Source organism: Rissa tridactyla, chromosome 2 (assembly GCF_028500815.1).
Source record: "Rissa tridactyla isolate bRisTri1 chromosome 2, bRisTri1.patW.cur.20221130, whole genome shotgun sequence".
In the NCBI taxonomy this organism is placed as follows: domain Eukaryota; kingdom Metazoa; phylum Chordata; class Aves; order Charadriiformes; family Laridae; genus Rissa; species Rissa tridactyla.
Genome location: NC_071467.1, coordinates 158,343,254 through 158,415,342, shown reverse-complemented (window position 1 = coordinate 158,415,342; position 72,089 = coordinate 158,343,254).

Below are 72,089 nucleotides of genomic sequence, written 5' to 3'. Positions count from 1 at the left end.
GTGCCATAACACCCATGGTGAGGAGATCCCAAGTTCACTACTTGCTGCATAGAGAACCCCTTTTGTTTACTTCTTTTGAACACAGGACCCACTAGCCTTCAGGAGAGACGTCATACTTGGTCGCTGATGCGTTTTCCTGCCTGAAATCCTAAACAATTCTTTTGATGAAGGCTGATCAACAGGTGACTAAACGGGAAGTTAGTCTTTGGGTTCACAATTAATCATCTAAAAGTTTTCACAGTCTAAACAAAAAAAAACCCGCTCTCACTTTGGTCAGCTGCAAGTCAGAGACAGAGCAGAAGCAAAACGGAATATTTACTCTGGAGTGGCACTTGGCTTTTTAGATTAAAAACACCGAAAATTTTAATAGTGCCTGTGAATAATGCCTACTGAGTCAGGAAGAATGGCAAAAACTCTTGGATATTTACATGAATAGAAAACCTATAAAAGATTAAATTTCAATAAATAAAATAATTTTCTTTTGAAAATTTCAAAGTTCTTTGTTATGGCTCTAATCGCTTCTCTTTTTTCCTACTGTAATTAGCTGATCTTAAGGACTTGCAAACAAGTTGCCACAAGTGTTAGGCTACTTAGTAATAACTGTGCACCTTCTTACCCATCAGTAAATGTAAGATCATTTACTTCCAAGAGGGGGAATTCAGAAGAGGGATAGGCAACCTCAAATTACCACACATTTATAACCATGTAAAAGCCTCCCCACAGGCAGTTACCACAGATGAGCTAAATTACTGCAAATTCAGACTCTATCTTACATCATATTAACCGCATTAAATGCCTATCTTTACATTTTAAAACAAAACATAATTTCTACCCAGAAGACATCCAGTACTCATATAGTTATGTTAAACTGAATTGTTTAGACAGCTGGAAACAAATAAACCACCAATTTTTGTGAACTTAAGAAATTTGTTGATTCCACTCCTTTTCTGAAGAAAGTTTCAGCTTCAATCACTCTTCAAATTCCTACTGCCAGATTTATTTATTTTTTCCCCAAGTGATTCTTTACCATCTCAAGGTGAAATCTTTTTTTCCTCTTCAAGTCAAGAAGAATATCCCTTGATTTCCGTCAGGAATTCCTGCCTGCTCCTGAATATGTAGAAGCCTTCAATATTTTCTCATTCTTCCTAGAAAAACTCATGCTGCAGATTTTTAAGTGGTTTTTTTTTTTTTTCTGTGGTTCTAAGGTGTGCAAAACTTAGAAACCTTCACTGAAAAGTCTGCAAGGAATCACCTTACTAAAAAATCAGCATAAACTCAGGAATCTGAAGAAAGAGCAGAATTCCGATTATATATGAAAAAGGACTGGCAAGACTTGGACCCCATAAGGCATCTAAGAAGGTTCAGCACTCTTTATACCAAAGAAATCTAAAACTGGACAAAACTCAAGAGTTTCCTGTATCGTTACTGAACCAGATGCTGTTAGAAGATCAGCCACATTCATTTTCTGGTGCTCACCCCTCCAGGATGGGCAAATGAGAAGGTAAAGTGAAGACCAAACCCCACTGCTCAGGAATGTGAGTTCAATTAGGGCTGCACGCTATGCCATTTTTGTTCTGTAAGCCATGTTATCTGCATCTGAATCTTTTAATGTCTTCCTAGCCATGACCATAGCTTCTGACTGTAAATCCATCCCTTGCCTGGGGAGTTCCTGCGGGACACTCTCTGCTGGGAGTCGCAGCTGCTCCACCAGCACAACTAAGGCAGTTCACATCTTAAACTGTTGAGTTTGTGTGTTTCACAGTCCACCTCTAAACTGGGGTTTGCATTGCTCACCTGGAACATGTTAGTCTTTACCAGCAGGTAACCTGTCATCCTTATTCAAAATACTGGAGAGCAGACTGGTCAGGTACTGCTTGGTTGTTTTTGTTGACTTGATGGAAAGTAGGTCTGCACTTCATTCTTCACTGAATGACTCCCCCGTACACCTAGACGACTGTGAGTTGATTACTTTTATCCCCTCAGTTAAATGCATTTTTGGTCAGTATGTTCCAGACTGTTGTATTTGGGAAGTCTTCAATTCTAGTGTCCACATCCATTGTTTATTGTGTGAGCCATCTCCAAAGTTTTTTTTCTACTATGTATTTTTCCACTCCCAGGAGAGACAATGTGTTGAGTTTTTTCAAACAGGAGTCACTAACGGTAGAGTCATTCAGGCTGGGCAGGACCAGGGGAGTTCTCTGCTCCAACGTCCCGCTCCGAGCCGAGTGAGCACAGCCTTCAGACCTCCACAAAGCTGTATGAAATCAGAGGCTTATAGTGAAAGTTATAAAATTCAGGAAACTTTGGGGATTTACTAGCATCTCCGTATAGTTATTTCCTGGCTAATGGCATTTTAAAAATAATACAGGCTCATGAATCACAGATAATCTACCTGTGTACTTGCCAATCCATTTGTTACTTTGATTCACTTTAATAACACCCATTTTTGCTCCAGTTTTTGTATTTTACTATTCACCTGCTGTCTCCCTCACATACAGGGAAAGAAAGAAATGAATTAAGTAGAATCAGTCTGTGCAATCAGAGCCGAAGCCTCCCGAGCTGAAAAATGACTCACATTTATCTGCTGGCATCTCTCCTCACAAATCTCCTGCAGCAACATCTCTCAAAGTCTCTACTAATTGAGCCATTTTCTGAATGCTAGAGCGAATGGGAGTTAGCGAGGTAGAGACCAACCAGCATATGAAATCTGTCATTAGTGGGAATGGCAGTTTTCCTAAAAGATTTTTGACGAAGGTGTATTGAAAGTGCAGTTGAAGAAGTGTAATTTACTGCAAGCCTGCGTTAAGCACTGACCTTCATGCTACTCAGTTGTAAGCCGAGAAGCAAAGATGTTAAAATACAATGGAGGGCTTAAATAGAAGTGACTGTAATTAAAAATATATACTGGATTTGGGAAACGCCTGGGTACGATTTTAATAAAAACATTACTGTGCTGCTGACATTAAGATTTAAATCCCTCAGACAGAAATCACAGACATACGCACGTATGGTCTAGTTCTCTAGACAGCTAAAATGACATGCTCCTGCTCTTCTTCTCCTGCATTATGTATCCAGCTGTGTTGTCTTTGGTATTTCATTTTTGTAAATACCTGAATTCCATAGCCCCATTTTTTTACACTATATTAGTACGGAGCAGCGGGTGCTCATCAAAAAGTCTTTGTGTCACTCAGAGCATCCATGGCACTAAAAACTCATGAAGGATCAATGCATGTATTGTGGCTTGTGGGCAGAGCATCCCTCCCTGCCCCAATAACACCAAACGGCAGTCGGTATCACTTCTGCTAGCAGAAAAGTCGCAGTACTGTAAGGAGTGCGAAAATCAAATAGTACTGAAGAAGAATATAAAAATCATTCTGCTGGGCTAAAGAAAATGTCTGTGTTTTGCCCAGAGCTGTGCTTGGTATCAGTAGCTGGTTGTAGGTGCCTGCAGAAAGCGAGCAAGAAGAGCAGTGCCCTTTCCTGAGCCATACCTTCCTAGCTCTGCTAATCCGCAGTTTAGAGACTTCTTGAGCCAGAGCTTTTATCTGTTTCTTGGTTAATTGCCTTTTTTCTCAGCTGCTTTGTGCATTTTGCATCCAGAAAATCCTGCAGCCGCGTGTTCCACAGTGCAACAATTCACTGAGTGAAAAAATCCTTCATTTTGCTTGTTTTGAATCTTCTGATTACTGACTGCTGCATGTCTCCATTAATTCCTGTTTTACCAGTAAAGAGGAAAAATCATTCTGATTTATGTTTCCCATGCAAGATTTAGAAAGCTGTGTAAACCTTTATTTTGTTTTTCTTCTTAGTGTTGGCAGAAAAGCTCTTAGTCAAGCTTACTGGCATGAGTTTTCTGGACAAATATTTTTATACATATTCTGACAAGAATAATTTTTTTCTTCAGTTATGCCATTATAACTTAGAGGAAGGTAACAAACTTATGGAGGTAAAGTCAGAGGAGAAAGCAGCCAGAGTTTACCTATGCTCTCAGCAGCTTTCCGTGCTTCTCTGATCCATGTCTCCGATCATGCTGCAATTTACCCCACAGAAGCTGCAGGGGATATTTTCCACATCACCTGTAATACTGAAGGAAAAAGTCCTGACTTGGTTTCAGACATACTCCACCTTTCTTTTTATGACTATATGGATATATTCACACAGCTACACCCCCTCTAAACTGAAAAACGGTAGAATTTTTTCCTCTTTCACCCCAGCTTTGACTGTGATGCGTTCATTTCGTGTCCTTGGGTTTCAGTTTTGCAACTGAATCTTGTAGTGGAGGTGATCTTGGATTCTGCAAGTGGGTGGATTTTGGATCAATGTGAATAGGACTGGATCCATGTGTTTGTGCTGGCAGGGTCGGGATCATCTATCTGATACACAGCAGAAACTCTGCCCGGTCTGTGAAAGCCTCCCCAGATGTTGCTCGCTGCAGTTTCCTCATGACTGGAGCCATCCCTTTCCCCATGCAACCTCCTGTGCAGGTGGAGGCTCACCACGCGGCGACGCTGTGTCATGGTACCATGGGGGACAAGAGGAACTCAGCTGCAAGAAGGATGAAGTTAAAGCTCTGAAAAAACTATGGCATTTTTCCAGATAGGTAGCAGTGAGTTTTGCGAGTTCAATGTTTCTTTCTTTCAAATCTGGTGGAAATGATGGGGTTTCTTTCATACGATTGCATTCCTTCATTATGTCTTCCTGTCCCAAGAGATTTAATATTTTATTTAGAGGTAAAGGAAAGAAAATTGTGATGACCTGAGTCCTCAGTTTCATTTGTAGTTTTGGTTTGATCATTTGCATCTCTCACTGATATGTATAGATAACTAACAGTAGGGCTAGAAACCCATTTCTGCATTGGTTCTCCAAACCCGCAGCCCTCAGAGGAGTGTTCAAGCTGTCACCTGTTAGCTACGTACAGAATATTTAGGTTGAATAGAGGTGTGGATCTCAGTTGCTCATCGTTGTCCACACATCTTCCCACCAGCCAGGCACTTTGGGCTTTTTCCCCAGGTGGTTCTTCTCTTGAGGACTGCAAAAATGGACCCCTGTGAATTCCCAATCTCCCACAAGCACTACAGGTGGCCCAGGCTGTGCTGGTGCCTCCAGAACTTTGGACTTGGTAGGGTCCAGGCTGCAGTTGAGTGATAGGTCTGTCTTGGCATGGCGACGGCAACTATCTAGCTCTCTGGGCTTTTTTGAGGAACAGCTTTTCCAACTCATTAAATGTATGCACGGCATGAATACGGATTTGCTGCTTGGCAATTGATTTTACCACAGAAGATATTTACTGTTGGGGCACAGCAGAGAAGCAGGACTTTCTGCTTTCCCATGCGCTGTGCAGAAAGCTTGGTGTTGTAGATTGAATTTTCTCTGACGTTCTGTGTCATACATTACGGAATGGTCCATGCTCTACCCTCATTCTTATTTCACTTAGGCAAAGACGTTATCAGCTGCACTGATGGCTGGATGCTTTCTCTAGAGATCAAAACCAAGACCAACATGGGTTTTGTTATCCAGACTACATCTATAACATGATTTTAAAGGGCTTGGAACATTTAAAAGAGGATAAATGAATTAAGGACTGTATTATTAGCCCACATTCAGTGGACTATACTTGTCAAAATCGGTTGAATATCCAAATTAAGTTGAAGCTAATCCCTGCACGAGCCTATAAAAACCTGTTCCCAACAAGCCTTCATAATAAATTCTTTGTGCCAGGAAATATGAATTAAATTGTTTTAAAGCAATAATGTTTAGGTAAGTAAAAAAAAGTTTCCTACTGAGAGATATTTTATGAACAAAATTAAATATTATAAAACCATATTATTAAATTCTGTCAAAAAGGTATTAATCTTGTTACTCTGGCATTGGTACCTTAGTTCTCCATAATTATGGATTAAGACTTAAAACAAAAATATAGTGTGGAAGGTGTTTTTCAAAGTTCTTGAAAAAGAAAATAAAACTTGAAAGTATAAACCTTTAGGCTCGCAATATGTCATTCTATTATTATTATTAACGTATTACGTGCTGACTTTATGATCAGCATTGTATAAAGCTCAGTATGAATACAGTCCCTGCACAAATGAGTTTTCAAACTGTGGAATCAGCCCCAAAGAAGACACATTTGGTAATTTAAGGGACAGGGATATCTGTATCTGCTAAGGTTAAAGAAAAGTCCTCCATTAATTTCTGTAACCTGTATGTTGCTGCTCTATTGCTCTTGATCCCATTGTGGGGAAAAAAAAATCACTCTTTTTAAGTAGCGAGGGTGTGGGGAAGGAAAGTTCATTTATCCCAGAAAAAGGTGCAAGGAAGAGACACAGTTTTTGACAATCACAACATGGGTCTCAGAATATGCCAAGGACACATACAAAAACTGTGAGTAGTCTCGTGTTTATCTGCCCACGAGTTAGGTAGGCAGGTCTAAGATAGACACGTCCTCTAGTCAACAAAGATAGACAGCTTGTTCCACCCTTGAAAATGTTTCCAGGGTAGGTGAATTGCCCTTTCATTGACTGTGTAATGAGCTTAGAGTTGCCCTTGGGAGGCTTTCCTCCCTTAAGGAACTAAAAGTATATTACACATAAGCAAAGGAGTGAGAGAATGGATGGGGCCACAGAAGATGAAGGTCCCAGTCTTCCAGGTTCCCCCTGGCAGTGGGTCACTCAGAGACCCAAAGTGGTGGTACCAATTTAAGCTGTTCCAGTTCCTTACGTCAACACACGGCTGGGCATCTAAGAACCACAGGGTTACAGCCACGTCTTTGACAGTCCGCAGTCTCCAATGCACACAAGAACTGCTGTAGCGTGATGGAGAAAAAATTCCATGATTTCCATTAACTCGGATTTTATGAGAGGGAAGGAGAGTTAAATTACACCAAGAGACGCTCTAGATAGAACCTAAGGTTTTAAGATATCTGCAGAGGATCTTTTTGCCAAGGTGAATTGTCCCTTGTGATCGTTCTTAATCCCTCCACTACAACTAGTAAAAGCATTCTGTAGATTCACTACTTTCCCTAATTGGATTATCTCTGAATGAGTGCAATAGGTAGATGTTCCTGTACTAGTACATGTACATCATAACTCTTTCACTTTTCCCTGTAAGTCATTGTTATTGGATCATAACCCTGGTATTCAGTCAGCAATTTTTGCTATAATCCAGGTCATTTATTCATATTATTTGTTAGTAATATGGCAAGCTTGGGGTTTTATTACACTTTCTTTATACTCTGAAGCATTTGCAGGCAACTGTTAAGCATGGGGCAATGCTCAGACACATTTTATTATGTCAGATATTTACTTTATGCTGGTAATCCACTAAAACATAAGCAAAATAAACTTAGCAAATGTGTAATGAACCGTATTTTTCAGGTTTTTTCCCTCCAGCTTTATAGAAGACTAACTTGGTTATAGAAACTGTCACCTCCAACTAATAGCTCTGTAATCAATTCAAAATGGCAGCTCTCTAGCCGTAGCTGATTAGTCCAGGTAGAATGAGTTGGTTTTAGTCTATTTCAGAGTATATCATAGAATTGTAGAACAGTTTGGGTTGGCAGGGACCTTTAACGGTCATCTTGTCCACCCCCTTTCCCATGAGCAGGGACATCTCCCACTAGATGAGGTTGCTCAGAGTCCCATCCAACCTGACCTTGAATGTTTCCAGGGATGGGGCATCTACCACCTCTCTGGGCAACCTGGGCCAGTGTTTCACCCACCCTCAGTGTAAAAACTTTCTTCCTTATATCTAATCTAAATCTACCCTCTTTTATTTTAAAACCATTACCCCTTCTCCTATCACAACAGACCCTGTGAAAAAAATTTGTCCCCATCTTTTTACAAGCCCCCTTTTTAAAAATGGGAGCAACGTCTCCCTTTTTCCAGTCACTGGGGACTTCACCTGACTGCCATGACTTTTCAAATATCATGGAGAGTGGCTTGGCAACTACATCAGCCAGTTCCCTCAGGGCTCTGGGGTGCATCTTGTCAGGTCCCATAGAATTCTGTATGTTCAGGTTTCTCAGGCGGTCACGAACCCAATCTTCTCTTACAGTGGGAGGGAATTTTCTCCCCCAGTCCCTGCCTTGCAGTCCATCCACTTGAGAGGTGTGGGGAGAGATGTTGCAAGTGAAGACTGAGGCAAAAAATCATTACGTACCTCAGCTTTCTCCTCGTCCATTTGCCAGTTTTGCTCATCAGGGGGGTACGCTTTCTTTGACCTTCCTTTTCTGGATGGCATACTTGTAGAAGCCCTTCCTATTATTCTTGGCATCCCTTGCCAAGTTCAGGTCCAGCTGCACCTTGGCCTTCCTGACCCCATCCCTCCACAACCGGGCAGTGTCCCTGTACTCTTCCCAGGATACCTGTCCTTGCTTCTACTGCCTGTGCTTCTCTTTCTTGCCCCTTAGTTTGACCAGGAGGTCTTGACTCAGCCATGCCGGTCTCTTGCCTTCCTTTCCTGGTTTCTTACAGCTGAGGATCGAGAGCTCTTGCACTCTGCGGAAAACATCCTTAAATATCTGCCAGCTCTGTTCTGCCTCCGTGTCCCTGAGGGCAGTTTCCCAGGGGAATATATGTCCACAGTACACTTTTTACAGATAGGATTGACTGGAGCACATGCTTTTAACCTCAGTAAATGTGGCAAGAATTACCTTTTCACCCCACCTGATCCCTCTTGAACTCTCCTGATCCTATGTTAGAGGACATCTTACACTGCAGCTAATATTGCATTTATTGTTTGTACAGCTAGAGAAATATGGACGATTGTGTTCACTGAGATGGGAACACCAGCAATTATATAAATTCTGCAGTGATTCACAAAGCTTTAAAATGCACTTTGAGATTACATTAATACCTGACAGTTCTGAAGCCTTTGGAAACTTCTGCTTGATAACACACAGCTGGAGAAATCTGCATAGATATGTGTATGTACGATTTTATTTTTTTTTTTTTTCCCAAAACCAAGTTCCAGTTACCATTCCCTTCCAAAATTGTTCTGCATAAGCACATAAATGTTGGATGAATCTATATTGTAATTTGAGTAAAAGAAATTATTTTCTTTAACATCCTTTTTGTATCTGAGAATATTCTAGAGCAGTGAAGATTCTCCAGAGAACATAAAATCTGGGGATGTAAATGCTCAACACAAAAATTTAAGAACCTGTTCTATTTTCACAGTGATCTTGGACAAGTTTAGTGTAGGGTCTTTGCTCTAATATAAAGATCTGCCAGCCTAAGGCTTGGGGTCAACTGTAGCCTTTCCATTCAAGGGTGACCAGTTTTAATGTACTATTTATTATTTCTTCCTTTTTCTTTACATCAAATGCCACGCACCTCTCTACCCAACCTCATCATTTAGATTACAGGATAATAAACCATTTGTACTTGTAATTAATGGGGTGAGTTTCAGAGAGGACAAGTGGAAACGAATGATTCAAGTGTCAGTGAATCAGTGAAGTTCTTTGACCCTTGATGTAGCTACCAAAATCTTTGACACCATCTAGAACAATTTTTGATTTTTATTATTGGTAGAAGCGCAGAAAAAAAAATAGACCTGTGTCTAAAGCAGAAGCATTGGCTCTTTCATAAAAAATGTGTCTCTGGATGTTGTATACAGAGAGAGGACTGGGTGGGTAACCGTTTAAAATTTATCTACATTGCCCCAGCTTGAGTACACAGCTTGATATTATTCAGATCAAGCCACAGTTTAGCTTTTCTTTTTATTTCTTGTAAATGCAGCTAAAGGGTGTTTGGCTTTATTCACATTTGTTTAATTTTTCTTCCTTGGGAAAAAATTGGTATTGAAACAATTAAAAGAAATGGTCTTTTCTGAAAATCTTTACATCACCTTGTATTTTAGCAGTTGTTCATAGCTGTTAGAGATCTGTCAGTGACTCAAGGGAAAAAAGGGAGTTGACTCCGTCCAGTTTTTTTCACTCATATCTTTTGGCAAAATTAGTTCAGTGGGAATGGCTGAATGTGACAGCATCTTAAAAAAAACCTTTAAAATAGATCCAAAAGTCAGCAAGTGATGAAAGCCAAGGAGATTCCAGAAGAAAGGGACACTCTATAAAACGGCATGTACAATTCTCTCATGTCTAGAATACCAAAGGGAGTAATGTAGCTGGGATATGGTCAAAATAGTCACCAGGCTAAGGCTTTGCCAGCTTTGTGCCTTCTTCTAAAGTGCCAAATACCTGACAGTGGGATCTGGGTGGGGAAGACAGAAGAGGAAAATATCCCTTCGAATATTAAAATCTTACTGTTAGGACATTTTGTTGAAATCTTACTCTTGAGCCACTGGGCACCAATTCAGTATAAAGTATGTTTCTTCACTACGACCTTCTTTAAAAATGCTCCAGTATTTAGCGATGGAAACCGAGTGTCTGGCGCCTTGCAGTTACCTCCCTGCCCCATTAAGGCATTCACTTACACTGACGAGAAACAGAGATAAGGGAGCTGGGGTGGGGGGACTATGGACATGCATGTTTTTAAAAGACCTAACATTTGAAAACAGCTGATTAAAAAGTTTTGTCAGACAGAATATATATATATATATAGCTATGGCTAGAATTTAGGAAAAGATGTATTGTTTAAATGCTTGGAAACAAATTTAGTGTGTGTTATTTTTGCATGACTCCTTTTTAATTTTGCATTGAAAATTTGAGAAAAGAGAATCTTCTGCACTAGAAAACAACTCAAAAATTGTTCAGGGCAAAGCTATTTTCTGAATTCCCGAGAAGCACAAGAAGTGTTTGTATTTTTATTTACAACCAGTGCTCACCAGCTTACATTCAAGTATCAAAAGACCTTATTTGAGTTTTCCTTCTCCACACGTCATCCTTGACTTCCTTTCCATAACTTCATCTCCCAATCTCTGTCTCTCAAGTTGCAATTACATCTGTCTGGCCTCGCTCTTTAGTGACTCCAATTCATTTAGTGTTTTCTTGTTCTTGGATTTTGCGTTGTCAGGAATTGTCCCTCTTTACCGGCCTTTCATTTTTCCAGACCACTGAAACAGAAAATGAACAAAAGTTGATTGCCGTGCTCATCCACATGGTGCTGTGGCTCCAGGCTGGGGTGGGCCCAGTGTTCTCCAATGCAGAAGAGCTTGGAGAGCCACCAGCCTCTGACTTTCCCTAGGAGGGACTCTATGGACACATCTACACTACTGGACCAAGTAGTGCCAAGGAACAGCTCAAGGACGAACAAATCACAAAAAAATTAAGGTTGTGAGGGACCCCTGTGGTCACCTTACCCAACCTCCGGGTGGTATTTTATCCTGAGCTAATGAACATTTTCCAAACAGTTCCCAGGTATGACTTGTGGACCAGAAGCTGCTTCCAATAAGGGGTTTGCACATAATGACCCCGCTCTGGCAGCTAAGGGAAGTTAACAGTGTGAATATGGGCTCTTCCACGGCAGCTGAGCTCCGTGTTGGGGGTTTGTGTCAGGCGCACTTAATTCATTAGTATGGAAGTAATCTCTGTTAACTCTCTTGACACTGAGCATTTGCTATCTACAAAAATATATTGCTTAATGTCTGCGCTGGCTTTGCATTACACCACCACCAGTCATCTCCTTCCATCTTCTACATTGTTTGAAGGAGGAATTTGCTCATGGTCATGGAGGAACTTCTATGAGTCATGGTCATCCCTGAGTTAAAAATAAAAACTTCTGATACACATTGGTTCAAGCTATCCAACACATTGTCCTCCTCACAGGAGAAAAGAAAGCAGACCGAATCACATTTCAGGACCACATGAGCGCCTCTTGCTCCTGTGCTTGTGTTAAACCGATTGCCAGATTTGAGATGGGGAGAGAATTTTTCTGTTTGCCAGGTAGAGCTGGCAAGGACTGTCAGGGGTTTTCATGGTGACCTCTCCAGTCACCCAGATCACCAGGCTGATTTATACCCTGAGCTAGTTTTTTTTCTGATCCATCTTAACAGCATCAATCTTTGTGGCATGGATTATCTTTAAACTAGCTTTAGGTGGTTAAGAAGTGATTGTATCTAGGCATGCAAAGCCGACAGACAAACCACATCGTGGCCTGGATTTGGCATGCGGGTTGCTTGACTGTGCAATTCCTGGTCTTTATATTCCTCTTTTTCTGTTCCCCAGGCACCCTAACTCTCTGTCAGTACCAGCAGAAACTAAAGTATAAACTCTTAAGGGCAGCTGCTACATCTTTCCTTACTCTGAGAAGTTCTGTATTTATATATAACCCTCTGTATGATTTTTTAATAGCAAAGAGCCTAACTCTGACTCATTGCAAAGACACACAATTTCTTGTGGTAATTTTTTGAATATGTTTTTCCTTTATTTTTTTCCAGGGAAAATCTTTCCTTTTCAGCAGTGGTAGGGTTTCTGTTAATGCATTTTTCCTTGAGAATGTTTTTAGGGACAAAATGGTGTTATACATGACAAATATCTTCAACTACAAAAAGTCTGAATAGCTGTAATTGATAAAAAAAATTAGACACAATTGAGAACAGCAACGAAGAGTGACATTTCAGTAGAAACCTGCAACTCCTCAGTCTGCTGTGCCAAAATTCAAGACCTGAACAAGTTCAAACTTTGGGAAAAGAAATTCAGCAATTCATTTCATGCAGCAAACTTATACACTTCTCCCAGGAGCAATGCTTTTTTGATATTGCTGGCACTGAAAATTGCCACTATGAAAAGCAAGAGTATCAGCATTTTTCTGTATTTTTTATCATGATAATTTCTAGAAACAGTTCTAGGTAGCAAAATATACCAGGATAATGCCAGGTTAATTACAGTATTGCTCAGTGTAGTGCCATGTAGAAATGCCCAGCTGGCTTTCAATAAGCCCGTAAAAGAGTAAAACAGCTAAGGCAGAACGATGTGCTAGCACGGCCTGACTGCCTTCAGTAGAGAGAATCATTTAGTCTGAATTTGGGTATCCCTGCGTGAAATTGCATAATACGGTGTGCAGACATACCCTAGGAGTTTTGGTGGCCTAGTTAGGGTGGTACCAGCAGAGTTATGCAACCAAACCGGCAACGCAGGCAGCTCCCGTGGCACCACTTCTCCCGAAACACGGAGATGCTCCTTCTTATGCATAACCTGCCCCCTTGGAAGCATGTTAAGCAAAACACGTTGTCCGTGCAGGATGGCAGTTGAAGCGATGATGCGTTTATCTCGGAGGGAAGCCTGTTTTTTGAGCTTTCCATCTTGAGATGGTGAGGCAGATCTGAAATGCCTGGTGGCTCACGTCCTTTTCATCAGCACAAGCACCTGCATTCCCCTGCCAGGCAATGTCCTTTTCTGAAAATATATACATTTTTGGTAAAATGGCAGCTTTTTTGTACCTGCAACCTTTACCCTCACGATGTTCACAGTATTCCCTTCAACAAAGCATTTAACATACCAGCCATAATGAATTTATCCCATCTACTCTGATGAAAGTAATGGATGGCTGAATATGTCAATGTATTTTTTCCTGGAGTCAAGCCATTATTATGAGATTGACAATGGTTACCGATTTCTAAAAATCTTGTCCTGGAAATTACTTCAAGAATCCATTTCTCTGATATGAATTTTTCCTAAGTAACCTGGAAACTGTCAACAAAAGTGATCAAATCTTTTACTTACAGTGTTTTTTTCCTTCTGTTAAAAGTTAATTAATGAATGTTTGTCCTTTGTAATGCTGAGTATTTTCAGGTTGCCATTTGCTAATGACTGTTCAAATTTATTTAAAATCTTTACATTATTTCTCCTGTCTGCATTGCTACCCTTATTTTTGGCATTTTAAGCTTCTGATTACATGTGTGGTAGAAACTTCTGTAGTTATGATTTTATAAAATAATTTTGTTCCACAGGTGTTACCGAGCTCTGAATTCAAGTGCAGGGAAGCAGGAATCTCGTGGGTACTGAGAGGTGTTTTCCACAATGGGTGACTCAAGGTCCAATGTGTTCAGAGTTCTTTGGGTCATAAACGTGGCTCAATGCTACACATGTTCATATTTGTTCATAAGTACTACTGGGAGAAATCCTTATCCCACTAAAATGAATGGGAATTCTGAGAGAAATGTTCATTAATCCTTTTCAGGGCTTTTGAAAAATCAAGGCTAACCTGCAAAAGAGAGAGTGACGTAGACTCATGCTGATCTGTTTTATACAATATATAGTGTTATTGTACTAAGTCACAGCATAGAATTTATAGAATATATAGAGCACATAAAGCGTTTATACAGCAAACGTACAGCTGTGGAGAATGCCTCAACTTTTAGAAACTTATCTTCTTGTATACAAACTACACTCTACACTAGGAGAGGCTGTTCTTGGAGCTGGGCCACCCTGCGGTGAACAATGAAAGACATTATTGAATGGTCAGTTTATATTAAAAATACCTACAAACAAACAAACAAACAAAACCAAAAAAAAAAAGAAAAACCACAAATCTCCTCCTCCAGACACACAGTATCATACCAGGTTGGCTATAAAATGTCCTGGGCTTTACTGCACGTGCTGGTACACTTTTGCTTGGACTTTCCCTCATGATAACTAATATCCTGGACTCCTGTCAGTCATCTGGAGAGACGCGTCTATCCAGACATGCCTAGGATGATAAGGGCATGAAAAAGCTTTGGGATCTGATCCAAATCTCATATATGTCTCCAATGTAGTCCAATAGAGAGGTAATTCAAGGCTGACTTGAACATCCTTTTCTTGATCTAAGAGCATCATAGGCATCTTACTCTAATTAGAAGGCATTAATTACTTCATTGGGTTCTGCCTCAACTGTTTAACACATTACACGTCTTACAAGGGGCCACATCATAAGGTGTCATTCAATGAGAGGGTTTCGGTTATTTCTTTTGTCCTTTTTCTGCTGAGCATTTTCATCTATCAAATCAAAGTCTTTTGTTTACTTTGAGTTGCCCCTGAGTCCAGCTGATTCCAATATGTGAGTAGAGAAAAAAGATAGATTTATTGCCCAATGCAGGTCTCTTATTCCTAAAACTGATGTAGGAAAAATTAAACTGTTCTGTTGGGTGGTTGAAGACAGATACAAGTTACTATGCCTACAGCGTGTGCTTGCCCAGCTGGGCTCAGGCAGCCTGGGGCACACCTAAGCACTTTATCTCCCAAACAAAAGCCTGGCCAAGCCTGATCCTTTTAGTCCATGCACTGGCTTTCTTTCCATGGAAAACACGTCAGAGAGGATGCAGTGGGGTGTGCCGTGGTATTAGTCCAACAGGCAGTCCAGAGGCAACCAGAGCGCACATCCATGATAAAAGCCAGTTGGGACAGCTCTAGAAAGTCAGAACTAGTGCTTATCCTCTTATCCTTCCTACCAGGACCCTTGCATCCCTCTTGGCACAATTACTTGATAAGACACCACGTTCTGTAATCACATCTTTATCTTTTATGTAGGTTATATGATTCGAATACTAGATCTTTAGGACAAAGGATTAACGGTTTGCAAACCGTTGTAGCAGTAGTTCTGCCCTTCTGAGGGATGTATGTAAATTCCTCCAATTCTGCTATGAGAAGATCAAGAATAAGCCTTCTGCCTATGTGGTATGAAACAGCAGAAGTTGTAATGTTAAACGTTCAAGGCACCCAAGTGACTGGGTTTAGAAAGACTTGCTGAGAAAATGTATATACATACTATGAATTTTTACCCATGTGTACGGATTAATAGGTACACTCCGTTCCACAGCTCTATTCTTCATAGAGTTCACCTGAGATATGTTGCTAGCTGCAATTATTTTGTAAGTTATACTTAAAATTAAGCATAAGAGAGAAACCGTGAGAGATGGGGAAAAAATGAGGGTGGATTTCTATGTTCATTCAGCCAACCAGCTTTTTAAGAAAATATCTTTAATACGTGAGAAACATACAGTTTGTTAGTTTTCCCCACAGATTACTCAGAGCACATGGGCTTTAATCTGATTTGACAGCCTTGTGATATTTTCTGCCATTCTTGTTCTTAGCAAAGTGCTCTAAAAATGCATCCATAATTTATTTATGGGACCTTCTTTAACCCTTCAGTAACTAGAATATACCCCATACCTTTCATCCTTGAACTGTCAGTGCCGATTGTGGAAAGTGCCATCAGACACCTCTGAGGTTAAATGGCTGAGCATTACTCTTTCTTTCTAAAATGATAAATAGTGAAGAAGACATTGTTTTCTTGTCAGAATGCTGAAGAAGAAATATCAGAACCCTCTACCACATTACATCTCCATAGAAAAATTCACTAGCACGATGAAGACACACAGCTATTAATAATTTTGTGAGATACTTTAATTTCTAACAAAGGAAAATCCCAGGCCAATTTATTTTTATCTGTACCAAGAGCTATTTTTTCCACTAAAAACATACTGAACTCCTTTTAACATGAATACACCATTACAAATTCTATACAAAATGCTCTTAAAAATGGGCACGCTTCATATCTCTTGTAAAGTTCCCTTGTACTATATGCCTCTCACTATATTTGGATTTGTTGCAATTATTTAATATCACATAAATCTTCCGTTTCTGTGATGCCAGAAGTAACGAATTGGTGGAAGCAGTTTAATTACTAAACCAGCTGAACCATTGTTACGGGAGTATAAGGAATAGCCGTAACTTCTATGCATTTATTCGGGATTTGGCCTGACCATCTTTTGTGAAATGATAGGGTATAATTTCCCTTCCCTTCAGGCTGGGAAATATTAGCAGATTAGCACCGTGTCCTACATTCCTGGTTGAACTGCATTCCTACCCCAAGGCTGGGTGGAGTCCTAATGCAAACTTGGATTTCATAGACTCACAGAACAGTTGAGGTTTGAAGGGATCTTTGTAAGTTATCTATTCCAGTCTCCGCCTTAGGTTGCTCAGGACCTTGTCCAGTCGAGCTGTGAATGTCTCCAAAGCTGGAGATCCCACAACTTCCCTGGACCCTCTTCTAGTATTTGACTGACCTCACTATGAGTATTTTTTTCCTGCTATCTAGTCAGAATTTCCCTTGTTGCAACATGTGTTCATTGCCTTCCGTCCCCTTGCTGTTCACCCCCAAGAGGAATCTCCCTCTCTCCTTTTTTTGAATTCTTGGAAATGTGTACTTATAGCCATACAGAAATGTCTGGGGTTATTCACAGCTCTGGACAGTCTCATGCATGGTTGATAATCACTGACCAACCCTGCATGTGAGGAGATGGTTGTGTCACCTTGGCTATACGGTCTGGTTTTGCAGTATCTTTCACATTAAGTGAGCATTTCCATCCTGTGCCAAATGATGATGGTTCCCATCAGAAGGCAAAGAGCCCAGTTAAGATCCAGCCTGCTCAAAACATCTCATTTGCTCTGCGAGTGTAGGTGCTGGGATACTGACTCTGCGTGATTTGGTAAATCTCCCTCCTCTCCACAGGAGAGACGTTCCCAGCAGACATTCTCAGCAGTAGGGTCAAGTAAGGACTGTGCAGACTATGAAGTTTTAAATTTATATATGGCAGCAAAGAGCGTGAACCCAAGAGATTTATCTACTTACTTTCATTCAAGCAAAACATTTGTCTTCTTTTTTTGCCATCGTTGGTACGTTTTGAACTCATGGCTCTTGGGCAATAAGAATATCCAACTCATTAAAATAAGTGCCCCTGGTAACCATAATTCTGGAAACCATAATGTGGGGAGTGGTCAGCATGGATTTGTGAGGGGGAAATCACACCTGACCAACCTGACGGCCCTTTATGCTGAAAAGAAAAGTGCAGTGGATTGAAAACTGACTGTCTGACTTGCTGGGTTCAAAGGGATATGATCAGTGGCACAAAGTTCATCTGGAAGCCAGCTGCTGGTTGTGTGCCCCAGGAGTTGCTTCTGGGGACAATATGGTTTCACATCTCCATTAATGACCTGGACCATGGGCCGGAGTACAGACTCAGCAAGTTTGCAGAGGAATGGCTGATGCACCAGACAGTTGTGCTGCCATTCAGAGAGACCTGGGTGGGCTGGAGAAATGGGCTGACAGGAACCCCTGGGGAGGAAAAACCCCATGCACCAGCACAGGCTGGGGGCCAATCAGCTGGAAAGCAGCTTTGCAGAAAAGGACCTGAGGGTCCTGTTGGACAAATTGGCCAGCAACGTGCCCTTGCCTCAAAGAAGGACAACACCACCCTGGGCTGCACTAGGAAAAGCATTGCCAGCCAGTCAAGGGAGGTGATCCTTTCCTTCTGCATAACAGTGCTGGGTCCGGTGGTGGGCTCCCAAGCGCAACAGAGACACAGACACATTGGAGTGTTTCCAGTGTAGGACCACAAAGACGAAGTTTTTGGAGTATCTGTCATACAATGAGAGGCTGCTAGAACTGGGGTTGTTTAGCCTGTGGAGGAGAAGGCTCAGGGGGATCTTATCAGTGTGTATAAACAGTTAACAGGGGGAGTAAAGAAGGTGGAGCCAGGCTTTTCTTAGTGCTGCTTGGGAACAGGAGAAGAGGCAGTGGGCACAAACTGAACTACTGGAAATTTAATTTGAACATAAGGTGTTTTTTTTTTTACTGTGAGGGTGGTCAAACATTGGAATGGGCTGCCCAGAGAGGTTGTGGAGTCTCCATCCTCAGAGATACTCAAAACCTGACTGGACATGACTCTGAGCAACCTGCACTAGATGACCCTGCTCTGAGCAGGGGAGTTGAACTAGATGAGCTCCAGGAATGCCTTCCAGCCTCACCCATTCTGTCATTCTCTGCTAATTTCCCTCAGTTTTGGGAGAATACTTTGGGTTTACTGCCTTCTTTAATTTAGATATTCTTTCCATGTTTTGGAGAGTTAGAATCTCTCTAACACAGTATCTTAGCATACCTCTGTTCAAAAATACTTCTCACAATCTTGCAGAAGTGAAAGATTCTCCTTATTCACTTTTTCACTTTATTTTATTCTACAGCATATTTTTGTGCAGCTGTGGTGATGATAACCAGCACTGTAATCCATTGCAGACAAGAATATACTTTTAAAACTACAATTACTTTCAATAAGCTTAATTTGACTAATTCATACTTGCTATCTAGTAGTATTGCCTGGTTTGCTAGATTACCTGGAGCCAAAATAGGAAGATGGTTCCTTTGATATTAAGTTGTTGTTATCCTGATTTTATAATAGATCTTGAGCAACCCTGTCCCTAAGCAGTAGAGGAAATTACCATCTCGGTCCTTTATCAGATACAGAACCACCTGGGCAAGAAAAAATTAAGAGCTTTGGTTATTTCCTCAGCATGTTATCTGTACCCGTAACGATTTGTTTGTCACCTCTCAGTTCACTCCTCATATGGGGCTTTGTCAATCAAAGATTTAAAGGGCTATATTCAGCTCTCCCCACCTCTGTCTTTGTCTCTCTACCTTCTGACTATGAAGCAGGATCAGGGTTTCGTTATCTACTGTAAAGGCAGCATCTTTGGGAGAATCCCATGTGAGGGATGGGTACAGGGATTTGCACCAGGCAGATGCAAGCTCAGGGCCAGGCTGGCCAGACATGAGTCAGCTCCTTCCCAGAAGCTCTGTTAGAGAGGGGAGGACAAGAGAGTGTTCAAGTTCACAAAGCCTAACAATCTCTGAAGCTGACACGACAAGGCAAGTCTATAGGTGGCACTTCAACCTGCCCACATCTGATGGGCTAGGTGCACCCCGGAGTCAGTGCTCCTGCCCAGCTGATCAGTCCAATGTCTATAGTTGAGGCAGTCTCAAGTCTGCAGCAGCAGCCACAGATGTTTTGGAGATTTGAAAGGAGAAGCCAGGAATTCCCCATCACAGCCCTGATGCCAACTCCTGCATAGCCCTGGGCAAGTCATTTAACTTCTCTGACTCAATTTCCCCATCTGCTAAACAGGGATAATAGCAGAGGAGTATTGTAAGGATTAATTAATTAGCTAATGTTTGTAAAGTGCTTTGAAGATCAAAAGCACAAAGTACTATTGTTGTTATCAAGGGTGTTGAATTAACTTTCCTCATTTTGGCGCATAAAACTCCAGCACTTGGACCATTGCCCCAGGGCATGTGCTGGCATTAAGAAAATTATGATGATCATCTATTCATAAGCAGAGTTACCAAAGCACTCCTGAAGGAGCTGGTAGTCACTAAAGCCCAAGCTCCCCAGGCAGGTATGCCATTTTCTCCCCATGGGGAGGCAGTGCAGCAGTTGGAGACTCACCTCTCCAGGTCTTCAGTGGGTCAGGGTAAGCATCAGCGAGTGCTTCTCCCTGCTCCTTCTGCTTGTGCAAACGTGTCCATGATGAGTTAGGACTTATCCCATGGCCCATCAGGTTTTCTGGGGTCTCCGGTCCTTCCACACCTCTCTGACCCTGCTTTAAGTCTATACCGAAGTATCCGGTTTGTGGGTCCGATTCTCTCTTTCAGCTCTAGTTCCTTTGAGATGGTTGGCATCAGTAGAAGTGGGAACACATCCTACTTTCCTGGCATTAGTGCGAGAGATCTGTAGTTACTGTAATATAGGTTGTGTCACACACACACATACTCTCCAACTGCCAAAATAGCAGGTGTGTCACCAGGTTTATTGACCGTGGTGGCTCACAAGCTGCCCTGTACGAGGCTCAGGCTGAGGACGATATGTAGCCTCTTCCATTGCTGGACTCAGGCACCCGATTGCACAGGATCTGGCCCCTGGTGCTTGGGATCAGGCACCCGAGGTGCGGGTGTTAAAACACTCCCAAGGAAAGCATACTGCCAGAACTAGCTGAACTGCCAGCGCTGCTGCTCCTGAAGAGGAAAACAAATACTATTTCTTAGTCCTTGAGAAGCTTGGCCTTCTGCTATCGTCTTTGCAGAGCCCCCAGAATAGATTAAGAAAATATAAAGATTGTGATAATTACACAAAATGAACAGAAGGCAAATGTTGGTTGATAATGGAGAGTTATTGTCAAAATGCCATTTTAACTTGTTCTTGAACAGAACAAGCTCAGTTATTATTAACAGCTAGGGACTGTGAACTGCAAAAATCATTCATTTCCTAGAAAACAGTCATTTAAATGACTGCAGTGACATTTTAATACCACCTTTTATTACTGCTGAAGAAATCATTCACACCAAAACACAACGCTTGCCCTCCCCCAGCCACTATAAAGACAGCAATTATTAAGTGCAACACGTAAGATTTCTCTTAGGTGCTGCTAGGGAAAAAATTCACTATTACTGATAATGCAATGGTGTGAAAAACACCTACATACGGCCTTGCCTGCATTTGCTTTTTAATGGACTGTGTTTTGGTCCTTTTCCATAAACTTTATTGAGGGGCTATTTTTAAAAGCGAGGTCTTTGAAACAAAATGCTGTGCTGGTTCTCAGTACAGATGAAGAATAAGGGAGTTCGGGAAGAGATAAAGGCGCTGAGTTCATCAAAGCATTAATTCAGTTCGTAATGTTCTTTATACTAACTATGCCCACTCAGTCTGGCATGAAATATATGGTTTTGAAGTTTCCTGAACACACTTGAAGTACTGGAATCAGTCCTATAAAATTGTGATACTAAAACAAACACCTGCATTGATAGTTTTGCATCCTTTAACGTTTGTAAAGAGGTATATAAAAATAAGAAGTTGGAAGACTACAATTAGATTGAATTGCAACCGGGTTATATGTTGCTAGAGGTACTGTAAAAAATGTTCTACCTTTAATTTTTGTTTCTACTAACTAATGACAAGGGATAAAATTTTGCTCAATCTACCTACTAAACACATGCTGAAATAGCTTCAAAAAAGTAATTTCTCCATTTCACAAATGCTGTGAAATGTCTCTGTTTAGAGATGGAGTAATTTTTGAGCACAGCTTTGGTGCTTACCTTCGGGAGACTCTTACGTACAAGTGCAGAGCACTTGAGACGAAACTTACCTTAACTCGGGAACCTGCTAGGTTTTTTCTCCAGGCTCATAAGGGTGGTTGTGTACTTTGTCCTCTATGTTCTCTAAATAAGTGGTCCTGAAACAAAATACCTGGCTCCTAGGAATGTCCATATGCATTTCTTACAGGAACAGTGAGATACGGGGCTGGAAATTGTAGTAGGAAATACTACTCTACAGGGTCTGTCGCAAAAGAGTGGGCGGCACCACAGCAGTTCCATCAAACTCTGGACCTGTATCTTCTGGTGTAATTGTGGAGTCCTGGGCAAAAGGACCCAGCTCCTTACATTTAAGCAATTTAATAATTCATTACTACAGAAACATGGGACATCGACTGGAACATACACAGCTCTACAGCCACATGTTAATTGATTACCTATGATTTCAGTGATGTGCAGGGTTTTATGGGAACCATCTGCACAGGGGCAATATTCATCCTATAGGAAATAACAAAAGCTAAATCCAGGCAGGCAGCAAGAGTTAGGGTTTTTTCCCCTTTTCCTTGCAGAAGAGTTAGCATGATTCATCTTCCCATGTAGTTTGTAAGCTCACAGCAGGTCATGTGTCTAAATACACCTGTTAAAGCATCCCTACATCGCTCAGGCGCACAGAAAGGTACGTGCAGTCTGTGCCCCAAAGACTTAAGGGTGACACAGAGTCATAAAAAAGTCAAGGTAAGGACTTCTGTCAAAATAAAGACAAACGGTGGGAGGACGTAACTTTAGTCTGAATAAGGGAAATGAGCAGAGACTGCGGACATGTAGCAGATGTGCACCTAGAAGCAGGATGGGTGTGTTGTATTAGCATCCCTTCTTTGTTCGCACTGTGGTAGGACCAGAAAGCCTGTATTTGGTTAGCAGCCCCTTGTGCTGAGTTCTGTGTGAGCACATAAGCAGGCAGAGTCCCTGTCCCAAAGATTATACCATCTAATTATAGTCAATATTTCTGTCGTCCCCAAGGGCTCACAATTACAGAGTTCAGGCCCCCAAAACCTTGAGATTGGCACAAAAATAATGAAATTGAAAAAAAATAATAATACTGCAACTGGGGTTATTTTTATTTGCCTTCTGGTATCTAAGCCTTTTCAATACACTTGAGTCGTGTTTTCTCCACAGCCCTAAGGACTAAAAATGTAGGTCTTGCCTACATGGGATTACTTTTTGGCATAACCTAACATGTGAATTTAAAAAGATATTGTTAGATCAGTATAACCTTTTCTTCCAGCTGGCCACTCACACTGGGACCTAGCTGATGTAGCTTAGGCAAAGTTATAATTTAACTCACCTCCAAAACGCAGCCGAAACACTGCCCTGTGATGGAGTCACTATCCCAGGATAGTTATATCAGTACAATTTTGTAAATGCCTATTGGCATGAAATACAGCTGTGAGGATCGTTTGGCAGAACAAGGTGCTACTTAAATACCCCCCAAAAAACCCATATATCATGAGAAACACATGACTCCAGGAGCTGAGTGCTAAATGTTGAAGGAAAAGGTTAGATGCAAGCCTCAGGAGAGAAATCTCAGATGTTGGCAGTGCTGCTGCTGAAGGCAGAAAATGAGTAGGAAGGAGGACAACGTGAACTGCGATTAAATCCAGCTAGGACAGAAGCCAAACTGTTCTGGGTCACTCACACTTAGCCTATTTATAATTTTAGTACAATACAGATCATGAACAATATTAAAATAAATAGCATGTGCCTTAATAACCTCCTCTTCTTGTCCCTGTCACGCAAATAATTCTCTAATTCTCTGCCTACTGACAACCTCACGTTTAATTGCTTTTACACCCTTCCATGTGTCTTGCCCTTAAGTACAACTCTGTCTAGCACAGTGGTATCCAACATTTAATTTTTTTCACTTTCTGCCCAAGTCCATATCACTACATTTAATTCTAGCAATACATGGAATTTAAATTATCCTCAACTGGCAAAATGAAATATTGATTTGAGCTGACAAAGACTTTACAGCTGTACATTTCTTGTTGGGCTCTAAATCAAAAGAATTTCTAATTCATCAGATTTATACTTTGCATTTGGCTTTAAGACCATGAACGTTCGTTCCCTTCGTGACGCTCCATTCTTCACATGCAACAGTGTTGTTTTTCTGATCCGTCCCTCTAATCCTGTGCCAGTATAACCCAATTAATTGCAGTGGGATGAACCTGGCGGTAGAGCATGGAAAAGCAAGCGCAGTGTATTGCAGAGAGAAATTCTAAGGTACTGAACGTGACCAAGAGATCGCTGAAGATTTGCTGCTATTAACCTAACACAAATAACTCACCTTTTTTGGTGGGTTGTCACCTTGTACCATCATTTACCTCCACATTTGGATACCATGATCCCTTTTTCTTGTCATTCTCTGTTAAGCTGTTGTAGATAGATAATTTTTTTTTTTCCTGAATGAGTTTGCTGACATGCTGCGTTCTTCTATTGTCAGTGTAGCCGTATTGCTTATCTGGAATTTAGCCTCCAATAACAGTGATTCTAACCCTGTGAAAGTAATATACTCCATAAGACTGGTTAGAAAACAGCAATGGTTTGCAACAGTCCCCAGGGTCATTATTGAATAAACCAGATATTATTAGATAGATGGATAAACAATAGATATTTATAGTTACGGTTTCTTTCAGGTTGCTTATCTAAAACTCATTCAAACCTTCTGGCACTAACTGAATCAGACCAGAAATCTTGCAAAAAATCTCTTTAATATTTCTTTTGATGGCAAATACAGCCAACGGAAGCCTGCGTTTTTTTGGGTATTACATTCAGGCATGGGTCTTACAGCAACAGAACATCAGGAGAAGATAGAGTGGGGGCCAAAATCCTCAGGTGTCCTCACCTTGTAAGAAAAGTATGTTCTACATATTGCTGCATATGAGGATTTCTCCCTTCAGAATGTCTTATTTCTCCTTTCTGTTTTTCTGTGGGGTTTTGGTTTTTGTTCTTATTTGATTTGATTTGAGTTATTTAGATTCCTCTGTTTTCTGATGGGTAAATGTGTTTCTTATGAATGCTGTAAAATAAGGTGATGTTTACATGAAAAGAATATTTTAAATAACGTATAAAGAATTGTTGCTTATATTAAGAAGCATGTTAAGAAATGCTGAAGCTGCCTATGTCGAAGTTTAGTACCTATTTCTTAGCTGCCATCCAGAGATGACAGGTGAGCACATGGATCCCAGCCAGCCCTTGTAAGTGACCTAGAACTCTCTATCAATGCCTACCCTGCAATATCACTCCCACATAGTGAGGATTTATTAAGACTTTATTAACACTTGTACCGATGTGCCTCTCACATAGTTTACTGCTCAGAACGAATCAGGGCTGCACTTGGAAGCACTGTCAGCCTTTAATAATGTTGGATACAAACTTGATAAGAAAGGTAAAAAGCTAGAGCTTAGTTACGCGCCTTCTGAGTTCTTCCTATTTTTTTATGGGAGTTAAGCTGCAGGATGGCTTAACTTTGCTCATAATTTGCCTGGGCATGTGAAGATGCAAAAAGCAAAAGCATTCATTGTGAAATTGTAAGAAATTTCCTTTAATTTAGTATTTTGGTTCTACAAGAGATCAACGGATATGACCGAATTTCCCTGTAATGGAAGATGTAAATGTTGTAACCTCTGGAAAAAAAAAATGGCAAAACCCAGGAAAATTAATAGAAATATTCAATGAGGTTTGAATTTTTCACAGCGTCTCAATAGAAAATTAAAAGGTTTTAAAAGAATAAAAGGAATTTGAAAATGAACCCCTGTCAAAAGTCATCAGCCTGCATTGCACAAGAAGCGAGACTGGGTGCTCCTTGTGGGCTGCCACCTGAGAATTCAAAGGATTTAATCATTTAATTTCTACAATAAGAGGTCTTCAGTGACTGATTAGCTAGATCTAAAATTGGTTGTAGTGATTCCTTTGGCCCTGGAGCAGGCCTAAAGCTCTTTTTGCAAAGAATAATAATAATTTCGTCCTGCTTGGTTAGGAACCTCAACATTAGGAACCAAAGCAACCGGTTCCATATTCTCCATGTTTTTTAACTCGCTCAGGCTTCTTTGGAGCTCTTCATCTCTCTCACAGAAGTTGCACAGAGGATGCATCTAAATTTGAGTAAGCACTGAGACTCTCAAATTTGGCCTTTAAATTTTGGTGCTCTTTTTTTTCCCCGTTATTTTCCTAGGCTCTCTGTAGACATACGAAAGGGAGTTTCAGCTCATTTGCTTAAGACTAGGTGAGCCTTCTGGCTAGCAGCATTAAACCCCACAAGTTTCTGCAAGAAAATGCGATGAGGGAGGGATGTGGATAGCATCCTACGTGACCACCTGTGAATCTCAGGTGAGTCCATTTACCTGCATTTACCTGCAGGAGGAACAGCTGCCACTGCAAGACACAGCAAAGCTGGAAGGCACACGCTGAGAGTGGCAGCAGGACATCTCAGGGTCTGCGCGGGACCCTGCCTTCAAGGCTTGTACATCTTCTTCACTGTTTTATAAAGATTCTTCCCTGTTTAGTACTGCAGAGATAAAGGAAATTAAGTCAGTGCATATGTTATTACCAAACAAACAAAAAAGCCAGATTAAGTCTCTTCGCGTATCAGAATATGATTTCAGCATCAGAACCTCTTATCTCATCCTTTATCTGAATTATTCTTTCAGGAAGACAGAGTCATCATTAACTCAAATAGTCATCATTATGTGCTTCAAATATTCTCATGCCTGCCTGCTTTGTGTACCTGAAGAGAACACTCTAACGCTAGACTGGTATCAAGATTTCCCGTAAGATCTGCAAACTTCTCTGGAAAAACAGGGCAGCGGCTATGGGACTTAATGAGAGACACTAAACTCATTCTGCGCTCCGAGAAGGGGAGTCTGAGAGGATGTGCACGTTGCCAAATAATTCCACTTGCTATTCAAACGCACAAAGAAAAAACGGGCTTAGTGTTTGGAGAAAGGGGCTGAAAAATACGAAAGCAAAATTGAGCACAGAAAGAACAAAACACGGGCTAGTTTACCCATGACAATGATGTAAATCAGCTTTTAGAATAACGCTGGGGGAAAAAAAAACATCACAAAAAAACCTAGTGCAAAAGGGTCTGCGCTATAGAACAGAAAGAAGCAGTTGAATGCTACACGGAGCTCTCTTAATATCTGGGGGAGAGTTTCTTATACATTTATATAATTTATTGTGCTGTACGTGACCAGACACAAGTGAAAAGAAAGACTCGACAAAGGACATTGCACAGGGGCTGATGGGCAGGAAGAAAGTCCAGCCGGGCTGCAGGGTGGCACGGCATCAGCTCTCTCTGCGCACTGAAATGCAAATGTGCGGCGTTGTTGTTGGCTGCAGTGGCAAGACTGAAATTGGAGGAAGCAGATGCTGTAATCTGATGATGATGTTGTTCTTGCTGAGTCTGAAGAATCACTTCAAGAGCTAGTAATGAGAGTCGCTGAAGCTAGTGTTGATTACAGACTACATCAGAATGTAAAAAGATAAAGGTGATGACACTTCTGAAATGGCGTATTGCAGCCACAATATAAAGAAAGAGGTTGAGCAATGAAGGAAATTCTGTTTCTAACAGACAGTCGATAAAAATGGAGAGTCTCAGTTCTTGGAAGAAGACATCTCGTTCTATATTCATGCAGGCGAACGTTTGACTATTCAGGATCCCCAAAAGGGGACTGTGAACACAAGACTGGGTGAATCTCTGCACCCATTTGCTCTGGTCTAGGAAGGGAGAATACGAATGCAATAGAAAAAAAGCACATGGGTTAGAAAAGCTGAGAGGATTTGTAGTCTCAGGCTCTCTCCAAATGCCATCAGAGTTGACTTTGGGATAAAGAATACTTTTAAATGCTTTTAAAGTATTTAATACTTTAAAATACTACAAAATGCTTTTAAAAGAATGTCTTCACAAGGCAGCAGAAAGAAGCAATGCAAGAAGGAAGCGAAGGGAAGGTCAGTCAGTGGTTTGAAACGGCTACACATTAGCTGATTTAAGCTGAACAGGCGTCACAGATGGAGCCTGAAGCTGTTTTTAAAAAGGTCATTGGGCAGGTTTACAACCGGAAAACCCCTCGCCTCAGGGACACACGAATTTGTCAAACAGATCCAGCTTTAACACAAACATACTCCCAAGGATCAAATGGACAATTCTCCTAACAAATCCTCTCTTTTTCCAGGGACCTAAGACTCTGCTGATGCCCCTGATGTCTCCAGTCTTTTTCCTGTGGCAGATATGCACAATTTTTGTCCTTTGCCACAGGTTAAAAAGGAGGATGCTGTAGGCACAAAAGTGCGGTGGCCTAAAATAGTAAAAGCTAAGCAAAGGATTATGGGGAGCATCTGCTTGAAAAGGACTCTTGAAGAAGCGGTCAAAGGACACCAGAAGACCACACTGCCTCAAGCAGCTACTGGAGTAGCTGAACATTTTGGCGTTAGTACTGGTGCTGCAGCCCAGCCTCAATGAGCTCTGCCCCGACCCTTTTTATTTTGATCACTGGGATTATTGTTCTCAGCTAGGGCTGTACCTGGGTGCTATTTCCAGCAAGACTCAGTTCTCAGCCTCTTTAGCCGTGAAAAATTAAGTCTCCACACTGTGATATTTTATCACATTGCACATTGGCCAATAGCCACATGATTTCCAGTTCGTAAATGCACCACCATCAATCAGATGCGAGTGCTGAGGAGGTGAAAGAGCTTTTGCAAAATTAAAGGGAATCCTAAGTCCTTGCACTACAGGTGACTCCTGTTTCTACCTGACCACTCACGAAACCATGGTCCTCTACCCCAAGACAATTGCAAATGGTCACAAATGATCTAATTTGTATATTGCAACCAACTGAAACCGGGAAAGCACTAGAGCATGCGTCCTACAAAAGCTGGAGGCCCAGCTCGTGTCCCTTTAAATGTCACTGCTGTGTCACACTACTTCTGACACATTATGTCATGTGTGGTGTGATTTCAGAGAGCAGGCAGTGTCTGAGCCAAGCATGCAGCAGATGTTGAAGAGACCAGGTGGCCATAAGAAATGGGTAATTTTAGATCTCTCCAAATAGTTCAGCAGCCAGGCTTCTTCATTGCTTGTGCATCTCCAGTCCAAATCTCTGACAGCAAAGACAGCAACTTTGATTTCCCGATGAGCATCATGAAACACATTTAATTGTCTCTTGATCCTTAGGATTTATCCACTTGGGTTTATAGCAGGACGGGTGAGGGACTAGCAGGGATGGTAATAACAGCACAAGTACCTCTCAGCTAGCTACTTGTCAGGCTAAATGCAGTCACAATTGCCAACCTGCGTCTGCTGTTCCAGCGAAGCTGATTTAGTTAACTCTGCCAACTTCCCACTCCCCATCCTCTCCAATACAAGTAATTTCGATATTGCCTCGACTCCCACCTTCCTGCAGCTCAGTCATTTCTTACTCTCGATTCTGGTAGAGCTCAGGGCAAGCTACTGCTGTTAAAGTTGAAGATCTGACCACTACTCTCCCATCACGTTGTTACAACAGCAATGGTTATCCGTACTAGATTTGCTGCATAACACCTTTAGTATGAATGGGGTTCAGCTCATGTAACTGCAGCCACAGGGGTTTGCCCTAAGCAAGCCGTCAAAGCCCCCTCTGCAGTCCACAGAGGGACAGAGATGCTCTTCTAAACTTTCACCCCATCTATCCCAAATGCCTATTTTAGGAGAGGAAAAATATATACCTCTCCCCCCACACTCCTCATTGACTATAGAGGGAACCTAGATGATAAGCATAGATTCAAAGCCTAATTTTCAGAAGCCCAATAGGATAAATCCCATGGCATCCTATCCTTCATGATATTAGCTACCATGTTACACTCCCTTATTGGTTAAGAATGTAAAGCATGTGCAGAAATTACCTCATATGTAACTTCTACAGGTGAGGCATTCGTTAATAGTCAGAGCCAATAAAAAAACACCAATTTTGCATTTTAGGTAATGGTCTTTGGATGCCTGCACCAATTTCCACACCAGATTTTCAGCAAGCAAGGAAGCAACTGCTCCTAGAGAATGTTTCCCTCCTTTCCTACTCAATGACTCTATGTCATGGCAGAAGTAAAGACTTCGGGAAGTTGGGCAAGTTGCTGGTTCTGCAACGCTCAATAAATCTGAGCTGTACATTATGATGATTTAAGTATCTTCCAGCAGTCAAAGCTCCCTGGATTTTCAAGAAATAGATTGTGCTGCACTAAGGTCTAGCTGCACGTGCGCTACCAAGAGCAGAAGTCCTTTTCACCTATAAATTTCAGCCCAACTCTATAGTTACAGAAGTATCACTTTACTTTTTCTTGTATCCTGGAGCCAAAGAGTTCATTTTAGGCAATAAATCCCGCATAACGGTAGCATAATCCAAGGAAGCAGTAACTGCAGTGATATAGAAAAGGTACTATTTTTCTCAGTCATGATTTAGGTCACAGCTTCATCAGATTGGTTATTGCTATAGCAACCACAGCTTTTGCTTTTGTACAGAGACTTCTAACAGTATTCCACAAGGTAAAAGAAACATTCTGAAACACAGGAGATAAACCAAAGATATAAAGGCATACAACCCATCAAGGTAAAAAAAAAAACAAAACCAATCTACTCCTTCCTCAAAGTTTGAACTAACGCTTCGTTGCAAAAGAGAAAGAATGGAAGTAATGAAAATAAATATAACAAGTGTTTCATGGGCCCGGGTAGGAATGAAACTGTGGTAAGGCTATTAGAGCTCAGAACACAAAAGACTCTTTCCTCTGGTACAGAAGGTCACAGATTTAGCTCCTGTGAAGGGAAAATCCAAGCATACTTCATTTACTGAGCTACTACACTAGAATAAGCACCTTTAATTATTTTAGTCTCCCTCTCTCTCTCTCCCTCTCTCTCTCTCTCTCTCTCTCTCTCTGCTTTCCAGACAATGACAAAGCCTTGTGAAGGCAGGGTTTTTATTTATTACCTAGCTCGTGTAGGACGCTTTATTTAACCAGCCTTGCCAACACAATGATTTCCTTAGGAAACTTTGTCCCTCACCGCAAATTACATCCTATTAATTTAAAGAAGCAGAGACAAAAATTAACTTTCTGCCCCTTTTGCCACAAACCTGCTATGGGCCGTTAAAAATATACCAGTCCTACTTGTTAAATGTACTTTGAATTGGCTGGTTTAAATTGGCACACGCCTGCCCATAACGAACAAGTTTTTGAGTTGCCTTTTAGATGGGCTAACGTATGAAAACCAAGAAAGGACCTAATAATGGCTAATAGTCAGCACTTACACAGCCAAGCACTTTTCATCTCCAAAGTGCTTTTCAATATTAACTAATTAAATTTAACCCTTTCCTGGAAGGGGGACATTATGAATGTTTTATTGATCAGATAAATGAGACTGAAAGTTTGAATGGTTTAACCCCCAAAGTCAGGTAAAACCAGTGAAAGCCAAAGCTCTGCACCTCCTTGCTAGATGTTCTCAGGATCTCAGGTCCACCCCTTCCTAAGATGGCAACTAGTGATAGACCCCAGTGGCTCCCCTGGGCACTTAAAGAACAGGACGGTACAAGTTTGTTAAAAATTGCTACTGAGAAGTTTTGGTTTGCAGACAATGAGGCCCCAATCCAGCTAAGAAATCTGAGTACTGTAATTGCTTAATATTTATCCTGAAAAGCCTGTGCTGAAGACTTAGAGCTTGGTGTACGTAGCCCTGTCTGTGGCATACAACCCTAACAAAGGACACAAAGCATATTGCTTAGCAAAGACTATCAATGGATGCATCTTACTCTAGTCCTTTTATGTAAAAATATATTTCTGCAAACACAGACTGAGGTTTGGGCTGAAATAATTGTTCCTCAGTATGCCATCGTGCATAGCCATACTTTCATTTTTTTGGCCAGCTGACATTTGTTCAGATTTCAAAATATTTACTTATTCATGTTTCCTTTTTTTGGCTGTATTTGCTGAACTATATAACTTTCTTTTTATCTGTAGATGTAACTGTATGCATTGCTGCAAATTGGTAGATAATCTAAATGTACCCACAGCTCTAAAATCTTCCAGCTGTTACCTCAACTATATCAAAATTAAAATAATTATATTAAAATGTTTAAGTATTTTTCTAGTACAATAATTCTGAAGAAGTCCCCCAGGACTGTCCCAATTTTTTTTTTTAGAAACTATCGCAAGCTCGAGTTTGCATTACACTCAGAAACTAGACTGTTTGCTTTATTTAATACAATGTTGTCCGTCAGCCCACTTGTACTGCATCCAGTGTAATTACCTGCCTTCCTGACACAGATGCATCAACGTATATTTTCATTCTACATACCAGTCTCTGACTCCAGTGGTCAGACATCACCCTGATCCCACAGATTTAGACTGTTGTGAGAACTGCCATGAAACACAATTTCCATTTAATTAAAGGCAGTACAAACATTCCAGTCTCTATGGCTACATCTGTCCTAGTACATAAAATGGGCCAGGGCCTGTTCTTTGCCCTGATGGCAAGTGGCAAGGCAAGGCTTGTAACCATGTGGCTACATCCTCCTTTTCCCATCCTGCCTACTGGGAACAGTCCCTGGCTAGTGCTGTTCCCTGCACTGTGTCTGGGCATCATGTGCCAGGAAAGTTACCAATAATTAAACGGCATGGACCACAGCAGGAGAGTGCTTGAATCCCTGCCCTGCTCCTCGTTTGTGTAAGAATATAGATATTGGCTACAGCTACATCTTTGTAAATAAAACAAACTGGAGTTCGGAGAGTAACTCTGATCCACAGAGCAAAACCCTCCAGGTCCACCAGGAAGGGCTTCTAAACCAGGCTAATCCCCGGTCATGTCCAGACATCAAATAACAGTGTGGGTGGTCAGTGCCTGGCTTCATTGGCCGTGTCCAGTTTGCCCCCACAGATGCAGCCTATGTGTCCTTTTTAGCTCACGAGGCATCACAGCTGATTTCAAAATAATGAAAATTTCATCATGAGTTTAAGCCAGAATGAATGCACTTCAAGCTATAAGCACGTGTGTTGCCAAAGTTGCATTTAGGCCCCTTGGAGAATGGTCTAAGAGAAGAGAGACGACAGACAGGACCCCACATTTTGGCTCGAGGAGCCTATATCATCCTCTGCTAGACAACAGCTGTCCAAAATTCAGTCACTCCTGGACAAGGATGCTAGGATAGCTTGGCTCAGCAAAAGAAAATTATATGGGAAGTTTGCAAAACTGCATTGAAGTTTCCATCAGGGTGGAAATGAGGCCACAACCATTGGTAAGTAAAGTGTCGTTGGGGCAGTGCTATAAATGCTGTTGGACTCAGCCTGCCCCAGGTGTACTCGTACATCAGTTGTCCTTGTCCTCCCGAGGCAAACATCCACGGCAGTGACGACATCCATCAGTATAAAGCCTTCATTGCTACCCAGCGCCACTCTCTTACACCTTGCACTTAGGCTAGAGCTAATGGTCTCAGCTTGGGATTTACCCCTGCTCAGACGGTAGGTGGGTAGGAGGGTGCAGGATAAGATCCCCCAGCGCAGATGCTCAGCTGCCAGAGTGTAAGAGCTCCTTTGCTTTCAGCCGAAATGGTTTGCCAGTCCCGTGCTCTGCATTTGTGTCTGGTCTTTTGGCTATTAACCTTTTTTCTGTGCAAGTATCTGATTGCTGGTTATACCTGTGTGGTGTTAGGTAGGTTAGGGCTATTATGAACGCTGAACAATCGAAGGAGGAAAGGGAAATTGAGAAATTACAGGCTCAGCAGCAGAGGTTTTTCCCTCTGTCTTTTAAAAAAGAACTTCAAAGCTAAGTTTAACAACTGAAATCACAGACGGCTATCATTCGAAACTATTCCGGGCTTGTTAAACTATTTTTAAAAATGCAAAAGCTTTTATTAGCTTAACATACTATTCCAATCCACACGAGTAAAATGAAGCGTGTCTTCGTTATTCTGTCAAGATTATGCACATTTCCCTCCTGACTCACGACCACACTGATCATAATGGCTTTAATTGATATTCATGTGCATGCCATATTTACTTCTGCAGAGTTCCCGTGTAATTGAGCAATAGTTAATGGGCACTTAGGACTCTATTCACAAGAGATTACAAATGTGTGTGTATTGGGGAGCTTTTCCCTGTGGAGTTTCCATGTGTCTGGATAGGTGCATAATCAGCGCGCCAGTCATCAGACAGAGCAGCTGACACTCGTGGCCCTGGCGAGGGCTCGGGCGAGACAAATTCTCAGCCCCTTCTCAATTTGGACTAGGGGGGGGACTGCAGCGGGGGGGAGATGATTACGAGTCGGGGCTGCTCGGCAGAGCCGGAGAAGGCATCCGTGAAGATTCAGGATTTAGGTGAATCGTGGCTCCAGCCTTCAATAAACCAGAGCTGTCTGCTTTCTCCCTCTGGGCAAACAAAACTCTCCTTAATTTTCTCCCTTAGGTGACCCTGTGGCCTGCGTGGACCTTCCACACGTTGCCATCAGTGGGGCACGTGGCATCCCTCTCACCAGCCAAACGACCCCTTTCCCCCCATTTTCAGTCTTTAGACATAGCCAGGCGTTCACAGATGTCCTTCCCCGAGAAGCGTCAGAAAAATCAGAAGCACTGGGACCCAGCAGTGCTCCGCTGTGTAACCTTTAAGATGTAGCAATAACACATTTAGATAGCAGACTTCACCGAGTGGAACCCCAAAGCACTTTACAAATTACAGAGAGAGGAATCACGTTAACTCCCTCCTGATGAGCTGTCATTCCCGGTCTGCAATGCAGCAGCTGGTTCAGAGCCCACAGCAGCGCTCTACAGCGGTTCTGGACAGGCCGCGGGACCCGGTGCAGCATCCAGTGGCACGGCAGGAGACAATAAACCGGGCATGGTGTGACTGCTTGGATTGGTCAGTGCTGTTTACACGTGCATTCCTTGAAGGTTTCAAAGGAGTGTGATGGGGTGGTGACTTCCCTGGGATTTGTGAGTTAATGGAGTGAGGGAGAGGAATGAATAAAGATGAGTTCGCTAACAACGCTGCCACATCAGTGTGTTAAGTGGAAAATAATATCGTTTCTCTTTTTCATTTTTATTTTCATTTTTTATTTTCTTCTCCTAACCGGTACTGTGTAGAGCTCATTCTGGTCTGGATACCGGGATTGATAATATAAAACTCTTGAGGTGGTAAGAGGACAATTGTTATTTTATATTTTATATTCGCTTACAGTTTTGGGCACCCATGACTACTGATCTTACTGTGTGCTTCCAGCCTGGTTCTCTCTTGCACTGTTGCTTCTTAAGATTAACACCATCACCCTTGTGAAAGTTGAAAAATTTAAAACCAAAGGACAGAGGAAAAATAAAAATAAAAACAAGTTTGCAAAGTGAAGGAAGGTGGGCTGGAAACTCCGTGTTACTGGCTTGTGAAACGGACTCTGACAAGAGCTGTGCGGAAGACCCGTCGATGGCAGTTCTGGAGGAACCACACGATAGTCTCTCAGGTCATAGTCCCCATCATGTTTTCATGAGGTTTGAAAGCTGCCACCCTCATGTATTTTAGTTCTCTTTCAAAACACCTGCGTCATTCCTACTCAAACACAAAAGAAAGGTAATATTTTCTGACGATATGTTCTGTGACATCTGTACCTTGTCACAGAAACATGTTTTCGACAGGGTGCCTAGAAGCCGTGTCTGGAGACAACAGCTGTGCCAGCGTGCAGCTGGGCTGCCCGCGGTATAACTGCCTCAGCAAAGGTGTCCCACCTGGAGAGGGGGCGCAGAGTTTCTGGGGACAGTACAAATTTCTGCATATTTCAGCAAACTCACCTTTCCCATTGGTCAGGTGCCAGGGAAGCTGCCTTCCTCCCTAGAAAAAAGGCAGAAAAAAATTATCCTTGGGTTTCAGAATTGCATGGGATTGGTATGAAAGAAAGATCTAGTGTGCTGCGCGGGGAGAAGTGTAAAAATACTTGCTGTCAGAGTTAAAATACAAGATGGCTTACATTAGGTGCTTCTTACACATGGATTTTCCTGATGCTTGTAGGTATGCAGATGATCATCTTCAGGTGGAAGAGCTCCAACGAGCACGAATGAATATGGGAACCCTTTCTTATGCTTGTCATGTTAGAAATTAGTCTCTATTGTTGAAAAGAACATTAACATCATTTCTTCATAGTCCAGGTAGCATTGCCTTTGTCACATCCTTCATGACGCTAAATGCAATACCAATGTTTCATAGAATTCTTCCAGTCCAAGATCTGATTGAAGATTAAACGACTGACTTTGCATGTCAAAATCTTGGCTGGATGAGATATTTTTACAGCACGGAAACATTTAGAATTGATCCAGCAAAGACCGTCAATGTTGTTTGCTTCACCCTGAGACTGGCAATCTTGGTTTCAGTGTAGGCTGTGGTGATACCAGTTCTGATACGCACCCTGCGTTTCTCCTTGAACTATAAAGGCTGCTCTCCTTGCCGACTCTAGTGGTTACCTAGATTAATTTTTCAGTGATGGCAATCCCCAGATGGGAGATGATTCACACCTGTTAACTCTGAATTTTGTGGAAATGCAAAACTGTATGAGGTGAAAGAGTTCAAAGGGTCTCGGCAAGCTCCGAGAGAACCTTGGCATGTTGGTTTGATGTCTGTGACTGTGCTCTGAACCTTGCTTTTCATATGAGATCTGGGATAAAATCCAGAGAAACTCTGTGCTGCTGCTGCTTGATCTTACATGAATTCTCAATTCTTAACCAGTTCCATGGGTTTTCTCATAACAAATCAAAGATCAGACACACATAAAATCTAAAAGTCTGGTGATTACACTGCGCTGAATTATACAGTTACTTCATTACTATCTGCAGTAGAGGACTCGTTTCCATTATAGAATTATTTCCCGAAACAATAAATGCCAGTTTCTGACCTTATCAAGAGTTCTCAGAGTGAAATACACATCTGTTCCAGATCCGGCCCGAACGGGCCATACGTCATGCTGTCCAATGTTGGGAATGATTAGTACAGAAAGGGCATTCGTGGGTTAGATGATGACCTTTAGTAGTGTCAAAATTGAGGTGTTCGCGGCACATCTTAGCAATATAAACTAGCCACATCACTTGGCAGAGTTGCTCCTGCATGTGTAGGAATGGCTTCTTTTTTCTTAAAGGACCAGACGTTTTGGAGGCTCTCATGGGGATGCAGTGTTCCTCTCAGCATGACAAGCAGCAGTAGGTAACAGCATCCAGCTCATCCCTACCGAAACAAACCAAAGTCTTTCCATTGGCATGGAGAGAAGAGGGAGCAAGGCCTGAGAGCTCTGCCTTTCAGCAGGACAAACTGAGCATCGCCCCGACAGCGCTGAGCCCAGGCTTCCAGGAGGACCACAGCACCGGGGAGCAGGGACAGGCCAATAGCATCCACCCACTTCTCGGTTTGCTTCCAGGCTGCTTCCAGGGTTTGCAGTCAGCAGCACTTGCTTGAATGTCAGCTCTTCCATCATCAAAACATAACTTTTCTCTTCCTGGGCCAGACACACAGTTTGGGCAATAATTCTAAAATTAAATATTTCACAATGAAAAATTTGGCTTTTTTGTTTGACGAGAGAAAAAATTGTCTTGATTCTTATTTTGCTTTAGTATTACAGTGAAATACTGTTCAGCATAATGTGTATACAATTTTCTTTGTTAAATGTGCTCATCTCTTTGACATGGTCAAAAATCATTTCTCTCCTCCAAATGAAGCAAGCCTTGGGAATTATTTTCTATTAAATATTTCAAATTTGTATGTGGGGCTCCAGAATCAAACCAATTTTTAAAATCTTTTAACCAAAGCAAAATTGAAAATCATTAAATTTCCCAGAAAGCTAGAATTTTATTTTTGGTAAACTTTCTGTTTACCAGGAGTTTTCCGTGCTTCTGTACAGAACCCAAACTCAGTCACTTGCTACAATGAGAGTTGTGAGGTTTTCCATACCAAAAGCCTGCCTCAGTTGAAATCCTTTCTAAAGTTTGAACAACAACAACAACAAAAATTAATTGCTTTTTAAGGTTGAGAGAAGCAAAATTCATAAATTATCCTTTCCACTTTGCAAAGAAAATACCCATAGACTTTATGCTGAGCTCTCACATTTCCATGCCCCAGTTGAGGCTTTTAAAACTGTCAGAAGAGACTGATTTATGGGAAAGCCCTGTACATCTGTGAAAATGCTCCAAGCAATGAAGGTGAAAGACTCTGGGGAAGGAAAAATTAAAGTCTGGATGTGTTCAGTGGACACTCATTAAACTTTGGCAGTTGAATTTGCCACAGCTCCTGCCTGCCTTACTGAGCAGTGACTAGATGCCGAGCCAAATCAAAACCTCTCTCACAAACCAGCAATAAATGTCAGTATATGGCCAACATTTGCTATTTTCAGTGGAAATGCTAACAGGTCATCCCATATCCCAACTTGTCTCGGTCACCCTGTGGTCACAGTATCCCTCTGTGCTGCATGACACCCCTGCCATCCCTCTGCAGCCAGGAGTAACAATGCCATGACAAAGATGGGTCTCACTAGAGCTGTCCCATAGTGTTCCTGGTCACGTGGGAAACAGAAACAAAATTCAGCCTCTAGTCCCCCTCCACCTCACACACATACAAGTCTTCAGAAAGGATTAGCCCCAGGTTAGGTGGTGAATTCAACTATCCCTTTTTCTCCCTTTTACTGCCACTCACCAAAGCAAAATTCTTGGGTTTAATTCAGAACACTTCTGCAGAAGTTCCTTATAGAGTGTCACATTCATAATCTTAAAGTTTAATGTCAGAAGTCATGATTCAACAGCATCCCAAAGCTTTTGTGCAATGCTGCATGCAGGGTTTAATGGAGCTCTTCCACAGAAGCCGCCGATTGAACTACTCAGCTGCAGGGAGCTTCCAGTACGTTAGAGAGGCACTGGAGAACATTACAGCATCATCCCAAAACACAGGGAAAAAAGGCATATGACCCATTAACTGTACAGCCAGCTAGGTGTGTTTGGCTCTCTGCTCCCCAGAAAGGGGGTTAATATCAGCTTGTTGCATTCTTAAAAGGAATATGAGAAGGCATCCTGGTTTGAAAGCACTTGTGTGCCCTGAACATTGACTACACCACGAAAAGATGCTGAACCATCCCTAAGGGAAGTTGTGAAAATTGTGAACTGGGAGCTTATGACTCGTACGACCGCAGGGTGTTGTGACTTAGCACCATGTAAAGTCACGGAGGGTGAATGGTGTTCATGGGTAACCACAACCTGTTCAGAAGATAATTCAAAGCTTAAGGAGTCGAATGAGTCGCACAAGTTAGCATAAAGATAGCATCTACAGCACTTTTCATACAGTGCTACCTACCCAACTATAAACATTTATAGGTATATATATAATGCAGCTAACAATAAAAATTGCATCTAATGCTCTTTCTTCGTGTAAGTCTATATAAACATGCACAAAGAAAGAGTGAATATATGTATTTATGTGGTATTTTTTAATTTTGTTTTAAAACAACTTTTTGTTAATGTGTTTGCACAGTCCCTGGGAGTCTTTCTTTAGGCTGGAGACAAGCGGATTGTGTGACAATAACAAACATTAAACTACTGTTGTTTAACAAAGTTGGTTAAAAGCAATTCCAGAGGCATCATATTTCTAATTAAGTTTGAAAGTGATGCATAACAAAAGGACTCGGAGAAACTTTAATTTCATATTCCAAACTAGTTAGTCCTATTTGTTTGCTTTGAATCACTCATTTCAATAAGGTGAAAACTTGTGTTAATCCTCCATTCATCAGTTGCCTGGGTGCGTGTGAAATGAGTCATGTGGACAAAATAAACCACTGCTAGCCGCAATATTCTATTGTCCTTTAAGCTTCTTCAAGGGGCCTCTTCACAGGTACCAAAAAGCCACTCTAGACACTTCACATATTTTTGAAGATCCTCCCTTTTTTCACATCGCACATTACTCACTCATTGAAGAATAGCAGAAAACAGGCATAAAATGAAGGAAAAGCTGAAGTAGGCCAAACTCATTTTCTACACAGAGAGAGATAATTGGCACTGCAGTAATTTTGGAGAACTGAATTAAATGAATAAATTGTGACATGGGAAAAACTGAAAAGGACAACAGTTTCCTGGCTTGCACATAATAGTTACTTTGGACAGCATTTTTCTTGGAGACCAATTGATAAAACAGGACAAAAATGTTTTTCCCATTAATTGCTTTCAAACATTGTCCTGCTAAATGCCCAATTAAGAGGTAGAAGTGTGAGCTCCTTTTTCGCTTATAATGACCACATATTGGGGGGAAAAAATCAGTAGCAACGTCCTAGCATTTTCTTTTGTGGATGTGGAATAAAAAGATCAAATGAAAAAGGTTCTTAGCTTACCTTCAACTAAAACAGCAGCCTCAAAGCCTGCAGACCAGCGTGGGGGTGAGGATGGGGTGGTGGGACACATACGGTATCACTGAACTTTGCTGAAACTATCATTTACACCAAAAAAAACTTAATTTCATAAGTTGGTAAAATACATAAGTTCATAAATGGAAACCTGATACTTTGAATGGGGTTGTTTCATGTCCAAGAAAGAAACAGTTACGTATAAAAACCTCATACCAAAGCTTTCCCTCATTTGATTTTTAAAAAACACTTGCTCTAAAGACATGGTTCTCTGATAGTTAAAAACGATTCTAAAGGGTCAAACGAACACAAGAACTAGAGTCAAAGTTATCTTTGAGATAACTCCACTGAATTAAAAGGGGGTTAATTCATCACCTTCTTATTAATTATATTACTTGAACTCCTTAAGAGCTGTCACTGCCAGTCAATACTATAAACAGTATTTTTGCAATGCTATTTTTAACAGCAGATTAACTGTCAGGAGGAAATTATTCTTTTCTAGATGGGACTAACCTAAATCTAGAAAAATCATTTTAAAAGGAACATCTTGATAACGAAGTAGCTTTTATCTTTCCATCCATCTCACCTGTACATCAGCAGTGCCCACATGTTGCACAGGGCTTTACAATTTCTTGCAGACCATCATGCACACTTATCACCAGCCTTAAACTGAAAACACTGTAAAGATGAAATGGTTGTACGGATTAGTTACAAAACACCTAACAGGGCCTTGCACCAGTAGTAATATACAGGGAAGCGGTAATGTGTGTGGGTCTGTTTGGCTGAATTTAGTGATGAATCTTGCCTCACATGAAAACAATCTCCCATTTTCAGGTTGCTGGGAACTCTCTAGAACAGAAGATACAACAAGTGGTGCTCCAAAATGGAGCATCGCTTCTAGGCAGGGACCTCGTGCTCCCAGCTGTGTACAGGCTCTACCCAGAGCTGTCTCTGGACTACACCACAGATAAGCCATTGATGATATGCATCAAATCCACTTATGCTCTTGCAGGGAAGGTTAGAAGATAGGTAAAGTGGAAGGTCAGTCCCTTCCTGACAAAGGGGAGTAAAGGATGAGAAGTCAAACGATGAGCTCCACATTTTATAAAACTGATGAAGAGCTTAAAACCTCAAAGTCCAACTGAAGGGAAGGACGCTGGGAAATACATGTTCTCCTGGATATTGCATGAGGCTGTGGTTTTCCCACCACAGGCGTCCTGCACACATGCTGCGTCTGGATGGACTAGTCCTGTGGCCCTAACACTAGCATGTCCAAGATGCATCTGTAGCCCTTTTATAGCCATTTCTAGGCCAAAAGAGATAAAGTTTCTGAAGATATCCTGATTACAGCGATCCTTACATGTGTTTTTTTCTCAGCCGTCTACGGAAATTTTCTGCCTTTGTCACAGAAAAGAGACTGGTCCCTCTGGGGCAGTAGATTTCTCTTCATCCTCGTTGCCCTAGGCACTGATTAAGTGAAGTGCTAAAGCACCTGAGTGACTATAAGCACATGAGCCATTGCACTGAGTCAGTCAACGTTAGTCAAGTGCAGAAAAAGACCTTGCTAAGGGAAAGTTGCTGTACAGAGCTATCTATTAATAGGAACAAAAGACAAAAAATACATCAGGGCTCTTCTACACTTTTTTGCACTATATACAGGGATTTAAACAGTTCTTTGAAACAGACCCTGATCAAAAATTTTAAACTGTTAGTTGAGCTTTACATAATTATTCTCTTTTGCTTTAAAACATCACAATTTATAATAATTAATGTAAAAGTTTTGCCTCCATAAAGCTCTGTGTTTTAATTTCAAAAGTCAGACATCACTCTCATGCACATGAGGGAACACAAATATGACTGTTAAATGTTGTAAAAAGCAGACCAAAAGAAAGCTGGGCAAAGAGTTTTTAAAATTTACGTACAATTTATATTTTACCTTGCAGTACAGCATACCTTGTTTGGAATAGAGAGTGAGGAAAGTGTCACAACAAAATGCCACAGCAGTCCCATCCTGCACTAACCGTCCTCACCTGCGAATGAAACGGTTATTTCATTAAAGCAAAGCATTTTCTTTAAAAAGATCCCATTTAAGCACATGCTACCTGAATCTTCAAGGGCTACTTGGGGCACTGTCTGTGCTGGAGGTGAAACTTTCTTTCCCTTCCCTCCTTACTGCTCTGAATGAATGGCAAAGCCTCTGTTGCCACAAGAGAAGGGTTTCGCACCGAAGTTGTTGTCCTAAATGATTCGAGCAGGGACAAACTGGAGCCCTGACAGTGGGCCAGTGCTGTGCCTCTGTGTAGACTCTTGCCCCACAACCCTCTACCTGCAGAACAAGTTTGGGCAGCGTGACCACCTTAGGGCAAAGACCATCTCTTTCCATGATTTTGGAAAGTGTTTGCCAAATCAGAGGGACTGATCTAGGCCAGATCTGTGGTTAGTAAGAAAAGAAATGGAAGGCGGTTTTCCACTGGGGTTGCACTACTTTGCCATAATCTCCAAAACCCTGTTCCTCCATGCACTGCTTATCACAAGCCTGGTACACCTCTGGGTCTGAGTCTCTGCAGCTGCACTCTAGTCCAGTGGGATACTACCAGTTCAGAAGTGAATATGCAATAGCAGCTCTGGGATTACCTGGTTTCCCAAGGTGTCCCAATCCCAAAGGGAAGCAGCTGTGCTCCAGCCTAACTGAAATGGACGGTGAACAGCCTTGTGGCAATAAGATATCGAGGACTTCACTGAAGAACACCTTAAAGTAAACTTATTTGCCTTATAAAGCTTTTACATGCTCTGTGTTGCATGTTCTGATTTGCCTTCCCATTTGCCCCCTACCCCTCAGTGACCAGAGAACTCAGAATAGTTTTGGGTGACTTCTTGAAGAGACAAGGAAAATCCAACAGCTGTCTCCTGGAGCAGCTGCCAGGGTGGCCTGAGGGGCACTCACATCGTGAATCCCTCCGAGATGACACTAAAAGAGGACAAGGAGAGCCCTGAGCATGACACTTCAAGCAGCCGGTCCCTGGGAGTGGTGGCTGGAAGGGACTTCAAGAAAGGTGCTGGGAAAGGAGACCTTCCTGCCTGGCGTGTCTCACAGCACCTCTGTATAGCTCCCTTTCCCAAAAGTCATTTTTTTCTCCATCATAGCTTGAGATCACTGTTTGTATCAGGTTTGATGATTATTTACCACCTGATTTAAGAGTTAGATGGTGCCTGACCTTTTGATCAACAAGTAAGAATTCATACAGTTTGTCAGCCCCTATAGATTCATCTAAACATTACAAGGTCGTGTTACTTTACTACAAGATTGTGTGTTATGTTACACCCTACAGAGAGCTAAAGATTCCTCTGTACTCTAACCTGAGCTTCCCCTACTTCTTTGTCCAAGACTGCACCATGCTCTTCTTCCAGCATCTGTGTGTCTAGCATTTCCTGTCAAATGTCAACTCTTCACTGCCTGGTACCACTCATATTCTTCTAACACCTTAAGATAATGACTTTCTTTTTTCCCCTAGAGTTTCACTCTTCCAAGAAAGGTCCTAAGCTCAAATATGCAGTCAAGCCATTGTTTTCTTCATGTCAAGCCTGTATAAAATGACATAGTGCTACAGACATCAGCGGAGCTACTCTGAGAGGTACCTGCTAGAGATTTGGTTGTAATATTCTTACTGGTAATATTGGTGTTTCTACCAAAAAATCCAGGTCATTTTTACTGCTTGTGTCTTGTATGGGATGTTCTGCATTAAAAAATAACGTGCTTTTTCTATTTTTGAAACACTATAATGATACTAATTTTGAATTTTTTAATATAGGGTTTCCAACAACTGCACTTTGCATGCTTTGCCCTCAACCATACGTGAACACCTTTTGAAGGCAGTAGATGAGTGGATATCTCTTTTAAGTAAAAATCTATTAAGCATAAAATGAGTAAAAGTCCAGTAACAACTTATCATTAGGGTCTTCTGTGTCATCAGATCCATTACACGTTAATGATTCCTCTGGATAGAACTGAAGAAGGCTGAATTTACATGTACATTGTATATCAATAATAATCATAGTAGATACTGAAATTATTGCATGTCCTTAACAGTATCCTGCTGGATATTATAGCTTCTATGGGAATATAAAACAGATAATTTGTGTCCCCCAAGCAATTTATACAATGCGATTTTTTTATGTTTCTGCTACTTTAAATGGAATTAGTGAAGGTAGTATGTTATCCTCAGTCACTATCCATCAGAAGTTACGTTAAAATTGATTAAAGTATTACTTATCTTAAGTACTGTTGACCTATTTTCTTTCAAACCTGTCACACATACATATAAGATTAAATATACAGTAGGAGCCATGCAAGGATACAGGATCAAAATTTGGACCTCAGAACACAGCTTAGAAGCTGGTTGTTCCCGGAAGAGCAACGTTCTGAACGTTCAGGAACTATTCATAGGATGCAATTTTAACACGTGCCTGGAGAGTGGACGTTTTCTTAGGGATTCATATTTTTATTTCCATCCTCCATATTCTTCTTTTCCTCCTTCTCCTCTTTTCTATGCTCTTCTATTTCCTGCCGTCTCTCTCCCTTTTTGACCACAAGTCATAACCGTACCTTTGCTCTTTAATGGATGCATGAAGAAACCCTGCTTCTCACGTCTCTTTCAGAAAGGGCATTGGCTGACCAGGGTTCATAATCACAGTAGCCTGCCAAAACGAAGGAACAACACAACTGATTCTGACTGTAAATATTTTATCATCTGTGCCTTGATCCACCCGTTGCTTGTCCACACCCGCTCTCAGGCACCAGGTAATTCCTGCACGGACAGAAAGCATGACCTGCCATTCGCTTATTTTAAGGCAGTGTCCTGAACGTGCTCCAAAAGCACACACCTTTATGAAAATCTTGCTGGGGGTAACTAACACTTTGAAAGGGGGCACTCACAACATTTAAAAAAAAAAAGAAAAACATTTTTATTCCAAATAAAAAGAAATGGAAGGGAAGGTGGGAAATTTTAATTTCTAGTGTAGTCTATCCTTACAATCCTGAAGTTAAGTTTTTTAGTATTTCTTAGGCTGTTAATAAGCCGAATTTCTGTCAGAATGAGACATAACATTGAGGCTCGAGTGCTGGGCCAGGATTTCTGGCAGGGATCATCCTTCACACACAGTGATTCATGGAGCTTGCAAGTTAGCACAGCACCTGCGTAGATTCATGGCATCATGATGGAAGGACTGTGTGGCTTCCAACCGCTTGAGCTTTCAGAGGAGCTCCAAGTACAATGTGGGATAAATTCAGAAAATCTGAGAAATTTTCCCCAAGGAATGCTTTAAAAAATAGTGGTTTGTCATATCTCTTGTGATCCTTGGATCATCTCTGTGGTGATTCACAGGGCCCTTCTTATAAAGAATCTGATGTCCTGCGCAGATTAGCTGTCAGAACTGAGGTCTAATTTTGGTATGCGAAGTACACAAAAGTAAAAGGCGATTATTCCCCCGGGTTTTGTGCTGATGAGGCTGCACCTGGGAAGCTGTGTCCAGTTTGAGACCCCTCAGTACAAGTGGGATGTTGGCAAACTGGAGTGAGGGTCACCAAAATGGGTGGGAGGCTGAGGCACGTTGTGGACAAGAGAGACTGAAGCTTGTTTAGCCTGGAAAAGAGAAAGCTAAGAGGGAAACTAATTGTTAGCTTCAATTACCTAATGAGGGGTTAGGGAGAAGATGGAGCCAAACTCTTTTCAGAGCTACACAGCAAAAGGAGAATGTGTAACAACTGCAAGGTTCAGCAAGAGAAACGTTGCATGAACATGGGGAACAGGCTGCCCAGAAAGGTCCTTGGATCTCCATCTTTGAACATCAAACTTGTTCAGAGATGTTCCTGAGCAACCTGCTCTGATCGTAGCCTTGCTGCGAGAGGGACATTAGACAAGATGACCTCCAGGGTCCTTTTCAGCCTAGATTATTCCACCCTATTTCTGCTGGATTTCATGTGGGCTTCTGTAGGCTTTTGTAACAAAACCTGGAGAATGATATTTAGATTGTACCCGTTGCTCTCAAACATTCAGCACAACCTTGTCCTTACTATATAGACTACCTTTTCTGGGTTTGATGCACACTTGCATTCAGAAATTCACTTCTTGGGTGCCCAAGTTCAGGCCAGTTCTCAGGGTCTGTTAAAGTCCTGACAACTTTGTGGGCTGCAGATGGAGATGTGTATTTTCCCCATTTCTGAAAAGTCGAGACTCTTCAGCAAGGCATCTCCTGTAAGAAGCAATTAAGTGGCTACAACAGAAAATTGTGGTTATATCTTTGTCTCACAAATTGTTTAGGAGGTCTGAGAACATGCCCCCATGTATGTGTAAAATACTAGGGACCCTCGGAGAAGGGCTTGAGTGAATTTCAGTGCTGCCATTTTTCTTTTATTTCCCATTCTCCTACATGTGCTAAAGGACAATGTCTTCTCAGCTTCTCTGTCCCCTATCAGCATAACGTAGTTCACTAGATTTCATAAATTACATCCTCTGCCTTTTTAGACATAATCTGTCAAAACACAAAATAAAATTACCCGGACAATGAACACCTTTTGATGAGACTGAAAATGTTGTTCATGGGGTTAAGGAGTCCAGCATGCGAAAACAGAGATCCCAGACCTGTCCCACCACATCCAGAGACTGCCACAGGCTCTCTTACACATTCAACCTGTCGCCCAGGTCAGAATTAAAACCTGGTTTACTTGCCAGAAGAAAAGTAAGTTAGAAAAAAACCCTTAAAATAAACCATTAACTGCATGGTCTTTTTGACAGTAACTGCTGGCAACAGGAAAATTATTGTCTGCCTCTTCTGTCAGCAGGTAAGAGGGTTTTTAAAGCAAAAAACTGGGAAGTTTATGCCTTGACAATGCATCAATGAAAGAAGTGGAACAGAACAACATCTGATCCTGGCGAATGTGAAAACAGGCTTAGACTTAATATTCTGTAGGCGGAATCCTTGTGAATGCTATGGCTAGCAATCCTGAAAAAATATCCTACGGCATTGTACCAGGCACCTTAGAATGAAATTACTTTTCATTATTAATTGGCCTTAGTTCTATTTATAGAAATTAAGCAAGATCAAAACTTAGAAATTAATCAAAACATTTAAACCGAATTTTTAGAATCCATTGAAACTTTTCATTCTGCTTTAGAACTGATCGGTATTTTTCCCTGACCTTCTCAAATTTTCCCAGCACACAGATTAGTCTGCGTACAGTCGAGCTCTTATACCAGCTCAGTGAGTCCTGCCTAGCGGCTGTACGAACCAGCCTAACACCATCAAAGGGCAACAGTCACAGTGCTGTGTGCTAAGTATCTTACACATTTTTGGTGAAACGCTTTGGAAAGGTATATTGATCTGTATCTTGGAAGGGAGTTTAGGTAACATACGTTTTGGTGAAATATGGTGCATTTCTCTCTCAACTGCATAAAGACAAATCTTAAAAAATATGGATGTAGATATTGGCAATGTCTTCCAAATCGGGCTCAAAATTTCTAATACTGTCCACAAAATTCTTCCATATATATGTATACTTCAGCTTCTGTATTTACTTGCCATAGCCCAGTTTCGGTGGCCTGCAGATCACACGATGTATGCTGTACCTAAACAGTGCATGAAAAAGAATCCAAATGACTAGAATTGATTCTTTCCTGGTGAAACACTAATGTAAAATCAAATACAATTTCTCTTGTACTGCAAGGATATACGTATATTTTTCTTTTTCTCTCTTACTTTCTTCAACTGTCAATTCATGAGACTTTGTTGGTTTGACAAGCTACCCAGGCATTGCCAAACATGCAAGAAAGTCTGCTTGGGTACCTGGCAGACATGATCATGTGTAGGTTTTTTAGAGCAGGTTGGACAAACATCTGTCAGGAATGACGCAGGTAGACGCGATCCCGCCTTAGGGCAGGGAGCTGGACTAAATTACCTCCTGCGGTCCTCCCTTTCAGCCTCTTATTTAATGATTTCACTGCCTTGAGGTAAGGTGACACATTGGGTCTGATCTTTTTGCCTGGAATGTCCAAAAAATTTTACATCAGTTACATGTGGCTACATAACATCATGCATTCCTGGCCACCACTTCTTTATTCCTCTGTCTTTCTTTTATCTAGGGGCTATACACAAGCTCACACACTTCCTCAGACTTTTTATTAAACTATTATTAAACCATGCAAACCGAAAGCATAATGAAACAATATGAATATCAGGGCCTGAAAATAACCTTTGGCATTGTCCCCATTTTGCAGTCTGTACTTTTCCTACTGGAGTTCGCTGTCAGGAAGACTATTTGCATTTAGGATTTTGACACATTTTGCAATCTGCAGTGTCGCGTAGGTGTCGCAGCATTTGTGAAGTTCCCTGGCTGGTTCTTACAGTTTGTTTTGCAGAGCCAGAGGTTTGTATTCTGAAATACTGGGAGACAGAAGACTGCAAGTGGGTGAAGGTAACATATTTGTCAAGGGGACTCTGTGAATGCTGCTTCTGCCCTCTTTTGGAAGAATTCATGAATCTCCAATGTCTGGAGTGCTTTAGGTGCTCAGTGCTGGGAGAAGAACCTCAGGTTGGACGTTGCGGGAACACCTCTCCCCCATCCCTTTATGGTCCCCAGCAGGGTTATTACTGACTTCAGGGACCACAGTAGGTTTTACTTACACTGGTTTTCTTATTGAGTTCAGCTACTGCTCGTACAGAATCAACACGAAATGTCACGACTTCACATAGGGCCACGCTGCAAGCGGGTGAAAGAAAAAATAATCCATTTAAAAAAGAGCAAAGTTAGTACAAGAGCTAAAGTATATCCTGTTTATTTCAGTTTGTGAAGTACCTGTTCGTGGTCCTGTCAGCAAGAAGGAACCTGCATCACACCACTTTCTGATGCGTGTTTTCTCTCTAACTGGTCTGCAGTCTGTTCGCCTTCAAGCACATGGTTATGAATATTCAGTTCTCACATACAGTGCCTGGTATCTGGGCACTTATTCTGGGACCGGATTATTCTGTCATCTCCCTTTTCCGTTAAAATACCTACTGTCCTAAAAGAAAAAAGAAATTAAAGAAATTTACCATTCAGACTCATATGAACATCGCACTACGATCAACTGCTTCAGATTAAAGTCATAAAAGCCCACATTTACATCCTGTCCTGAAGGGAAATATATGTTTCCTTTTTAAGAAACAAATAAATGTAGATTCATTTGCACAAGAAAGCAGTTTTATTCTGTTCTTTAAGTCTTGATCCAACTCCTGATTTAGTATGTAATTGTCATTGAGTTCAACTATCCTTTGCTTCAGAGTATGGCCATTTTTTTAATGTATGTATTTATTTCTATACTTGAGTCTCGAAATATGTCCAGTTCATGTCTGGTAAATGCTGAAACAGAAATATAGCGGGACGAGAGGCCAGACTCTAAATGCAACATAGCTGCCGGCAGCAATAGTTCAATTACTGTCTGTGCAGAACAGCTATTGTATGTTTATCCCTCTCCGTTTCCCTTTATTTTGTTTCTTGACCACTGGAGAACTCACGTCGGTTTCTGGTTTGATATTTGTAAGTGCTTGCAAAGTACTTTTTAAGAACAATTTAAAGCCTACAAGTTCACTCTCCTTTGCTCCCTGTCAGTATTCAGCAGGCGCTCTGCTCTGCAGGCTGAATTGGATGGGTAATCTAAGACATGTGGAATTATTTCTGCTCCCTGGCAAGACAATTTCCATTATTTAAAAAGAGGTAATAAAAAATGATTACCAAGTGACACGCTTTGCCTACCACTTGTAAATATTCATTCCTGGCTCGTGTCCATGAATCCTACAGAATACACAGTGATTTCATGATCATGTGAGCAACCATCTGAAGATTCTCTAATACCCTGGATCTCAAGGAGCAGAGGAGTGAAGTGATTATATTTATGGGCTTTTTTTTTTTCCATTTGTCAACAAGCTCTGCTTTTTAAAGTGTAATAAAAAGATACACAGATGCTCTGTATGCTTATTTTTTGTATTCCCTCACATTCTAAAGAGCTCACTGGAAAGGCACCTGCATAAAACAATAACACAAAGAATGGTCAATAACGACTGAAAATAGTGTTAGTACAGGTGTTGTATGAATATCTTTGATCTTGAAAGCTCTGCTTCTTTTAAAAGCTTTAGGAAGAATGAATGTGTTTAAGTCAAAGAAAGAGCCTATGAGTATTGTTTTCTAAAGCAGACAGGAAGAAAAATCACTGACTTTACTCAAATACCTGCTACACTGCAGCAAGAATAAAGGTTGAAAAGAAGCGAAGGCTTTTTATATATATAAAGAAATATGAGTGGATTAATTCAGCTAGCACTGCCTCACCAATGGCAAAAAGTGTCATACATTATTCATAACCCTCTGATGAGCTACTTCTAGGCAGCCTCAGAAATGTAATTTCTAGCATAAACCTGATATAGATACCCTTCTCTAGGTTCACATCTGTTAATTTTCTAGCAGTTTGCATAGTAGGATAGCAAAGATGATCGCACCCCGAAATGCTGGCTCTGTTCCTGAGGCTGTAGTGAGGTCCACAGAGGATCTGTACATTTGCAAAGATCCCTGGGATCACTGGAGTCCTCGTGGAGGCTGTGTCATAGCCAGGAGCTATGTGTGCTCATTTCCTGGAAGCAGCAAGACAATACAGGTGTGAAAACACCTGCCCAGCTTGTAACAAAAGTCAAAGGATGAATTAAGAGCACATAGCCTCAAACGTTAGAAGGCTACCGGATGATCCACGCTGTAGGTGTCTGTTCAGGAGGAGTCCTGTTTTCTAAAAGTTGAGCCCTTGGTAGGTGCCTGAAGTCAAGCATCCAAACATGCAGGGAAGTTCTGCTGCCCGTTTCCCCATTTTGAGGTGTTTAGTGCAGTATTTTTGCTGGTAACTCAGCCATGAGGACATGGTGCAGCCACTCACGGCACAAGTACGGCAGTGCAGCACAGGGGGGCTATTTGCTTGTATCCTTTTCATTTTTAGACCCACGTTACTGCCTTTCTTCAATTAGTTCACCCTCACGAGCAGAGTAAAATGTCAGAAGTTAAAAGAGACAAATAGTGTAGCCAGTTGAAGGTTAGACCCTAGGGGCTCAGGAATAACCTGTAGCTCCACAACATGTCATATCGGAAGGTTCATTTGAAGACGGAAGTTACTATCTGCCCTGAAGAATGAACTCAGCTTAATTCTTACATCTCTTGACAGCAGCCTTGGCCAGAGAATAAAGGCAGAGGCCTTCTCCTGAGCTATTTGATCCTTGATTTTAGTAGCTGAGATCAGGGACCGAACCCAAACCTCAGACCAGTGAGCTGAGAAGGTTTTTTATTCAATTCAGTCAGACAAGAGCACTATCTAATTCCCAAAATGCAGAGGAGTACAAAATAAAAGGCAGGACTAATGTCTAGCTTTCCTGAGTCTTTCCTGTAGCCAAACGCTAGATAAGGACCTCATACATACGTTGTTGTTAAATATTTGGATATGGGTACTTCTTAAGAAGGCATAATAAAAAATAAAGAAGTAAATTTCATTGGTTGAAGTCCAGCTCAAGTCAAGAATGATGGTCAGGGCTTCAGAAGAAAGGCAACATTATCAACCAGGAATAATGTTTATTAGAAAAAGAAAAAAAAATAGATTGATTTGGTTCACTGCCGTAGCAGAGCAGTGAGGTGTGCAGGACACCCCTGTGCTGAGACCTGTCAGGGAATTACAGAGTGATGTTGGGGGGAAATGCGACCAACCTGGGATCCAGCTTTTCAGCTGAATACAGCCACTACTGAAGCTCTGGAGGGAAAGAGAGGAGGTGGGTGTTCAAACACACCAGCAGTGAGTCAGCAGCCCGCAGAGCTGGCTACTAAAGATCCCATTTAACAAGCCAACTAGACAGTGACAATTTCATTTAAATTAATTTATTGTTATGGTTTTGTTAGTATTACTGCTAAAGGGTGAAGTTACAGCTATAAGAAAGCTTTGAATAAAGTTCTACGTTTTTAACAGAGACAACAACACAAAAGAAGAAAAGGAAGCACTTCGAATCGCTGACATTTGTTTCAGAAGGAGAGGCAGGTTGGAAAACAAGAAATCAATTAGTTAAGATTTAACATTAACTAGAACTTTCATCTAATTGTTTTTGTTGCCTTCAGAGCCAACATTTAAAACCTGCATTCCCCTCTATAGTTCAAGCAACTCTGCTGTAAGTTTCCCTTAGAAGAGACACTGCTTTTTAGGATCCCAATAGTAACCCTGCTCCATTGTCACACTAATCCCCAACAATGAGATCCTCAGCCTCAATAGCAGGAGAAACGTTTTACAATACCAAATTTTCACAAAACTGAAGTGGCTAAAAGCTACTGTAGCTCCACATTCCCTGAGGTGTCTTGTGAAAACATTCAGAAGCTTAGCACCGTACTTAGCTGGGTTTTTTTTAAGTTTTGTCTACTCAGCCCATGTCTGCATTAAAAAAAACATTCAGCATCTCGGGATTACAAGAGCAACAATTAAAGTAAAGCCTAAAAGCTGACCTCTCTTCAAAACCTTGAGCTATTGCTGTGCAGGAAACTATTTTATACTTAGGTGCCAATCTTTGCATAAGCCTTAAGCTTTCCATAAGCAAACAAAGACTAAAGAAACCTTCGTCTCCACCAAACACCAGTGGCAAACATAAACATAGGGGGTTTTTGTGTATCTGGTGAAAAGATGGTTTGGGAACGGAACCATAATTCACTCTAATTGCCAGATCTGACTTCTGCTCTTTCAGAACAAAAAGATAAATTTGAAGCTTCACAATCTCTTTGGTCAACTCACCTACACCAGACATCAGACACTCTCATTTTCACATAGTCTTGTGATAAGTTTAACTTGAAAGTGCCCTTTAATGTCCTGGAAGAGAAAAGTAAAGCAAAGAAATATCTCTGACACCCTTATGATTGGCCTCTTAAAGCAAATTGTATGACAACTGAAGTTGAAAATAAATCCTGGCCATCAGCATTTCAAATCCCATCTTCGGACGGTATAAACTAATTTTTATTTAAAAGTTCACTATAAAACTGTTGACAAGTGCTTTAGTAAAATCACCTTTTACTAATGAGATGGAAAGCTCATAGAAAAATATTTTCATCGAGATATAAGGATCAGGGATAGAGTGTGCTGAGTTGCAGATGTCGGCGCTGGACAGCTGTGAATTGGCCGGGTGACTGGGGTACCCGTGTCCCACACAGCGTGATGATGCTGGGAAGGGAGGAGTAAACTGCAACACACTTTTTAGGCGAATACGGTAGTGATCACCCATGCAAATTAAAGTGATCTGAAACTAACGGTAACGTCAGATTGAATTTGAAAGTTAAATCCAGATTCCTCATTCTTCTGCCAACAACAAAGTCAGTCAGAACATTGCATTTCAACATTTTAAAATAAGTCATTTTGCTTATTCATCTTGAAACATTTTCTGATCTTGATAGCTGAAGAATCAGTCATTCACAGAGGCTGAATTGGCCAGTGTTAACCCGGAGGAGGAAGCCCCCATCATGGGGCATGTTCTGTCCAGGAGGTGGATCCACAGCTGTTCTCGTGCCCCACGGAAGAAGCCCCGTGGGGCCAACTCCCTGAAACCACCGATCGCTGTGTGTTGAGAGTCTGTATGATGCCATACACTGACCTAAGCCCTGAAACAAAGAAGCTGTGAAAACCACAGACAAAAATTGGGATAAAATCCACTGCATCCCAGCCTAGTTCTAACTTAACCCGACGGGAGAAAGAAGTGGCAGAGACCAGAGAAGACGGGTGGCCCAGCAATTATATTTATCCTTCAGCAACTTCATAGAAAAAAATATTGAATGAAGTAGACTTAGACATGATGCCATTTTTTGTACGGTGAGTAGCCCAGGATTATAGGCAAGGTGCGTTTACAGACAATAAGCTCTCACTGATGTGCTGTTTGAGGGAAGGTTGCTTTCCCAAGCCACGGAGGAACAATAACTAGCATTTACATAGCACTTTAAGTTGGCAAAGCGCTTGTAGGAATAGTACACCAATAGTGGGTGAAAGAGGCAAAATATTTTAAAGGTACACTTTGTACTGGAAAGTACTGTTCAAAATCAAAGACATTCCTATAGGAAAACTAGGAAATCATTCAAACCGAAATAGACTATCTGGCAAAATATCTCATTTTGATTCAGTTTTCTGATGCTTGCCTCCTGTATTTTTGTTGCATGCAGTTTTAGGTCATACCAATCAAGCTGTCACCAAAGGAAAGATATTAAAAGTAACCGCTTAGAGATATGAAGCCACACTGGCCAGCGTAGGGAAACACTCCTCCTACATGTTGTGTGTATTTAGGACATTTAGTCTGTACACACAGTGGTGATTCTTCTGTGTATCACTCATTTCAAATACCTCGGCTGGAGGATGAACAAGCAAGCAAAGCCGCCCACAGGAATTTCCCCCCAAGGCTACAGGTTGCCGAGGACACTCCAGGCTGCCTCTAGACATGGGCAAAATACGACATGACCTCACTCAGGTGTAGGAGAGACAGGGCTACGCTGCCTCCTCAGCTTCACCGGAGATGATGGTGATCCCTTAGGCAGGTGCCCAGCCTAAGGCTAATGCCCAATGTGCTCTCCGGGGGACGGAGTGACACAGGCATGGGTGACTGCCCATTGTAGCAGAGGTGGGTGAGACACAGGGTGATGGACGTCTTCCTCCACTCTGCTGAGGGAACCAAGGGGAATAGCTCAACTTAAGGCCTATTCTGAGGAATAGGAACATGCTGCCTTTAGGCTACAAGGAGGCTTTGGAAATATTATCACAAAAAATACGTTTTTTTCTTCTTTTTTTTTTTTAAACTCATCTCCTATTAGGGGAAATACAGTTCTTTAATGATGAGAAGCTCTCACAGTTCTCATGAAAAATTACTTAAATTTTAAATATATTTTGTTTTCCATATTTTGTTCTGTCTAGCTCATTCATAATAATTAATTGTCTGTATCAGACCATCTTTGTCACTAACTAAATCAATGCACAGCTTTCCTGACATTTCTACTTTAAACTGTCTCATACTACTGTTACAACATGGCTTGATGTGACCATCTGCTGCATTCAAATTGATGGACTACAAAAGAAGGGGCAAGGATGTTCCCAGTGTCTGTCCTCACTCCAGAAGAATGACCAGTTAGAGACTTCTTGTTTCTCCCCAAGGAGTTTGCTGGGACCCCTCTACTCTTGCACAAAAAAAAAAGAAGGTAGAGCAGAAGGTAGAGCAGAAATAGCCACCAGCTTCCTGGGGTTTCAGAGCAAAGGTAACGTTTGCTATTTTTTAATTTAATTACTTACACTATGTCCATTGTAAAAGCTTCAGAATGACAAATGTGATACAAGCATTTAAAAAAATTTTAAAAAAGGCTATCTTTCCCAAATGTGCTAAAGCATATTGAAGTAGTCTGGCAAATCAAGCAAACAGATAGCTAACAGGCCAACAGGATATCAACATCTTCCTCTGACAAGTGAACAAGTGTAAAGGTAGGCAGTAAATGTGAGAAAAGCAAGAGGAATGAAGAGAAAATACTTATGAAAGAAACAACAAAGGATGCAAATAAGGACATTTCTTCCCTCCCACTCTCCCTTTCAGAAAAGCAGCCTCTCATTAGGAAGTTACAAGAATAAGAAGCCATCCTTTGAAAACGAAATAGAATATTTTTGTGCTGCTCTACTGCCCTTCACATATCTAAACTGATAAAGGCTGGAGCACCAAAAATGTGGGGATTGGCATTTTATAGACAGACAGCTGGAGGTTTTTAATGAACTCATGTGTAAGTAGACTGCAATTCCAGACATGCTAAATTTAATCCCAGGGACAGGGTCTCCGGACAAATTTGAAAATCACTCAAAATTGGGTAATCACAAACCATGCGTTTGGTATTTTCACACAATCTGCAAAGCAAAATGAAATAGCTCAACAGGGTGGGATCCACTCACACATTAACTCTGTGTTTTACCATCTAAACATATGCCCATGCTGTTCATAATGATGGGGTCTCCCAAGATGGCAGTGGCCAAGTGGTTGCATTGAGATTGCACAACACCTCCGCTCTGTAGCTTTGCAGAGGGACGTGGTCTGTTTACCTGAGCATAATACCGAGCAAATATCTCTAGACAGAGGTGACAAGTGTCATATCGCAGTCCTTGTGATGCTAGTCTGAGGGTCCCTGCAGGGTGTCCATTGTAAAGTGTAAGTATAACATATGGATTGAGTCTGGATACCACTCTTTAGCTAGCTAGCACGACCTGAACATGCTTGTCATCATATCTGCTCGCATGTGTGGAGTCAGACACTGTTTGCCCTGAGATTTGTGAGATGAAAACATACCTTCCCATACCGAAGAAGAAAGGCAAGGCCTTCCATCTCACCTCACCAGATAAAGCCACCAGACTGCATGTTGTGTAAACCCAACAGTGGCACTAAAGTGAAAGAACACCAACCTCAGAAGAAATGCTTAGCTATATAATAGTACAAGGTCTGTCCCACTAGTCCCATCTGACCAAAGGACATTTCGGCTGAACATCCACAGCCGAACATGTCTGGATGTGTGAGAGAATCTAAGGTGTTCCTGAAACTGCCAGACTTCAATCCTTAAAGCTTCAATCTGATGCCTTGGATGTACTCAGAAATCCAAAAGTAAGTACACTGCTATCAAAAGCCACATTTAAAGCATAGCTTATAATATTTTTGGCTCAATTCCCTACATCTACTCCATTTGCACCCAAGTTTTAGAAACTTAAAATGACATCATCAATGACCTTTTAAGCTGTTTCTCCCCTGTTGTATTAAGGACTCATTTTGGAGTATGAGACCACAAATAGGATGTAATTTGGAAAACGAATGCCCGTCTGCATATTTACATATATACAGCTGTTGACAAACATTCTTTGTTTTAGGACAGGAGAGAATCCATATTTTCTGGCTGACATAGCACCTTCGTGAATAAGGTCAGAAACCTTCCTACTCTTCTGCTTCACTCTCCTATTCTGCTTAACGCTCACGACGGCCACACCCGTCAATGGGTCCATCTCCAAGTGGAGGCCAGTGACAAGTGGAGTCCCTCAAGGATCAGTACTGGGACTGGTCTTGTTTAACATCTTCGTCAGCAACATGGGCAGTGGCATAGAGTGCACCCTCAGCAAGTTTGCCAGTGACACCAAGCTGTGTGGGGTGGCTGACACACTGGAGGGAAGGGATGCCATCCAGAGGGACCTTGACAGGCTGGAGAGGTGGGCCCATGCCAACCTCATGAAGTTCAACAAGACCAAGTGCAAGGTCCTCCATCTGGGTCAGGGCAATCCCAAGCACCGATATAGGCTGGGCAGTGACTGGCTTGAGAGCAGCCCTGAAGAAAAGGACTTGGTGGTGCTGGTGGACAAGAGGCTCAACATGAGCCATCAGTGTGCACTAGTAGCCCAGAAAGCCAATCGTATCCTGGGCTGCATCAGGAGAAGCGTGGACAGCAGGTCAAGGGAGGTGATTCTCCCCCTGTACTCCACTCTTGTGAGACCCCACCTGGAGTACTGCATCGAGTTCCAGAGCCCCTACTACAAGAAAGATACGGATGTGCTGGAATGTGTCCAGAGAAGGGCCACAAGGATGATCAGAGGGCTGGAGCACCTCTTCTATGAGGACAGACTGAGAGAGTTGGGGTTGTTCAGTCTGGAGAAAAGAAGGCTCTGAGGAGACCTTACAGTGGCCTACCAGTATCTTAAGGGGGCCTACAAGAAAGCTGGGGAGGAACTTTTTAGGATGTTGGGTAATGGTAGGACTAGAGGGAATGGATTAAAACTAGAGATGGGACGATTCAGACTGGACGTAGGAAGTTCTTCACCATGAGGATGATGAGACACTGGAACAGGTTGCCCAGAGAGGTGGTGGCAGCCCCATCCCTGGAATGTTTTAAGGCCAGGCTGGATGGGGCTTTGAGCAACCTGATCTAGTGGGAGGTGTCCCTACCCATGGCAGGGGGCTTGGAACTAGATGATCTTTAAGGTCCCTTCCAACCCGAACCATTCTATGATTCTATGATTCTATTGCTAAATTGCAGAACATATTAACTCAAAAAGTGCCACATATAGTACAGATTGCAGAACTGCCTCAAGTCTGGTCAGCTTGGAGTGGAGACATAACAACTGGTATCTGTCTGCAGCCAGCTTTTCTCCTTATGGTGGCATTCATCTCACATAACTTGAGTTATTTAAAAATTAAGCATCTAGTTCAACTAGGATTGACAACTAGGCATTAGGATTAATGTAACTAGGATTAACAAACCAACTTCTTGACGTTCCGAATTCCAGCTGTGACTCATTCACTGACCATCAACTTAAAATTAAGGAATATTTTCATCCTGTCATCTTTTTTGTGATATCCAGATAGGTTTGTAATTATTTATTCTGAATGATCATGAACTTGTTATACAAAATAGCATCTTGAACCCGTATAGTCTTTAGGTACTGCAAAATTATAAATAATGGATGTCATTGCTAAAGGAGGGAATCAGCAAAAGAAGATGATGTAGTCAACTTACTAGCATTGGCTCTTAACTCACTTGTTGCAGAGTTTGTTCAATTCTCCACAATTATTTTTTTTTACCAAATTAGTCTATAAGTTGGAAACAAAACAAAAACCAAACAAAACAAAAAACAGTAAGAAGAAAGACCACCAGCTCCAGCTGTGTTTTCTTGAGAATAAGATATATATTGCTTGTGTAATCCCTTTGGGTGAGCAGATAGCGAAATATCAGACATCTCCATGTAATTAACATCAAAGACATTCAATACGAAGTGGTCACAAAACGCAGTGACAGAGTTGCACAAACGTCTCCGGTCTGTGGGAATTCCAGAGACTGGAGGTTGGGAGCAGGGGACGAGGGTAATGTGGGGGTACGTTCAGAAAATAGGGGCCTACAATGGAAAACATTGCAGCTCTACGGTATGTGGAAGATTTCTTGCACAATGGCTACGGTATTATTTTTTAATAAACAGTTGAAAGAGAATGAGTGTCTGTATAGAACAGGTAAGTAATTAAAATTCTTAACTGTGCAGTCAAACACATATAGCAGCACATTGCCAACTACAGACAAAAGTAGGGCTGTACAAGTCTGAACATGCACCTATTTATTAAATCTTATTTAAAACACTGAAGTAAGTGCGGTGTCTGATGAAATATTTAGGGTGTTTAAACGTGCCACAGCTGACAGAAAGCTTATTTTTTTTTTGCTGGCACAAGATTATTTTGTTTTACTTTTTTCCTTCTGTTCTTTCAAAAAAAGACAAGGTAAATGATTTGAACAGCATCTAAGTACAAGGTAGGCTTTTCCTGCCTCTGGTTTCAGCATGGGGTTTTCTAAAAGAAGTGCTGCTGATTAATTGAACAACTTTTTGTTTTGCTGGATATTAATCCACAGAATTTCCTTTGTATTTCTAAAGGCACCAGCATTTGCCTATAATATGACATTGTGCTACTTAATATCACTGCATGGCTGTGGAATTGGCCTCAAGTACAATTTAAACCTAGACAAACTATTCTTTTGAAGTGGATGTCCTGGTAGCGTTTCTGGCAAAGCTCTAAAAAGGACATTGTATTATAAATTCTTTGAAATACAGAGGTCTTACCATCCCCCATTCTTCCTTCAAGCAATAGTAACCGTTAATATTGCTGCTAACGGACCTGAACCTTCATCTCACCATGCCACAGCGTAACAGCCCTACCGATACCGTTTTGGTGAGTCTTCCACAACCTTCTTTGCAAAGCGCATTATTCCCTTGGCATGGCACAAACTCCCAACACAGCAGCATGCTTCCACATAGCTGTCTGTTCATTACTGACCTATTATGCATAACCAAAAAGTGAGCTGACCACTGTAGAAATTGCTTTTTACTACCTTCACCTCTCGGCAAGCTCCTGTTCCTTGACTGGCCTGGGCTTTGTGAGTTCCAGCCAGCACGTCACCACCTTTTTGACTTTGTGTAAAGCTCCAGGAACCCAGAGGTCATTATCATACAATGGATAGCAGTCTTTTCTGCTTTGATAAGTGTTGTTTCTTTAACACTGATCACTAGCTATTTCATGCCTCTGTGCTTACACCGAGCTTCCTGTCAATGGTAATGGTTGTCTTGGTGCGTATCGGTGCAAAATATACACCCCTGACAGCAGTGAGAATTATTTGCATGCACACACACAACAAAAGTCACTTCCACCTTCTGCTTGCTCTTTCGTGCTAGCTTACAAATCTATTACAAATTATTCTTGATGAGGTTATTAACACATCGCATTTGAATGTGATGGCTTCAGTCGCTCCGTAATAATCACTCAAGTCCCCTCTTCAGTCTTCCAGTTACAACGCTCATTTTGCAGGCTATTAAGCATGGGTGTAGTGCAAATTACATTACATTACACATTACACCCATGCGTCTCTAAGGTCATATTGAGTCCATTCCCACTTACTGAAATGCGAGCGGTCAGCTTTCTCACCCAAGCGCATCCTGAGCAGCAGTCCCCACCAACAGGAAAGGCAAGGAGGGGAACAAACCTCAGGGAGCTCTGCCAGGTCATGCCACAGCCACTGCTGCTGGGACCTGGCCTTATTTTGAGGTGACAAATATGAAGATGGGGAGAGGGCAAGCCAAGGTTGGAGCAGCAGGGTGGGGCTCAAGAAGGGCACAGGGATCTAAGGGATAGTAGAAAGTAAGCCAAGATAGAAAAAGTGGGAAAATTAGAAATGAGAAAAGAGAGAGGAGAAGGCGGTAATGGCCTTTCAAACAGCACTGCAAAGCACGGCTCTAGAGCTCTTCCTCCCACGACTGGCTGGACGCAAAGGTAGGCATCACGCCACACAGGGTGTGGTGTGTAGAAGAAGCTATGGCTGACCTCAGTGACCATTTCAAACCCTTTAACAGACTGAAAGTCTGAGGGAACAATTTCCACAGCTAAGAAGGGCTTGTTTCTACTCTGAGTGCTGTCCATGCGAGTTGTGGCCTTCAACACAAAACACCTGAAAGATGCTGTGTTGAAGGCCCCAAGGGAAACCATGTACTTCAGCAGCAGCACCAGCACCTTGGCAGATCAGCCATTGAAATGGCATCTACAAGCGGTGGCCCTATTTCATGGAATCATCAGTGGGCATTGCTGGTCCACTGAGTCTGATCCATAAAATTTATCTCCACCTTCCCTGTTAAGTCAATGCTTTTGAAGTCTGAATGAGCTTCTTAGTAGCTTTGATCCTATACCTGCTGGATTGAATGGAAGGATTTGCTTTCACTGCAGCACGTATTGGAGCAGATCTCAACAAAACACTCCAAAGACTTCCCCGATTTATAACGAGCAGCCTAAAAGACCTCAGAAGATGAGTTTTTCTTTTTTTCTTTGGACACTTTTTGAATGTATCATCAATCTTCTAGATGCAACCCTAATATGAGTAAGTAATTTATATCTTATAAAGTTAATGACTTCAGCCTGGTGTACTAAAATTTTGCAGTTTTCTCAAGATTGTTCATCCTTCAGATTAAAAAATATCTGTTTATTCTTTGATTGTTCTGATGGCTTGCTGATATGAAATTTGGGTTATTTTGTTCTGTTGTGACTAGTCATGAAAGTCACACGATCTGTGTAGTTTCGAATTCCAGATTGGATAAGTGCAAAAGCACCCACATCTTCAATTTTAAAACAGCTTTTACAGTTGGCTTTTCACAAACATTTCTACAAGAAAATTGTCCACCTTAAACTGAAAATGAACTTCCTTTCCAAATTGCTTGATTATAACTAGTTGTCATAACAGCTGTTACCCAAAAAGTGTCAAAGATATATCATATTTTGCGTATTAATATCCTAATAAAAATTTCAGGTTTTACAAAGAAAATATTGAAGTGAGAAAACAAAAATGATATTTCGCTCTTCTAGTATTTTCAAGCACAAGAGTACATTTAGATTGCCATATGAAATAGGCTGAAGATAACCCAGTTTTAACAAACATCATAATAACGTGCTCCTTCTTGTGTTTGCTGGCTCCCCTCAGAAGTGGCAGTTTCAATCTCTCCTCTGCAAAGAGGCGGACTAGAAACTTCTTTTGTGAAAAAAAAAAAAAACAGAAAGCTGAGAGCCTCACATAATAATATAACTCCATGACTTAGAAATTTCAAAAAACAAGTCCACACCGAAATGGTGACAATTGTAAAATAAATATCCACTCCGCAGAAAGGCAGAAATTATTATCTAACGTAGGTTGACAAGACCTGAAGAGGAATGAAGTCTGCAGGTTGGACCTTGACAGAAGAAGGAATACCAAGCCACGTCTACTCCAGGGCACGAAGTGCCAAATGTGAATAAAACAATGTACACAACATGCACCTTGATGCTGCTTGAAACGGAATTTGCTGCGGGCCTTTTGGCAAAGATACCAAGCTTTGTGTTGGAGAAGCTGCTTCTGCGCCACTTGTCCGTACGCTGGGGAAGGGAAAGGCTTGCCGCGGCCGGCACTTCGGGGCTGCCAAGCCTCCTGCCTTGCAGCCAGGGAGGAATCAGCCGGAGAGCCGGGGGCAGAGGGAGGGAGGCTCGGGCTGGGCGCAAGGAGAGGGGAGCGGAGAAGGGATTGAGAAGGTGCTACCGATCGCAGGTTTATAACAATTATCACTGTACCTCTCCATATAGAAAGAGAACAGCCTGCTTCCCCCCACAAAGGCTGATATTTTCTGCCTTCTTGGCTGCTTTGCAATAGGCAGAGCAGATACTGATGCAAACTTAGCAGGGTATTTGGAAGGAATATGGGATGTTTCCTTTGTAAAAGAATATAAAAATGCTCAGACAGTATGTCTGTAATTATTCCTATTGTGGTAGTAAGGAGAGACCCTACTTAGAGAACCATGTCATGTTAGGTGACACATGTGTGTTTTTAAAAAATCCCAACAGCTTCTCCTCTAAAGATCTCCCCATTTTAGCATGGGATGAAAACAACAGGTGGATACAACGTAGAAGGAAATAAAGGAGTCAGGGTAACAGCGTATTTATCATCTGCAGTAGAATAAGTAGCAGCGCACCAGCTGCTCGGCTATTGTCAGATGTTTTCCAGCCACCACAGAAGAAGTGAGTTTTAAGGAGGGGTTTGAAGGAGAATAGATTAGCAGCCTTATGGCATTATTATGAGGAGATATGCATATGCATAAGGAGTAGCTCTGAGAAAGTAAGAAGGCTCTTGGACTAACAAGCGATGAAGAGAGGCATCATGGGGACTCCACAATGTAGCGCATATTGAACCTGCTTTCATCGCTGCAGTCTCGCAAGCTCGCTGCTGCCTTTTATTCAGCATCCCGATACTGCACATAGTGGCGGCTGCTATGTCAGTGATACATTCACTACATTCAGTTAAATACATATTATTAAAAATGTCTCAGCACTGGAATACAGAACATAGTGGTAGCGTGATGATGAAAAAGGAAGAAAACAGTAACAATGACGTTCCAGGGCCACTGGAAATAACGGCCAATTTGCTATTAATGTCACTGGAAGCAAGATTTCACACTAAGCGTTTAGAAGGGATATAAACCTTTAAGCTTCAGGGCATAGGCAAGCCTGCAGTTGGACTTAGGGAAGGCTTTCCTTGTTGACAGGTTATTGTACAGGTACCTTTTGCAGGATTTCCACCTTCCTCTTGCGCAGGAATGTACAAACCACAGCGCTGACTCCTGCAGCGAGCCTCGTGCTTCCAAGCAATTTATTGACATAGCCGCCTCTTAGCGTAGAAACTTAGGAAAACATTTTGGAATAAGCTCCACGGGAATTAGGTGAAAATTTCTCCATTTTCCAGATAAAGCTGATTTATTTTTTCTGTCAGTCCTTTGCATCAATAATATTAGGAAAATGAGGTGGGTTTTTGATGACAACATTTACTTTAGGACAGCGAATGTGCTTCCACATGAAACACATGGGCCATGTCAGTACATGTCCATGTACTGCACGTAACCTTTTCGTTTGAATCGTACATGTGTTATGAGCGTATTCGCTGGGGCTACAGTAGATGCTGAACACTAATATTTGCACAGGAGGTTCTGTTCCTGCGTTTATTCCTCAGTGGGCAGGCTCCTGCCCTCCTTTGAAGGCATTTACAGGAGTGTGGTTCAAACAAAATGCACGGCAGACTGAAATCACCGAGCGCAAAATAATATATGAAGGCTATTTGCTATACTGCGTGAGCCTGAGACTGGATCCTATCGCGGCAGGAAGCCGTGGGGACTATGTTGTATTTTCATTAGGTACTCAGATTTTAAATGATTTGAAAACTGCATTTCAAGTAGAGGGAAAATTTGCTGAATGGCTTCTCCACCTGCCTTGGGAAATCTGTGAGCTTTCCAGTATTTCAGATATTTCCACAAGCAAATAGGCACTTCTAGAGTATCTCTTATGATTTATCATCAGCAGTGCTCTGTAAAGAAGGCCACTGGAGTGCCTCGGCATTCTGCAAACACCCTGAACAATTTAGAAATGTTATTTTGCCTCCTTATCAATAGATGGAATACATTACAAAGCCCAGCCCTGATAGAGAGCTCCTGCTCACACAAATAGTGGACCTAGCATCAAAAAGAGAAAGATTTTTAACTCTTTCCACTCCCCTGTCACATACCACACCGAGTTCTTACTTCAGGGCTGCTACAGCATAAAAATAGGTGAAGAACCATAAAAAGAGACTTCTGACATGGTGACAGCATCCAGTGACCCCAAGAAACACGTCATGCTGGGCAGCCCGCTCTTGGGCTGGCACCACCGGCGCGGGGACATGAGGCCAGAACTACAAACCCAACAGGGATTAAACCGCATCGTTATCAGGATATTTTCTGGGCTGCTTTATCATTCCAGCTGATCGGAGCCCTGCTGTGTTTTCTAGCAGTTAAAGCGCCTTTTCAAGCAGTTTGATTTAGTTTTGTGTGCATCTTTGGTTTACCTTTACTTCCAAAACAGTGTAGGCTGCATTTACCCCTTCGATACAACTTCCAGAGCAGCTGACGTATTGAACAACAGGGCGAGCTATGAAAGACCAGGGGATTAGGCATCTCCCTTTATGTTTAGGAATGTTATTTAATTTCCCTCCAACAGACTCAGAGACAGAGTCTTATAGACAGCTTGAGAAGGAAAACTGAATTTCAGCATGGACAAAACCAGTTCATCTCAGTGTCTTGCATTACTTTGTGTTTTTTTCTTTTTAAGCAGTGCCATGGGCAATATCAGTGGTGTAGCCTTATCAGTTTCTATCTGTTAAAATACAGGGTGGATTTTCAAAGGATGGGTAGGAATCCAGCTCCAGTTGGCTTTCAGTGGGCATCTTACCTCCCCAAATAGCCTTATAAAATATCCCCCCACAGGTGGAAAACCTGTCAGGGAGCCATGCACATTCTGCAGTCTCCTACACTCAGTTTTATGCCCCATTTTTAGCTGATTCCTGCTTTTCCAGGGCAGCCCAGTGTGAAAGCTGCGGGGTGGCTGTGGTCACAGGCACGGGCTCCACTTCCAGCAGGCAAGTGAAGGGCAAAGTGGGATAGGGGAGAAACCACCTCCTTAACCCCCCTTCGTGAAATCCATACCAGCCACAGCGTATCTCAGTTTGCACAGAAAAGTCCTTTTGTTGCTCCTCTGCCGTGACCTCTGTCTGTTTGTCTGTCTGTCCGCCCAGAGACTGAAAGCACCAGCTCTTCCTGAAAGCCTAGAAAGTGCCTATAACGCTGTGGGTACTACCGCAAACAAACATTAGCAAAGACAAAGTCCTATAAGATGTTAATAGGAATGCGAAGGCAAATAGTCTTGCAAAATGCAGGAGATCAGCCTCAATTATTCCAAGAGTCTTTCCTGGACCTCGTTGTTTATCGTTCCATGATAAGGGATATATTTATCTTTTAAATTCTTGCTGGTTAAACAGAAGAGCTTTGCTTTCCCAGAGGAACGATTTTCCTCCATCCCACCGCGGACGCCACTGCCTCCCTGCCCTCCCCTCTTCCCGATACACACAGCTCCTGGTACGTGGAAACAGCAGTGGGACATGTCAAGTACATTTTTTCTCCTTAGAGCACGTGTACCTGGGAGGTCACAATCTTTACAAAGTCAAAGTTTTGTGTGTTTGAGAGCTTTGCCCTACTACCATGTAATTGAAATCAAGCTTTTAAAAGCTCACGGCAATGTGTTTGTTCTTTAACCTCACCCAGCGAAGAGAGAGGGCTTTGCTGAGAGAACCCATTGTTAAGCTCCTGCACTTAACTGATAAGGCACTGATACAACCAGTAGCAAAGAAAGAAACTAATAATAAAATAAAAAAAAGATTCACATGCCTTCCTTCCCCAGCACACTAATGCCCTGCCCAGATTAATTTCCCGAGTTCTTAGCAAATGAGGCGCATCATCTTTAATCATATTAAAATATTGTTACGAGACTTACTTAATAACAGGCAGAGGTAATGAGTTCTCACATCAGAAATCGGAGGGTTTCATGCCATTTGAAGGTCTGCTCATTATCCATTCTTACATTTTAATGATAGATGTGTCTATTACTCGAAAAAGTAGAGGATCTATTTGGGAGTGTTGTGAGACTAAATGACTGAAACAATACTTAAACCATCTTATGTCACCTACCACAGGTACGGGACACTTATGCTATTACGTGAAAACCTCTGAGCACACGGGGTTGCAACACTAAGATCTGAACGGGACAGGGCTGAGGTTGTTTCTCTGATTTTGAGGACATGGTGTGCAGGTTGTGAGAGCATATACGGCAATCAAAGCGATTACATCCTTTCCCGTCCGGGAACTGGGAGTTCATGAGTGAACTTTGCTAGTGTTTGGATTCTGATTTTCTTTTTTATATTCATGCTGAAGACTATTCACAAAAGCATTTGTTTCCCCAGTCGAAGGTTTATAGAAGCATGACCCAACTTTACCAAGTTGCACCTATGGTGTGCCACGCAATTTATAAACTCAGAGATTTCCACTGGCATGAAAATGCCTTGCAAGGATTCAACCATTCCCACCCCGGCTAGCTTGCTGATCCACAAGTTTTCCTCTCCTTGCATCATGATGTCTCTGTGAAAAAGGAACAGGATTTCAATATATGGTTTCTATTGGCCTCAACCTTCGATATCACAAAAAGATGCCTGAGATCCAGCAGTGAAAATCCTAGAATGATGGTATCTTTAAAGATGAGAAGTTTCCAAGGACACTAATTGAATTCAACCGGCAAACATTTTTAAATGGAAAATTGCTAGTAGCCAAAAGGTTTTTCCTGGGAAACCACCCAAAGATAGAACTTTGAGCTGACTTCATCAAAGGAGATTCTCAACTGTGAAAAATGATAACACCCCCATGGCAAGAAGTGCCTCAAAATCAAATAAGCCTTGGAACAGTAGTAACTGGAAGGGGAGTTTGTTGTGATACAGCAAATATCCATGTGCTGCATCTGCAAAGAAACAATGTGAGATAGTCTTTGAAAGGGGAAATTTCCAAAGTAGACTAAAGTCCTTCCAAAAAATAGAGAGGGCTAAAGACCAAGATGCATTTACTGAATGGTAAGCCAAGCCACTTGGAATAATGATAAAAGCCTGTTCCAAAATATATTCCTCTTATTAGAAGTAATTAATGAAAAAGAAGGATAAAACCTAGACGCAAACCCATTCCCAGTAGCTTGACCAATCTTTACAACTGAAAGCTGCCTACGTCCCTGTTCAATGGCTAGTCGTACTATTGAAGTGTTATATTTTCACCTTCTCAGCCAGCGGGTAAGGAAGCATCCTCAGAGCTAGATCGCTTGCTCTCAGGAAGCCGCAATGGAGCGATGCTGGTTTATACAACCAGGGAGATCACTGCGCCCGTGGTGCACCCTATGCAGGGAGGCCTTTTTAATTCATGACTTTATTTGCTGCTTTATCACGGTGGCAGTAGAAACGCAGCACAGAACGGTCTGGTTCCCACGAGGCTGCCATCTAACTCCCCAGCAGAGAAAACAGGTGGATGCAACCGGCGTCGACGCCGCTTTGAGCAGCGTATTAGGCAGCAATGACTTCACACCACCTGTCTAAGAGTTATCAGGGGCTTTAGTTGCATCATGGACTAATGGTAAATAATTCATCAGAAACTGAGAATGACATACAAACATAGACAAAGCCAGAAACGTAAAATAAAAAAGATCAGAAGAAAGATCCATGGCTAGATTTGAAAGGTCATCAGTAAAACCCTATTTATAGACTTTTCTGACCAGCTGAAGCTCTGTCCCTGGAGGTAAAAGCTCTCTGAAATGTCCCCATGTGGGCAGTGCAAACAGAGCCATTCTAACTAGTGAGGAAAGGTTAGGCTCAGGGATGAGTATGAGTGAAAAATATTTGGCTAGACTCCTGGTACAAACTCCCACGCAACGCTTTGAAAATCTACCCCTCTATGTCCTTAGCATTGGTTTTCAAAGTACAGCAGCCTAGAGACAGATGTGCCATTATTGTTTATGGTTCAAAGGCAGAGAACTCGTTTGGTGGGGAAATAAAATCCATACTAATAGAGCAAGTACCAAAAAATGTTCTAAGAGGGAATAAGCATGTTCTAAGGTGTTTTAACAATCTTCTGGCTCCTAGCCCAGAACTCAGTTGGAACAGTTGTATTCATCTCCAGGCCACCACTCTTTGAACTTATGGAAACCTATGGTTATATTTAGCTAGTTAAAAGATATATGGCCAGCACATTGTAACCCTTTTGTCAATGACTCCCCATTACAACTTTTAATTTTATTGCTTTTTAACCACAGTTGCTTAATTCATGGGTTCAGCTAAGAGGGACGGAAGGCAGTTGATGGATGGCGTGACAATGGCACTCCTGGCTGCTGTTAAGGCACTCATCATCTTAGGAAGAAAAGCCAGCTTGCACCGCTCTCCTCAATGGCTGATCACAAAGTTACAGGTGCTCTGAAGCAGCCCTCTCTGGGCGTATGGGACTATTAATAGATCTGCTGTCAATAAGACAATTTGCAGGCAGAACATCCCCTTAGAGAGGCAGCATACACAGGGCATTGATGCTTGCAGATTTCACAGCTTAAGGATAAAATTTATCTCTATTACTGTACAGGTGCTCATTTGTAAGGGGATAAATAGAAAATCACTAAAGAAACAACAAAACAAAAAAAAAGAACTCATTTGGCAAGCCCACACCCAAAACCTTTCAGTTATAATGAGCTTCATGTTCTTTTGGCTATATGGGGGTTAATCAGGAGTAGGTGAAATCTTAATGACGAGAGAATAAAGCAGAGTAATTTCAGAATATTCATAGAGCTGGCATTCCCTTCCTGTGAGATCGGAAAGATAGCTCTGCAGATAACGTGCCAAAAGGTCAAGCAATTAAAACCACTGAATCTCCAGTCTACTAATAGGTCTGGTAAAAGAAAAGTTCAAGTAAGTGACAAGCCGTATCATAGCTGCTCTGCTGGGTAGACCAGGTTTCCAGCAACCCCAAAATAACAGTGAGAGCTTACAGGGTAAGGGACAACTCTTCTCGATTTAGCATCCTGGTTTCCAGTGCCAGTCCTGAACAGGTGATTTCATCCAGACCATTTGTCTTCTGTAGCCACCAATCAGGAGACTGGAACAGCATCACAAAGGATGAATATGCCGTGGAACTGAATGGCCTGGTTATTTCCATCCTCCCTATTTTAAGTGCAACATATTGGCTGTGCGGTACCAGACACAGAGTCAGCAAGTGCATGGGATCAGAGAGTCATGGAGGATCCGATGTCAAGTCCACGGAGGGCAACAGAATAGCTTATCCAAGCCCTGCAACCCAGAGGATTTCCCTGTAGCTCCTTAACACTGCGTGTAAAAGCAAGCTGAGAAGTGTAACATCAAAACACACATGTGTAAAATCAGAGCACGGTTTGTGTTCAAATGTGTAGCCTGTAGGCTTTTATTGCAACATTTTATTGTTATAAAAACAATTTGGAAAGTCCGAAGGAAGTTAGCAGAACCAGAGGAGAAAGATATATTTTAGTTAGGGTGCATCACGTGTGGAGAAAACAGGGCAAAGCAGCTGCAGCTGGAGAGTTGAGGTTGTTTCAAGCAGATATGATTGGAGGCTGTTGCCAGAAGTTGATTCCTTCCCTCCTCTCACTCCCCTCTTGCTGAGTCCTCCCACAGTGCCAGGACCAGCGTCCAGGCAGGCAAGTGATGAGACAGATGAGTTCCCTAAAATCAACTGGGGGAGCAGGGTCATTTTCAACCCTCAGTGGGGTCTGCAAGAGTACGGGTACAATGGAGGCAGCAGGAACTCATGTTTGAAGGAAGAAAAAGACAAAACTGCACCTTTCAGCAACAGCCTGCACCGAGTTTTGCTTAAAGCAGTCAAGGAGGACAAGCAATCTCGCAGGCTCCATACACTGCCTGCCTTGAGAGCTGAGCCCAGCAAAGCGCCCAGGGAAATGGTTATAAATAGGAGTTGGAGGCAGTCCTTCAATTCAGTGCCTGAAGTAACAAAGCAGTTAGACATATGTCTGCTGTGAAGACTGTGTCTGAGAGGCACCATGTTAAACTTCACATTCCCTCTTTCACTCAAAACCAAGGGGGTCATGAGTTGTGGGCCCAGCAACCACCACTGAAGCTGTCCACAAGGGCTCCTGAGCTCTTGCTTCCTTGAGGAAGCTTGAAGGCATCTGGATCTCGTTTTCCTTAGGCTCTGGAGAAACCTAGCGAGATGGGCGGACAACCTCTGCAATAAAATCAGAGGGGAAGGTATGTGAAAGAATACAGCAATATATAAACATTTTGAAAGGGCATCAACACGTTTACTGCTTTCTCTTTTCGTTTGTTTAACAAGCTAACCCAAAGCATTCCTAAACTGCTTGCAAATATTTTCAACAACATATTAGGTGCTCGCTCACTAGCGGCTGTCTGCTGCTCTTTCTGAAGCCTCTCGGCAGCAAGTATTAACACCTATGATAGGGATTCCACTTGCAACAACCTTGAGATTTAACCCCGTGCGCAACCCACAGCTCAGACCGTGCTCATCCGAAAGGCAAATTGAGGTGCAGGGGGAAGTGGAGTGTGAGGGCGTTGTGCGTATTTCGGCTCCCTCATACCCCTTGACTGTTGTACATGCTTACTAAAAATTAGACTCCACAAACTCACGTGTGTTCATTAGATTTTTCCTGCAATGAAGCACAGCATATGGCAAATGTATCCATCTCTCCACGCCTGTCACTAGTAGGCAGCTGAGACTGTCCTTCGAACCTTAACTGTTTTTCTCTAATTTTTCTTCCATCCCTGTTCCTTTCTTGCTTCTCCAGTCCCACCTCACCTTCCTGACCTTCCTTCTCAATGCTGAGACAAGGACCAAGCGTGGTATAACAGCCAACACCATGTCATGACTCATACCCCCATTCAGCTTCTCTTTAAGTTGTCATTAAAGAAGGTGCCCCAGCAAGAGTTAAAAAAAATCAGTAGTATCACTCTCTATCTGTCTACATATATATTCATGTATCAGGCTAGGAAAACAAGTAAATACTTTAGTCCTGTCTCACCCCCAAAACCTGTATGATTCTCAGGAGCTGTCAGCAGTGTGCAATGACATTGGAGAAGAGCCAGAACCTCCACCTTCAGAGGTATGGGGTGAAAATAAGCCCTTCCTGGAAAACTTTCATTTTCTGGTGGATTCTTTATAACCTTTCCATAAGAATGTACCACATGATCCAAACGGGAGCAACGTTTCCCCCATCACAACATCAGGCTAACACATACTAGTAACTCGGTTCCTCCCCCGCGTGGTGTATGCATCAGACAAACTTCTTCCTCGCCAAACGGCCCAGCAAATTGAATAGGGATATAAAGAGCTGTGGAGTTTGAC